Consider the following 72,089-nt stretch of genomic DNA (forward strand, 5'->3'; position numbering starts at 1 on the left):
ATATGAACTTGTATCTCAATGCAGATTATATTATTAGCTTTTTAAGAATAAGAGTGCCTTTAAAAAAATTGATTTTGATCAAAAATTTTACTCATAGGTATGTATATATTACATATAGGTTCTAAAAACTAAACAAACGCAAAATTTTAATGGACTTTTTGATTTTTGTGGTTAAATACATAATACAGTGGCTTTAAAAAAATTTAAACGCAAAGTTCCAAAGGTGATGATAAAATTCCCATTTTAAAATTAAATGTTAAATATTTGAACCGAGTGATCATAGATAGTCCTTGTTTTGGATCTATCTCTTCTTGTTTCAAAGATAAATGGACTTTTATGTTCTTATTCAAAAAACCGGTCTTTGTTGGGAAGTTAAAGTTTCAAAAATATATGGACTTTTATGTTTTTACTTCAAAAATCGATTTTTATTGGAAAATAAAAGTGATAACAGATAATCTTTAATTTGGCTATATCTCTTCTGGTTTCCAAGAAAAATGGACTTTTATGTTCTTACTAAAAAAAATTATTATTGTTGGCAAATAAAAGTTATAACAGATAATCTGTATTTTGGCTCTAGTTTCCAAGATAAATGGACTTTTATGTTTTTACTCAAAACCCCGATTTTTGTTGGAAATAAAAGTGATCACAGATAATCTTTATTTTGGCTCTATCTCTTCTAGTTTTCAAGATAAATGGGCTTTTATGTTTTTACTCAAAAACGCAATTTTTGTTGGAAATAAAAGTGATCACAGATAATCTTTATTTTGGCTCTATCTCTTCTAGTTTCCAAGATAAATGGACTTTTATGTTCTTACTTAAAAAATCGATTTTTATTGGAAAATAAAAGTGATCAAAGATAATCTTTATTTTGGTTCTATCTCTTCTAGTTTCCAAGATAAATGGACTTTGATGTTTTTACTTCAAAAGTCAAATTTTATTGGAAAATAAAAGTGATCACTGATAATATTTATTTTGGCTCTATCTCTTCTAGTTTCCAAGATAAATGGACTTTTATGTTTTTACTCCAAAATCGGTTTTTATTGGAAAATAAAAATGATCACAGATAATATAAAAGTGAGCACAGATATTCTTTATTTTGGCTCTATCTCTTCTAGTTTCCAAGATAAATGGACTTTTATGTTCTTACTTAAAAAATCGATTTTTATTGGAAAATAAAAGTGATCAAAGATAATCTTTATTTTGGTTCTATCTCTTCTAGTTTCCAAGATAAATGGACTTTGATGTTTTTACTTCAAAAGTCAAATTTTATTGGAAAATAAAAGTGATCACTGATAATCTTTATTTTGGCTCTATCTGTTCTAGTTTCCAAGATAAATGGACTTTTATGCTTTTACTCAAAAATCGATTTTTTTTTAAATAAAAGTGATCACAGATAATCTTTATTTTGGATCTCCTTTAATTTCCAATATACTTTTATGTTTTTACTCCAAAAATCGATTTTTATTAGAAAATAAAAGTGATCACAGATAATCTTTATTTTGGCTCTATCTTTTCTAGTTTCCAAGATAAATGGACTTTAATGTTTTTACTCAAAAAAATTGATTTTTGTTGGAAATAAAAGTGATCATAGATAATCTTTATTTTGGTTCTATCTCTTCTAGTTTCCAAGATAAATGGACTTTAATGTTTTTACTCCAAAAATCGATTTTTATTGCAAAATAAAAGTGATCATAGATAATCTTTATTTTGGATTTACCTCTTCTAGTTTCCAAAATAAATGCACTTTAATGTTTTTACTAAAAAAATCGATTTTATTGGAAAATAAAAGTGATCACAGATAATCATTATTTTGGCTCTATCTCTTCTATTTTCCAAGATAAATGGACTTTGATGTTTTTACTTCAAAAATCGAATTTTATTGGAAAATAAAACTGATCTCAGATAATCTTTATTTTGACTCTATCTCTTCTAGTTTCCAAGATAACTGGAATTTTATATTTTTACCCAAAAACCCGATTTTTGTTTGAAATAAATGTGATCACAGATAATCTTTATTTTGGCTCTATCTCTTCTAGTTTCCAAGATAAATGGACTTTTATGTTTTTACTCCAAAAATCTATTTTTATTAGAAAATAAAAGTGATCACAGATTATCTTTATGTTGGCTCTATCTCTTCTAGTTTCCAAGATAAATGGTCTTTTATGTTTTTACTCAAAAACCCGATTTTTGTTGGGAAATAAAAGTGATCACAGATAATCTTTATTTTGGCTCTATCTCTTCTAGTTTCCAAGATAAATGGACTTTTATGTTTTTACTCCAAAAATCTATTTTTATTGGAAAATAAAAGTGATCACAGATAATCTTTATTTTGGCTCTATCTCTTCTAGTTTCCAAGATAAATGGACTTTTATGTTTTTACTTAAAAAATCGATTTTTATTGGAAAATAAAAGTGATCACAGATAATCTTTATTTTGGCTCTATCTCTTCTAGTTTCTAAGATAAATGGACTTTTATGTTTTTACTCAAAAACCCGATTTTTGTTGGAAATAAAAGTGATCACAGATAATCTTTATTTTGGCTCTATCTCTTCTAGTTTCCAAGATAAATGGACTTTTATGTTTTTACTTAAAAAATCGATTTTTATTGGAAAATAAAAGTGATCACAGATAATCTTTATTTTGGCTCTATCTCTCATAGTATCCAAGATAAATGGACTTTTATGTTTTTACTCAAAAACCCGATTTTTGTTGGAAACTAAATGTGATCACAAATTATCTCTTTTTTGGAACTATCTCTTCTAGTTTCCAAGATAAATGAACTTTTATGTTTTTACTTAAAAAATCGATTTTCATTTGAAAATAAAAGTGATCACAGATAATCTTTATTTTGGCTCTATCTCTTCTAGTTTCCAAGATAAATGGACTTTTATGTTTTTATTCCAAAAATCGATTTTTGTTGGAAAATAAAAGTTATCATAGATAATCTTTATTTTGGCTCTATCTCTTCTAGTTTCCAAGATAAATGGACTTTTATGTTTTTATTCCAAAAATCGATTGTTGTTGGAAATAAAAGTGATCACAAATAATCTTTATTTTGGATCTATCTCTTCTAGTTTCCAAGATAAATGGACTTATATGTTTTTAATTAAAAATCGATTTTTATTGGAAAATAAAAGTTTTTACTCCAAAAATCGATTTTTATTGGAAAATAAAAATGATCACAGATAATAAAAGTGATCACAGATAATCTTTATGTTGGCTCTATCTCTTCTAGTTTCCAAAAATCGATTTTTCTTGGAAAATAATAGTGATCACAGATAATTTTTGTTTTCGCTCTATCTCTTCTAGTTTCCAAGGTATATGGACTTTTATGTTTTTACTCAAAAAATCGATTTTAATAGCAAAATAAAAGTGATAACAGATATTCTTTACTTTGGCTCTATCTCTTCTAGTTTCCAAGATAAATGGACTTTTATGTTTTTCCTCAAAAACCCGATTTTTGTTGGAAATAAAAGTGATCACAGATAATCTTTATTTTTGCTCTATCTCTTCTAGTTTTCAAGATAAATGGACTTTTATGTTTTTATTCCAAAAATCGATTTTTGTTGGAAAATAAAAGTGATCACAGATAATCTTTATTTTGGCTCTATCTCTTCTAGTCTCCAAGATAAATGGACTTTTATGTTTTTACTCCAAAAATCGATTTTTGTTGGAAATAAAAGTGATCACAGATAATTTTTATTTTGGTTATATCTCTTCTAGTTTCTAAGATAAATGGACTTTTATGTTTTTCTCCAAAAATCGATTTTTATTGGAAAATAAAAATGATCAGAGATAATAAAAGTGAGCACAGATATTCTTTATGTTGGCTCTATCTCTTCTAGTTTCCAAAAATCGATTTTTCTTGGAAAATAATAGTGATCACAGATAATCTTTGTTTTCGCTTTATCTTTTCTAGTTTCCAAGGTATATGGACTTTTATGTTTTTACTCAAAAAATCGATTTTAATTGAAAAATAAAAGTGATCACAGATAATCTTTATTTTGGCTCTATCTCTTCTAGTTTCCAAGATAAATGGACTTTTATGTTTTAACTTCAAAAATCGAATTTTATTGGAAAATAAAAGTGATCACAGATAGTCTCTATTTTGACTCTATCTCTTCTAGTTTCCAAGATAAATAGACTTTTATGTTTTTCCTCAAAAACCCGATTTTTGTTGGAAATAAAAGTGATCACAGATAATATATATTTTGGCTCTATCTCTTCTAGTTTTCAAGATAAATGGACTTTTATGTTTTTACTCCAAAAATTGATTTTTATTGGAAAATAAAAATGATCACAGATAATAAAAGTGAGCACAGATATTCTTTATGTTGGCTCTATCTCTTCTAGTTTCCAAAAATCGATTTTTCTTTGAAAATGATAGCGATCACAGATAATCTTTGTTTTCGCTTTATCTTTTCTTGTTTCCAAGGTATATGGACTTTTAGGTTTTTACTCAAAAAATCGATTTTAATTGAAAAATAAAAGTGATCACAGATAATCTTTATTTTGGCTATATCTCTTCTAGTTTCCAAGATAAATCGACTTTTATGGTTTTTCTCAAAAGTCCGATTTTTGTTGGGAAATAAAAGTGATCACTTTTGCTCTATCTCTTCTAGTTTCCAAGATAAATGGACTTTTATGTTTTTACTCCAAAAATCGATTTTTATTGGAAAATAAAAGTGATCACAGATTATCTTTATTTTGGCCCTATCTCTTCTAGTTTTCAAGATAAATGGACTTTTATGTTTTTACTCAAAAACCCGATTTTTGTTGGAAATAAAAGTGGTTACAGATAATCTTTATTTTGGCTCTATCTCTTCTAGTATCCAAGATAAATGGACTTTTATGTTTTTACTCCAAAACCCGATTTTTGTTGGAAACTAAATGTGATCACAAATTATCTTTATTTTGGAACTATCTCTTCTAGTTTCCAAGATAAATGAACTTTTATGTTTTTACTTAAAAAATCGATTTTTATTGGAAAATAAAACTAATCACAGATAATCTTTATTTTGGCTCTATCTCTTCTAGTTTCCAAGATAAATGGGCTTTTATGTTTTTCCTCAAAAACCCGATTTTTGTTGGAAATAAAAGTGATCACAGATAATCTTTATTTTTGCTCTATCTCTTCTAGTTTTCAAGATAAATGGACTTTTATGTTTTTACTCAAAAAATCGATTTTAATAGCAAAATAAAAGTGATAACAGATATTCTTTATTTTGGCTCTATCTCTTCTAGTTTCCAAGATAAATGGACTTTTATGTTTTTCCTCAAAAACCCGATTTTTGTTGGAAATAAAAGTGATCACAGATAATCTTTATTCTTGCTCTATCTCTTCTAGTTTTCAAGATAAATGGACTTTTATGTTTTTATTCCAAAAATCGATTTTTGTTGGAAAATAAAAGTGATCACAGATAATCTCTATTTTTGGCTCTATCTCTTCTAGTTTCCAAGATAAATGGGCTTTTATGTGTTACTTAAAAAATCGATTTTTATTGGAAAATAAAAATGATCACAGATAATCTTTATTTTGGCTCTATCTCTTCTAGTTTCCAAGATAAATTGACTTTTATGTTTTTCCTCAAAAACGCGATTTTTGTTGGAAATAAAAGTGATCACTGATAATCTTTATTTTGGCTTTATCTCTTCTAGTATCTAAGATAAATGGACTTTTATGCTTTTACTCAAAAACCCGATTTTTGTTGGAAACTAAATGTGATCACAGATTATCTTTATTTTGGAACTAACTCTTCTAGTTTTCAAGATAAATGAACTTTTATGTTTTTACTCCAAAAACAGATAATTTTGTTTTTTACTCCAAAAACAGATAATCTTTATTTTGGCTCTATCTCTTCTAGTTTCCAAGATAAATGGACTTTTATGTTTTTATTCCAAAAATCGATTTTTGTTGGAAAATAAAAGTGATCACAGATAATCTCTAATTTGGCTCTATCTCTTCTAGTTTCCAAGATAAATGGGCTTTTATGTGTTACTTAAAAAATCGATTTTTATTGGAAAATAAAATTGATCACAGATAATCTTTATTTCGGCGCTATCTCTTCTAGTATCCAAGATAAATGGACTTTTATGTTTTTACCTAAAAACTCGATTTTTATTGGAAAATAAAAGTGATCGCAGATAATCTTTATTTTGGCTCTATCTCTTCTAGTTTCCAAGATAAATGGACCTTGATGTTTTTATTCCAAAAATCGATTTTTGTTGGAAAATAAAAGTGATCACAAATAATCTCTAATTTGGATCTATCTCTTCTAATTTCCAAGATAAATGGGATTTTATGTGTTACTTAAAAAATCGATTTTTATTGGAAAATAAAAGTGATCACAGATAATCTTTATTTCGGCGCTATCTCTTCTAGTTTCCAAGATAAATGTACTTTTATGTTTTTACTCAAACAGGCGATTTTTGTTGGAAATAAAAAAGATCACAGATAATCTTTATTTTGGCTCTATCTCTTCTAGTTTCCAAGATAAATGGACTTTTATGTTTTTACTCAAAAATCTATTTTTTTGAAAAATAAAAGTGATCACAGATAATCTTTATTTTGGCTCTATCTCCTTTAATTTCCAAGATAAATGGACTTTTATGTTTTTACTCCAAAAATCGATTTTTATTTGAAAACAAAAGTGATCACAGATAATCTTTATTTTGGCTCTATCTCTTCTAGTTTCCAAGATAAATTGACTTTTATGTTTTTACTCCAAAAACCTACTTTTATTGGAAAATAAATGTGATCACAGATAATCTTTATTTTGGCTCTATCTCTTCTAGTTTCCAAGATAAATTGACTTTGTTTTTCCTCAAAAGCAAGATTTTTTTGGTTAATAAAAGTGATCACAGATAATCTTTATTTTGGCTCTATCTCTTCTAGTTTCCAAGATAAATGGACTTTTATGTTTTTACTTAAAAAATCGATTTTTATTGGAAAATAAAAGTGATCACAGATAATATTTATTTTGGCTCTATCTCTTCTAGTTTCCAAGATAAATGGACTTTTATGTTTTTACTCAAAAACACGATTTTTGTTCGAAATAAAAGTAAAAGATAATCTTTATTTTGGCTCTATCTTTTCTAGTTTCCAAGATAAATGGACTTTTATGTTTTTACCCAAAACCCCGTTTTTTGTTGGAAATAAAAGTGATCACAGATAATCTTTATTTTGGCTCTATCTCTTCTAGTTTCCAAGATAAATTGACTTTTATGTTTTTCCTCAAAAAACCGATTTTTGTTGGGAAATAAAAAGATAATCTGTGATCACTTCTATTTCCTAATAAAGATCGATTGTTGAGTGAAACATAAAAGTCCATTTATCTTGGAAACTAGAAGAGATAGAGCCAGAATAAAGATAATCTGTGATCACTTCTATTTCCTAATAAAGATCGATTTTTTGAGTGAAAACATAAAAGTCCATCTATCTTGGAAACTAGAAGAGATAGAGCCAAAATAAAGATAATCTATAATCACTTCTATTTTGTAACGAAAATCGAATTTTTAAGTGAAAACATAAAGTCCATTTATCTTGGAAACTAGAAGAGATAGAGCCAAAATTTTCACTCAAAAATCGATTTTTCGAGTGAAAAAAATAAAAGTCCATTTATCTTGGAAACTAGAAGAGATAGAGCCAAAATAAAGATAATCTGTGATCACTTCTATTTCCTAATAAAGATCGATTGTTTGAGTGAAACATAAAAGTCCATTTATCTTGGAAACTAGAAGAGATAGAGCCAAAATAAAGATAATCTGTGATCACTTCTATTTCTTAATGAAAATCGATTTTTTGAGTGAAAACATAAAAGTCCATTTTTCTTGGAAACTAGAAGAGATAGAGCCCAAATAAAGATAATCTGTGATCACTTCTATTTCCTAATGAAAATCGATTTTTTGAGTGAAAACATAAAAGTCCATTTATCTTGGAAACTAGAAGAGATAGAGCCATAATAAAGATAATCTGTGCTCACTTCTATTTCCCATCAAAAATCGATCTTTTGAGTGAAAACAAACTAGAAGAGATAGAGCCAAAATAAAGATAATCTGTGATCACTTCTATTTCTTAATGAAAATCGATTTTTTGAGTGAAAACATAAAAGTCCATTTATCTTGGAAACTAGAAGAGATAGAGCCAAAATAAAGATAATCTGTGATCACTTCTATTTCCTAATAAAGATCGATTGTTTGAGTGAAAAAAATTAAAGTCCATTTATCTTGGAAACTAGAAGAGATAGAGCCAAAATAAAGATAATCTGTGATCACTTCTATTTCCTAATAAAGATCGATTGTTTGAGTGAAAACATAAAAGTCCATTTATCTTGGAAACTAGAAGAGATAGAGCCAAAATAAAGATAATCTATAATCACTTCTATTTCGTAATGAAAATCGATTTTTTGAGTGAAAACATAAAATATCTATTGTTTGAGTGAAACATAAAAAGTCCATTTATCTTGGAAACTAGAAGAGATAGAGCCAAAATAAAGATAATCTGTGATCAATTCTATTTCCTAATAAAGATCGATTGTTTTGAGTGAAACATAAAAGTCCATTTATCTTGGAAACTAGAAGAGATCACTTCGATTTACTAATGAAAATCGATTTTTTGAGTGAAAACATAAAAGATCTATTGTTTGAGTGAAAACATAAAAGTCCATTTATCTTGGAAACTAGAAGAGATAGAGCCAAAATAAAGATAATCTGTGATCACTTCTATTTCCTAATAAAGATCGATTGTTTGAGTGAAAACATAAAAGTCCATTTATCTTGGAAACTAGAAGAGATCACTTCGATTTACTAAACAAAAAAATAAAAGTCCCTTTATCTTGGAAACTAGAAGAGATAGAGCTAAAATAAAGATAATCTGTGATCACTTCGATTTCCTAATAAAAATCGATTTTTTGAGTGAAAACATAAAAGTCCATTTATCTTGGAAACTAGAAGAGATCACTTCGATTTACTAAACAAAAAATAAAAGTTCATTTATCTTGGAAACTAGAAGAGATAGAGCTAAAATAAAGATAATCTGTGATCACTTCGATTTCCTAATAAAAATCGATTTTTTGAGTGAAAAAAAAAAGTCCATTTATCTTGGAAACTAGAAAAGATAGAGCTATAATAAAGATAATCTGTTATCACTTCTATTTCCTAATGAAAATCGATTATTTAAGTGAAAATATAAAAGTCCATTTATCTTGGAAACTAGAAGAGATAGGGCCAAAATAAAGTTAATCTGTGATCACTTCTATTTCCTAATAAAAATCGATTTTTGAGTGAAAACATAAAAGTCCATTTATCTTGGAAACTAGAAGAGATAGAGCCAAAATAAAGATAATCTGTGATCACTTCTGTTTCCTTATAAAAATCGATTTATTGAGTGAAAACATAAAATTCCATTTATCTTGGAAACTAGAAGAGATAGAGGCAAAATAAAGATAATCTGTGATCACTTCTATTTCCCATCAAAAATCGACTTTTTGAGTGAAAAAATAAAATTCCATTTATCTTGGAAACTAGAAGAGATAGAGCCAAAATAAAGATAATCTGTGATCACTTCTATTTCGTAATGAAAATCGATTTTTTAGTGGAAACATTAAAGTCCATTTATCTGGGAAACTAGAAGAGATAGAGCCAAAAGAAAGATAATCTGTGATCACTTCTATTTCTTAAAGAAAATCGATTTTTTGAGTGAAAACATATAAGTCCATTTATCTTGGAAACTAGAAGAGATAGAGCCAAAATAAAGATAATCTGTGATCACTTCTATTTCCCCATCAAAATGGACTTCTATGTTTTTACTCAAAAACCCGATTTTTGTTGGAAATAAAATTGATCACAGATAATCTTTATTTTGGCTCTATCTCTTCTAGTTTCGAAGATAAATGGACTTTTATGTTTTTACTCAAAAACCCAATTTTTGTTGGAAATAAAAGTGATCACAGATAATCTTTATTTTGGCTCTATCACCCCTAGTTTCTAAGATAAATGGACTTTTATGTTTTTACTCCAAAAATCGATTTTTATTGGAAAATAAGAGTTATCACAAATAATCTCTATTTTGGTTCTATCTCTTCTAGTTTCCAAGATAAATGGACTTTTATGTGTTTCTCCAAAAGCCCGATTTTTGTTGCGAAATAAAAGTGATCCTAGGTAATCTTTATTTTGGCTCTATCTCTTCTAGTTTCCAAGATAAATGGACTTTTATGTTTTTACACCAAAAATCGATTTTTATTGGAAAATAAAAGTGATCACAGATAATTTTTGTTTTCGCTCTATCTCTTTTATGTTTTTACTCAAAAATCGATTTTTTTGAAAACAAAAAAAAAGTGATCACAGATAATCTTTGTTTTGGCTCTATCTCTTCTAGTTTCCAAGATAAATGAACTTTTATGTTTTTACTCCCAAAAAAAATGCTCATAGATAATCTTTATTTTGGCTCTATCTCTTCTAGTTTCCAAGATAAATGGACTTTTATATTTTTACTCCAAAAATTGATTTTTATTGGAAAATAAAAATGATCACAAATAATGTTTATTTTGGCTCTATCTCTTCTAGTTTCCAAGATAAATGGACCTTTATGATTTTATTCAAAAGCCCGTTTTTTGTTGGAAATAAAAGTGATCACAGATAATCTTTATTTTGGCTCTATCTCCCCTAGTTTCCAAGATAAATGGACTTTTATATTTTTACTCCAAAAATCAATTTTTATTGGAAAATAAGAGTGATCTCATATAATCTTTATTTTGGCTCTATCTCTTCTAATTTCCAAGATAAATGGACTTTTATGTTTTTACTCCAAAATCAATTTTTGTTGGAAAATAAAAGTGATCACAGATAATCTTTATTTTGGCTCTATCTCTTCTAGTTTCCAAGATAAATGGACTTTTATGTGTTTCCTCAAAAGCCCGATTTTTGTTAAGAAATAAAAGTGATCACAGATAATCTTTATTTTGGCTCTATCTAGTTTCCAATATAAATGGACTTTTATGTTTTTACTCCAAAAACCCGATCTTGTTGGAAATAAAAGTGATCACAGATAATCTTTATTTTGGCTGTATCTCTTGTAGTTTCCAAGATAAATGGACTTTTATGTCTTTACTTAAAAAATCGATTTTTATTGGAAAATAGAAGTAATCTTTATTTTGTCTCTAGATAAATGGACTTTTATGTGTTTACTTCAAAAATCAATTTTATTGGAAAATAAAAGTGCTCTTAGATAATCTATATTTTGACTCTATCTCTTCTAGTTTCCAAGATAAATGGACTTTTAAGTTTTTCCTCAAAAACCCAATTTTTGTTGGAAATAATAGTGATCACAAATAATCTTTATTTTGGCTCTATCTCTTCTAATTTCCATGATAAATGGACTCTTGTCTCTTTACTTCAAAAATCGATTTTTATTGGAAGATAAATGGACTTTTATATTTTTACTCCAAAAATCGATTTTTATTGGAAAAAAAAGTGATCACAAATAATCTTTATTTTGGCTCTATCTCTTCTAGTTTCCAAGATAAATGGACTTTTATGATTTTATTCAAAAACCCGTTTTTTGTTGGAAATAAAAGTGATAACAGATAATCTTTATTTTGGCTCTATCTCCCCTAGTTTCCAAGATAAATGGACTTTTATATTTTTACACCAAAATTCAATTTTTATTGGAAAATAAGAGTGATCACAAATAATCTTTATTATGGCTCTATCTCTTCTAATTTGTTTTTTTATGTTGACTTTTACGTTTTTACTCCAAAATCAATTTTTGTTGGAAAATAAAAGTGATCACAGATAATCTTTATTTTGGCTCTATCTCTTCTGGTTTCCAAGATAAATGGACTTTTATGTTTTTACTTAAAAAATCGATTTTTATTGGAAAATAAAAGTGATCACAGATAATCTTTATTTTGGCTCTATCTCTCCTAGTTTCCAAGATAAATGGATTTTTATGTTTTTCCTCAAAAACCTGATTTTTGTTGGAAATAAAAGTGATCACAGATAATGTTTATTTTGGCTCTATCTCTTCTAGTTTTCAAGATAAATGGTCTTTTATGTTTTTACTCCAAAAATCGATTTCTATTGGAAAATAAAAGTGATCACAGATAATCTTTATTTTGGCTCTATCTCCTCTAGTTTCCAAGATAAATGCAATTTTATGTTTTTACTCAAAAACTTGATTTTTGTTCGGAAATAAATGTGATCACAGATAATCTTTATTTTGGCTCTATCTCTTCTAGTTTCCAAGATTAATGTTTTTACTCCAAAAATCGATTTTTATGGGAAAATAAAAGTGATCACAGATAATCTTTATTTTGGCTCTATCTCTTCTAGTTTCCAAAATAAATGGACTTTTATGGTTTTACTCAAAAAATCGTTTTTTATTGGAAAATAAATGTGATCACAGATTTTCTTTATTTTGTCTCTATCTCTTCTGATTCTAAGATAAATGGACTTTCATATCCATCCGTAAGATCCGAACGAAGAGGTAGAGCGCTGAAATTTAACACAAGTATTCTTTATCGGTAAGGTTTGTTTGGTATTGCAAATGAGCAGTTATAAAAATTCACGTATAGCGATGAAATTAATGAAAATTTTGTAGAATAATTTTGCTTCGCATAAGGCTTGTTTATTTATTTCTGATATCATTTTCTGAAAATGATATCAAATCTCATTATTAAGGTTTAGAACTAAAAGTAAAGCGATGAAATTCAGCATAGTTTATTTTCAGGTTTATTTTCCACTTTTTTGTTGTTGATTAGTTATGTATAGTAGTTAAACACATGAGGCGTATGAGTAATATTTCAACACTCATACAAATAGGGTGAAATTTATGTATGTATTAAATTTATTTAATTAAGGCAAAAATATATAAATCGAAACATTAATAACACATATGCACATGTAATGCCAATATTGATTAAACAAAAATAAGTTACCACATAAATCTGACAAATGAGCATTACAAACAAACAAACAAACAAAAGTTTTAGTAAATTATATTAAACACATACATATGTATATGTATATTAGACCGACTCAAAATGTACAGAAAGTAAAATTTTTCAACGCTTCGAAATTTACCTTTTCTTTTTTGGAAATGACGACTCACCAAAATGAAGTGGTGTTCTTTAATACATAAGGGTAACCAATTTCAGTAAAATTTCTTTTTTATTACTAATATGACATACATAGTATCAAGTTTTTTATTCAAATTGATTTCTTTGAGTCTCTTTAATATAAATTAATACATATTTTTAATTAACGAATAGAAAGTAGAATAGAAAATACAATTACTTATTATAATGGAGAGGTGTCAATTTGCAAAATTTTCTACAACTCACTTCAAATAACTACCTAAACAAATTACATTATAATAGTTAAATAAAGAAAACAAGAAATACTTAGTATTATTGAGTTAAATAACAGCCAGTAATTTGTTACAAATGTTTTAATTAATTATAAATTGCCTTTTACACCTCTACTAAAACCAAATTGTTTTTCTTTTTATCATTGTTAGAAAAGCAAATATTTAAATTACACCAACTATTATTATTGCCAACAGCTAGTGGCAAAATCAGTGGACATATTTTTTTACTGCTTTGTTTGTTCATCTCTTTTTTTGCTTTTTAGTTTTATTGTTAAGGTTAATTAATTTGAACACCCGGCAGGAATAGAATTTCTTTTAAAATTTCTTATTTTTGTTTTTTTTTCATGTATTTAAATATGCATTTATATATGCTTGTCCTTTTTAGTATTCTCCTACTACTACAATTACTCGAGATATATTAGGAACATAGCAATAAAGTAAGCAACAAAAACTTAATAAAAATTTATTATTCTCTGTGTTAAGCTATGTAACAGTGCATGTGTATTTCTTTATGTATTTTATATATAAAGCTGTTAGAAGTAATAATAAACTCCCTGTTCAGATTTCACACCTTTAACCTTAAGAAAATAAAAGAGAAACTTTTAAAACATTAAATTTTAAGAGTATGCGCTTTCTTGTAACTGCGTTACGTTATTGATGTGTGTGTTTTAAGAGAGATAGAACAGGTGAGTTTAATTAAATAGCATTTTTTATTAAATATTTTTATTTCAGATTACTATTTTGAAAAGAACAAATTAATTTATATCATTTACTTTTTAAATTTTCTTAGATAACTACTTCAGCGTTAGTTAAAATGGGGCTCTAAAAACCATGAAATTATCTACAAACTGAGGACGAATTTCCGCATACATGAGGACAAGAACAAGAATTCTAGTGTTATAAGAATATATTTGTACTTTTAGTTTTTTAAATTAAAATAAAAACCATTTTCAAATTAAAAAATTACTATGAAGAAGGATATATAAGATTCGTCACAGCCGAATTTATATTCTCTCTCCTCTTTAGTCATAAAAATAAGAGTAATTTTAAGTAACTTACGTTAAATTCGTACAATCTCTTATTGTAGTTTTTTCAAGAAAATACATCGTAAATTTTTCTTAATAATAACGGATTGATTTCTCTTAAAACTTTCTAATTCACATACATACATATATAGTTTTAAATCTGTTGTAATTTATAAAAAAAAAAACTATCAAAAGCATAAGTAAATGAACGGCTGCTACCATAAACAAAAGTCAAAATGCATTATTATTACGTTTGTGGTAGTTATTATTGGCATTAACTACCTTTTAACAAAATAATGTTTTTGATGTAAACATTTTAAATTAAGTATAACACCGTCAGATACTCAAAATAAAGCATGAACAATATGATGTAAATCTAAACCAAAGGATTAAGTAAAACATCTGCTTTCACATTTTTTTTAATTTTCTTGTAAAAGTACATAAAAATTTCAAAGAAGAGCATTAAATAATCATGAAAAATTGTAAACTATATTATTTTATTTTTTTATTTTATTCTGCCAGGATCAAAATGTTAAACGTTTTAAATTTCGTCTACAATAACCTAAATGTATATTAAAGAATAGAAATGTAAACATAAATTTTCAATACTTCTTGTTCAATTGACATTAAATATGGCCTTGTTTAGTAGAAGTATTTTAAAATATTTCTTAAAAAATTACTGCTTTAAAACTATGAATCACGAAATTCAAACTAAAAACGCAGATTTCTACTGGCTCTCCGGTCTATTTCTAACGATTTTTTTCTCTTGTTGTGGGACGATGTTAAAATAATTTAAAAAATTTGGGTTATATTATGCTAGTTAAGTTAACACAACCAAATAACCCAGCAAAAACTTGCATTACAATAAAGACGAAATGTAGTTGTCATTGAAAATATATACAATTACATCAATGAAAACATTTGAAATTTTTTATAAAACATTTACTGGTTCTAAAAAAAAAATCCCAATAAAATTTTTCATAGCACCACATCTTGAAATGTTTGGAAAAACATTCCAAGATGTGATGCTATGAAATTATTTAATGCCTTTAGAAATAATTCCTTAGAACTATTTCGAAAGAAATTCAAAGATAAATTCCATTCACACACAAAAACGCATACACACAATCATCAACAACCACTTATTGGTTGCCATCTTAATTTAAAATAATGAAAATATCTTCTAGTACACTACAAACTGCCAAAGATATTCATTCACATATATATGTACATTTCCTTTTAGTTAGTTTCATTTGTACTTCTACTTTCAGTTCGTAAAGCTTAAGAAATTTAACAAGTTTTCATTTTTGTTTATATTAAAGTTTTATTTGAAGGAAATCCGTGTCAGTTAAATGTCTAAACTTTTGCTAGAATTAGAAGATGAATGAATGAATGGCAGAGCGAATATTTTCTAAAATAAATACTAATCTTTTTTCCTTACAGTTGTTTTTTAACAGTATATTGAAGAAGTAAAGAAAAAACTAAATGAGGTTTTTTTCTGGTAATATAAATGTAGAAAAAATACTTTTATTTTTTATCTTTAAATTTAAGAAGTCCTTTTAATGTTTTCTATTAATTTTTTAATTATTTTCTAAGAAACTTTTCTTTTTATTATAAATGTGAATTTTTTAGTACATTTTCTTTTTCCTTTTTCTATTATTATTTTCTTTTTTGGGTAGACAAACATTAAGTATATATATGACTTTAATAATTACTTTAAAAGAAGAGGGTTTGTGGTTTTAAATTGACAAATAATAGAAAGAAGAGGAAAAGGCAAACAAAGAAATTAAAATATTGTAATATAAATAAAAAGTTATTTCAAGTATGAGAGAAATAAAATAATATTTAGCTGGAAAATGGTCAATATCATGGTCATGTGTTTGTTAAAAACCCCTATTCTTTTAAACAATTGGTTAAAAAAAATTTATATTAATAGTTAATGCAAAAAAATGATCTAATATTTAGTATCATAATATGTACATTAGGGTGTCCTTCAGACCACACTCTAGAAGAAATTCCTCTAGAACGATGTGTATTAATATTAAAGGCATGCAATAATGCGACAATATGATAAAAAATTTCGTGTGCTTGTTATATACACGATATTGTTGTCTTGTGCAGGCATTAAATTAATATACTATGGGTTATTTTAGGTTCATTACGCACATTTCTACATCTACAATAAACCATCTATAACTTTAGAAAGCATATATGAGTATGGGTGTTTATTTTAGGCTTATTACGGTAAAAATAATTAAAAATTTTTTTAGACAATTTGTGATTTACAAATTGACTTTTAGTACATTATAAGAGGCAAATAAATCCCAAAAATAATTAAAAAAATTCTGAAAATACAAAACTATTTTTTATTTTTAGGTATTTGAATCGTTTGAGACATATTCCTATATGAAATTTATAAAAATGGTGTTCATCGGGACACTCTAATAAACATATGAATGTAATGATATTACATTGTAATATTCTTTGATACATAAAAAGTAATGGAATGCCAGATTAATAAAGCTTAGCTGAAAGTTAATCTGAGCATATAGCTTTAAGTGTGAATTATGCACAAATGTATAACAACCCAGCAATAACTTACAATGACAAGTAATGATTGAAAACTTAAAAAAACTTCTTAATAAAAATAATTATTTTAACACTGTGATGACATTTGAGACAAGTACCTAGTCACACTTTTTTATGAAATACTATTTTAATAAGTACTTACAATTAGAGGGTTAAAAAGTAGTTTAAGTGTGAGTGTGAACAAGATGTGTGTGAGTGTGAACAAGGTGGTTAAACTTATTTGACCAATTCACAATCGGTGTATCATTGTATGTCGTAATTTAAATTTCAATATATCAGTGTGTTGAAAGCACGATGTTTATAGGGTAGCATTTCTGTTACGATATACGATTTGATGATGGGTATATAAGATTCGGCCGAAGATAACACCCTTATTTGCTATTATTAATTAGTTTTTGTTTCAAAAAAATGTATTTTAAAAATTTTTATAACGATGCGACATCGATTGTGAATTGAAAGTAATACAGTAGATATGTAGTAATCATTGTAAAGTATAAAAGTATACCAAATTTTTGCTAGAAACTTATCTCCGAAAAATATTTAATATCGCCATCAGACTCTATCGATTTTATTATCTAAAACATAAGTCGCTTGTTTGATTGTACCATAATGAGCTCTTTAGAGACTTCTATTTCAGAGCTTTTCGCTTAAAAAGTTTTTGTTCAAAAATTACAATTATTTTCCAATTTAAAACTTGTCTACTTAATAATTTGAACTATAATTTAAACAACTGTGGATGCAACAATCTAATTGCTAAAATCGCCATTAAAATACTTCTCCAAAATAAATTAGTTTCAGTTTACTATTTTAAAAAAAGAAATACACTTTCATTTCCTACTCACATTTGTCATTTATATGTTCCTTTCTGTTCCATTTCACTTCCTTTCGCAATAAAAGCTAAATATTTACAATAAGGAAAACTTCTAGTTATAATTACAGATTGATAGTGATAACAATGAATCTTAAGCAATTTTCCGCCTGATTGCTAACAAACTACTACTGTATTTCTTTATTTATTTATATTAAAAGCAATCTCTATATTTTTATCACAGCCAACATGTTAAAGCTAAGGAAAGGCAAAAGTTTGTCCATGTTATTCAATGCCGCACCTGTACAAACACTGTCTTTTCTTTTCTTTAGTTTTTTGTCATCCATTATAGAAATATAAACATAATGTCCTTTTTACATTACTTCTGTGGGACCTTTTTGTTTTGAAAAAGAGAGGAAATTATTTATGTTTACTTAGACAATTGTAAACAAAAGTTTGCAACCTTTTTTGTCGAACATTATCAGCTACCAAATTAATGTTTTTGTTTTTTTGTTGTTGAAGTCATATTTTATAAAATTTAAACAGGTGTATCAGTAGAATTTGATCGTCTGGAAAACAAATGGATTTAAAAAATTACAACTGCAAAATGAAAAAGAAAAACAATTTCCTGTGAAACTAAATCTTAAAGATTAACAGGAGTTGATTAACTGCTTACAGGTTGTTGGATATTGAGAGTTATTTAATTTCAAGCTATAGCTACTTGATTTCGTTAACATTTGTATATATAAATAAGTAAATTTTGGGTTTAGAGGTGGATTTATTGGGTTTTATAGTGTAATGATTGAATTAACTTTTGTAATGAAATCAAGATAGAAAAATTAGAGGAAAAAACTTTTCATGATTTAAACAAGTATGAATGCATAGTCATGACCTACCATATGATACACCAGTGAGTATGTTAAAAATTTTGATTATATCTTTAAATAATAATGCATTTAATTTGTTTTTACCCTTATTTCGGAATATGTTTACTTTTTGCTGATGAAAAGAGATTTTACTTTTTACTTATAAACATATGGGATGAGCCTACGTTTTTTAAGAAAATTTCGACTTTTCTAAATGGAAACTTATATGGCACCCTCTTTATCAGCAGTGCCATTAAGACTTCAATTAAAAGTTTTGTCGATTTTTCTTTACGTACTTCAACATTTAACATAATTATGAGCGCAAAACCTCTTTTTAGGAGGTATCATGGACCGATTCGTCATTTTCATAATTTTATTAAATTATTTTGAAAATTCAGAGGGAAAGAAACGAAATAAATATTCATTTATTTAAAAATCTCTGCAACTTTTTTTGAAAACCCGTAATGTGCTTCGATTTCTTTATAATATGATAAAAATATTTCCCTTTTTCTACGTAATCAAAGTAACTTCCGTTCAAAGAGGTTACATTATTACATTTTGTACAAGTATAATGTAACTATGAAAACCTGTTTTACATTTTTATTTATATTTCCATACACGTTCTATTGCCATTTAATGTTATCAAAAATTCGTTTGATTTTTTTTTTCAAAACAAATGACAAGTTTTAGTTGAAATACAGTGTAATGAAAGAGATGTTTTCTAAATAAGTCTTTGTATCAATAATAATTGTGTCTTTGTGAGTCTGTAAAACTAAATTGCTATTTTATATAATACAACAATATAAATGTAAAATACAAACATACAATATACATATTCAAACTAAAAGAAGTGCGTCAACACTTTTCGTACGTACACATATACTTTGACAACATTTACCATCATCTGGTACATCTGATTAGTTTACTACGTTTCGATGCATAACAGTAGATATCGTAGTTCTTGAAATTCTTGAATAAATTGATTTTTTTTATATGTCAATTGTGTTAAGCTTTTTATATTTAGAGCTAAGACTGTATTTTCTTTAATATCCGTTTAATTCATCGCTAGAAAAGATGTAATGGAAAGGTACTTTAAAATGACAATAACTAAGTACAATAATGAAACAATAGAGCTGCTCTTACAAATAAGCACATAGGTACAAAGTTTTCCTTTCATTTGCACTGAATTTAAATTAAATTTGTAACCTTTACAAACATTTAACATTTGTGTACGTAAGAGGTGCAACCTACATTTTTGCAAAATAATTAAGAACGTATCAATTTTCATTATTTTTTAAATAAATTTTTTCAATGTTGTGTCGTTGTATATTATAATAATGTTTAAAATACAATTTTTTCAACACAAAAACGAAACAATAATAAAAAATTATGACATACAACTATACAATACTGATTGTGAATTTTACAATAATAAATATACAAATTTTAAACATTTTTAATCGAAATCAAACAAAATAAAATTTCTATATATTTTCCCACAGCTGTCAATCAAATCCATGAGTATACATGCTATATCCTCTTCTCTCCGCTTTGAATACACTTCAATCAAAAAAAATGGTTTCTTTTTTGTTCACATATATACAAAAAATGAATCAATGAAGAAAAAAAGTTACTTACCTTTTCATTTTATTTAAATGGATTTTATTTTGTTGAGAATTTGTTTTTTTTAGTTTTTTTTTTTTTTTTTTTAAACATTCGTTTAATTTTACTTTAACAGAAAATGAATTTGATTTTTGTCAGATTGTAGTTGAAAATATTTGTGCTTTTATTATATATTAGTTTTCAGATATACAAATGTACATACATATATCGGCAACTTAATATAGAAGAGATTTACGTTTTTAACATTTGTTTTCTTGCATTTTAATACCCATAATCAAAAATATTGGTTTTGTCATTCCGTTTGTAATACATTGAAATATTGGTTATTGACCCACAAACGTATATATATTCTGGGTCCTTCATAAATTCCAAGGCGATCTAGATATGTCTGACCGTCTATCCGTCCGTCCGTCCGTCTGTCTGTCTGTCTGTCTGTCTGTCTGTTATAAACACGATAGAGTCCGAACGGAATGAGCTGAAATAAGGTTTTTTGGTATTTAAAATGGGCAATACCGGTCCACGTATTTGGATAGCCCCCATACACATATAAGATCATCTTTAAAAAAATTACAGTCAATCATTAACACTACCCCGGTGTACGTAAAATTATGGATAGATTGATTTTAATGAATTTTATTATATTATCTTAAAAATTACGACCTGTAATTTAATAACATGGTTTACATGGACACACAGACTGGCTTAATCAACTTAGCAAATAATTCCTAACCGATAATTAAGGTGAGCATATCAACCATATTTTGATACATTAACTCCAATATACGTGGATCTAACTTCTACGAATGCCTGACATTTCTCTCTTTTATATAATTGATTAAGATATGGTTTAGTCAATGGACTTCTGTAATATTGATATATTATGAATGATTCATTCATTTATGAATGTCTCGATAGGGGCTAATATAAAAGCCACAAAATTAACGTTCTATACAAAATATATGTTAACACCAACTTGTTACCACCCTTATATTTTTTCAATATTGTAATGGTACATTTAAACTTTTACAGTAAAATCTAATTAAAACAAATTGATACAAATATTGATACTCGTAATATTTACTTTTTTATATATATAGATTCCTATGTACATAAGCAATAATAATAAAAGACAATTTCTAAATAAATATATATGCTGATAAATACACACATATGTACACATGTTTGTATGTACTAAGTACGTAAATGAAAATGTAAAAAAAGATAATACTATTTAAAAAAATGTAAGTATGTAAATTTAAAACTAATTATAACTAAGTGACTTTTATTGTACATTATAACCATTCCAGAGCAGATGTTGTGGGTGCTGCTGATGATGATGTTGTTGCTGTTGAAGATGGGCGGACACAATTGAATTTTGTGTAGAGAAAGCATGATGATTATTGGAATGATCATCATTACTGTACAACGAATACTCGGGTTGTGGTTGTTGATGTTGTTGTTGTAATTCAATGTTTTCCGTCAAGGTGGATGCTGCTATAGTTGTTGCGGTTGTTGTCAAAGATATTGCGTTCGGTGTGTGTTCTTGAGGCACATAAAAACAATTCGAGTTGTCAGCGCCATGTACATGTGTATTAAATGAAGTCATTTCACTAGTCTTCAACGTAGGTGATGTTGAAAATTTTTGTGGTGATGCCAACGATGAAGGAGTTGTCGACGATGAACAGGATGTAGAAGAGTTTGAGGGTGTTGGTAAACAGCTTAGGGTTGTTGGCGTTGTAGCTGTATTGCTGACGGCAGCATGCAGCAGTTGTGATTCTCTTGGTATTTTTGCATATAACAAAGATTTCGGTGAATTGTTATTAGCAACCAACAATCCAGATGTTTCTTCTTTTTGACTTGTCTGAGGGGGCGAATGGCATGAGGAAGATGTTATTAAAGAGGTGGTCATTGCTGATGCGGTATGTAGAGAGGCATTATTAGGCTCCATTGGCATTAAGTGATCTATAAAGTATTGTTCGATATTAACTTCAACATCTTCATTTGGGACGGTCGTTGGGGAAACAGTATTTGTAATTGCAGCATATGGCGCCACATAATTACTACCATTCGCTGTAGCTGATTTCAAAGAAGCTGTAGGCATGAGGTTGGGAGGTTTTGTTTGCGGTGAAGATATGTTAAAATAATTTAACGGTTCAATGGTGTGTATCGTGGGAGATGATGCACAATCAGAGCGACGATATGTTGAATACTCCGGCAAACCAGAGCCACCAACAATATTATTATTGTTATTGTAATTTTGATATTCCATAGAATTTTGTTGTTCATACGAGGAACGATTCATGTAGAACTGTAGAGCATATGGTGGTAATTGGTTTTGACTTTCTGTTAATTCACTATTGTTATTCATTATTCCACTACCACTACCACCACCAAAGGAGCAATCGTCCAAGGAAATGAATTCGCGTCCTTCAATATTAAGTAAATTATATTCGTTTAAGGCACCAGTATCATTTGTTGGTGGAACCATCATGGTGCGTTGCAAATGTTGCTGTTGATGGTTGCTAGCACGTGTATATGGTGTTGCTGGAGGTGTTAGAGGTTGCTGCGTTTCATTTCCCATAGTACCACAAGATTGCAAAGAGCTTGTAGTTGAACATGGACTATCCATACGTTTTGTATATTCGTAACGATTGAACATAAAATCAGCTGTCTCATCACTTATCACCATACCATTGGCCAGTGAATGTCCCTGAGTCAACAACCCTGCTGTTTTACACGCATTCTTTACAGTTTCATTTATATCCACCATGCTATCGTACACTGATTTACCATTTACATGTTCTGTTGTTGTTGTTGCTGAAGTCGGTTCACGGCCCCGTTTGTTGCCATTGTTACTTTTGCCATTTAGTCTACTAGACAACTGTGCGTTTGTTGTTTTTCTATTGTGGCCATTGTTGGACTTAACTTCAACTATACCATTATTGTTGCTGTTGCCATTGTTATTTTTGCTGGTGGTCAAAGTCATCATTGCAGCTGCTGTTACGGCTGCATTGAAGCTATCGCCACATTGTACTGCACTGACTGCTAGTGAACGTCCTTTCTTTCTTCTTGGTTGATATTTGTAGTCTGGATGCTCTTGTTTATGTGTTTTTCGTAATTTCTCAGCTACATCCATAAATGGTTGTTTATCGGAATCCTTAAGGTTTCTATAAAAAGTGTTAAACAACAATAAAAAATTATAAAAAATGAAAGTTTAAAAGCATTTATCGGTGGGAAATGATTTTAATTAAAATGCATAGAAAGCCAAGTTATTTTGATTCCCAAATAAATATTTGTTTCCATTTAAAATTGATTTACATATAATTTATATATGTATATATGTGCATCCATAAGTATGCTTGTAAAAATGCAAATATTTTTGTTTAATTAATTTGAAAAATATGTACATATATATTGTTAAAAAGATTAAAATACACATATTTTAAAAGATTAAAATTGTAAAAAAATTTTAATTGTAAATATTATTATTAATTCTTTTTTTCATAAAAAAAAAATATTTTTTATATTTAATTGATCTTCTAAAGAAATACTTATAAAACAAATAAATAACACTGAAAAACTGTAATAAATATTTTAATGTCTTATCACCATTCCGGTTGTATTATTTCAACTATTCATCAATAAGAATTGATGTGAAAAATATGTTAATATTATTTATTCATTTAAATTTTAGAGAAAGACAAACACTAAATCACATAGCGATATGTTAATTTTTTCTTATCAAGCTGGCATTTCTATGAACCATAAAATTTGGTTTTTTATTCTTAATTGTCGCAAAGTTTTATATAAAATACAAACAAAAATTATATTAAATAAAAAATGTGTTTAATTTTTTTTCTGACTTATTATAAAATGAAAAATAAAAATTTGTTTTATGATTTTTAACATGTTCTTGCAATTAATTAAAATTATGATTAATACTATCCTATGACAGCGACTGAAGTGAGCATTTCTAACATTTAATATGTAAAAACAAAATAATGAATAACTAAACAAAGACATTTTCGGAGCCACTTAAATTTACATATTTCAGTCCCTAAATTAAAGATTTTTTTGGTATTTTTTTTTATAATTTCTACTCAAATGAAAATATTTTCTAATTTATGATACACAGTAATTTTTCCTTTTTGTTATTCATAAATAAAAATGTATATTTTTATCAATTTATTATTTACATGCTTTTAAACATAAACATAAAATACTTGTAATATTTATTTAATGTACTTACTTCCATAATTTTCCTAGAGATTTGCTTAACTCGGAATTTTGTAAATGTGGATGTTGTTGGGACATAACACGTCTAGCTGCTTGAGCCCATACCATAAACGCATTCATAGGACGTTTGATATGTTCCTTTTTACGATCTGATGGTTGTCTGTAAAAAGAAAAAAAAACAAAACAAACACATAAAAAATACAATCAATCTTTCTTTTTTCATGAATGGAAAAATAACATTTTATGAGTTCATTTGTATGTCGTGTTATCACCCTACTAAAGTCTTACTGGTTTTTGAAGGTACAACAAACCCACTGCACGTGCTTAACAGTGGAAAACTCACACAATCAGTTTTTTAAAAGGCATGTATTCAAATGTTTAAATATTCGACTGTATGTTGGGTTTTTTGTTTAAGCATTCTATTTAAAAATATTTCATCATGTTGATTTTTCTCTTTTTTTCTTAAACAAATTTAAAAATACACATACATATTTTAACTGTTGAAATGACAACTGTTCTTGAACACGTTAACTGTTTACATGTTGTCATAACTTTTTGTCATTGCCTGCACAGTCACATAAATACACACATTCAAATGTTGGTAAATAAATCATAAAAGAGTTTTTTTAAGAAGTATTTATAATTTGCTGAATCCTTTTATGTTTGCTTGTTGTGAAATATGAAAAAACGAATTTATTTTTCATCTCTTGATGCCTCCTTCCTTTACTTTAAATGGGAATAAAATGGTTATTGGATTATCTGTAAGAAACATCTTAATCTTTGGTGAGTGATTATACCGTACGCATTCAACTGAGTAAGGACTCGGTTAGTATCTAAGTACGACCGTTCCGTGATGAATCAACTGGTTAGTTTGGTTTACATCAGATAGTTAGTTAGTTATTTAGTTACTTAATTAGTTAGTTAGTAAGTAAGTTAGTTAGGAAAGTGATATACAGAAAATAAAACCTGTTGCTTTCAACATATGTACATGGTCGTCCCATAATGATATCGCGAACTTCATCGAACAAAAATATTTTGTTATTCAACCGAAATAAGTCAAATTTTTGATATTCACCAGGAAATCGAATATTTACCGGGAAATCGAATATTCACCGGGAAATCGTTTTTAACAAGAAACTACTACTACTATTACTCTAGGAACTCGAATTTGTATCTAAACAAAATCACTATCAAGATGCTATAATTTCCTTATAAGTTACTCATCTTTTTTACAAAAAACCCCTTAATATTTTTGAATCTGTCAAGTACATAACTAAATTTAACCTTAATCAAACATACATACTTATTTAGAGGTATATGCATGTATGTAAGTTAAAGAAAAGTAAATTTAGTTTTTAGTAAATATTTATTATTTTTTAAAATAAACAAATATCCTCTTAAGAGAGTATAAAGCAGCAAAGTTTAAAAATATCAGGTGTAAATGTACACACTTTCTTTAACAAGGGTTGGAAAATAAAATGTCATAGATTTAAAATTAATAAAATTTTACATCAAAAAAAGGATAACTAAGGCAATGGACAAAAATAAAAAGGAATTAAAAAATTTCCAAACCCAACTTCCAACTAGTTATTAAAATTTCTACATGTAATTTAATTGCAGCAATTTTTCTTTTCCCCCTAACACTATATCATCGTAAAGACCACTTTAAGTGAATACGTATCGTTTTAATAAGATTTTCTTCAACTCATTTAATTTTTTAACAACAATGCTAATTAACATTAATGTAGCAAAAGGAGCAAAACGAATAACAACTGAAAATGATTTGTAAAAGGAAATTATGAAATGGAATGAAAATGACATTAAAAAAGTGCATAAAACATACATACTGATTAGTATGATATGAAGCGTATATGTGTAATTTACATATTCATGTACATATTTACAGGGGGACATGCAACGAGATACACATTTACATTTAGAAAAATAATATTTTATGAGCTTTTTCACAGATTTTTGAAACAATAATTGTTTCAATGATTTCTATTCACACTGTAAACAACTTGTGAATTTAAATTATAGTTGCCAGAAATTCTGCCTGCAAAACATAAACAAATAAATAATAAAACGACCAACCAAATACTCTGCAAGTGAGAGCAAAAAAAGACATGCAATTCCACTTTAAACTGGCGATATTCTGATCTACGGATACACTTTCGTTTGTCATCTGTCAGTTAAACTGCAACAAGCATCATTTCACTGTGATTTGAAGAGTTATTCGTTCATTCAAGAGTTGGAATACAAAAAAAAAAAAAACTTTGATATAAACAAAACCAGAAAATCACACATACAAGAAATCACATAAGATACAACAGAAACTACAAATATACAATGTAATTAACGCATCCACAAATACTAAAGAATGTACGAAAAAAAAACTAAATAAAAAATATAACGAAATAAAAATTTATAAGTAATGAAAAAAATTCATGATTTTTTAGTTACTAGCAACTGCCAGTAAAATCATCACACAACATAAAGATAAAGAAACGTCATAATATTTAAGCGATTAAGTATCATATACATACATCTTCCTCTATAGCTGGGTGTTTCAATTCCATTTAAGAAATATTTAAAAAAAAATTTCGCATGCAGATGTACTTGATCTGATATTTTTTTTTGTTTACTTACTCGCAAATGCGTTAAATATGCACGAGCATACTTATGGTAAAGAAAATAGGCAAGGGATTTTATTTCAATACATTCTGAAGTTTATCTGTTTAATTTTATCATTTAATAACATTAAATATGATTACAGAATGTAATGGAGGATTTCGTAGACAATTATTATGAGTTTTATTTTTTTATTTTTGTAGTTTGTTTATAAGTATGTTTGTACCCAGCAAAAACTTATCTAGAAAATAAATGAGTTAAAAAGCTATTTAAAATGACATTTCATTAGTTATTCATTGGCTAATAATCTTCACACTCGTTTACAAAAAGTACATCCGTGACGAAGATGATTTAGAGCCAACTTGGTGGTTATATAAACGTAAGTGAAAATCAGTGTCTTTTTCGGTTGCATCGACTCTTTATCGAACTGCTGGCTAAGTTATTATTAAATAACTTAAAAGTAATCCACTCTCTTTTGGTTACACATGAACTAAGTGGTTATATGTACGTTAGCAGAAATCATTATCTTTTTCGTATGCATCGACTCTTTATCGAACTGCTGGGTAAGTTATTATTAAATAACTTAAAAGTAATGCAGATGGTATGTGATAGTCATTGAAAACAAAGTTGAAGCATAAGTATAAACAATTTAAATTTTTTTGCTGGGTATGTACATATTCTTATCGTAAAATTAAAAAGTTTATTTCCAACAACAATTGCTTCTCCTTGGCATTATTGACCATATACAAAAAAGTTAAAGCAAGAACTTTAGTTTATTGTTTTCTTATGTAAAATAATAAGTTTTTTTCTCTCTAATTTGTGCCTTAACAAATTATATACCATTAAGTTTGTTGTGGTTTTGGTCTCGGCAAACTTTATTTTTACATTATTTATATAAAGTAATTTTAAAACAATTTTCATAAGAAATTTTTTGTTTAACTTTGTCATCAGAGAACGAAAAACCATGTACAGTAAAATCTTGGTGATTGGAAAAAAATATACATAGTTTTAATAAAAATAGGTATTTAATACTTTTTACAAATGTATTGTTATTAATGTATTTGAATGTATTAGAATCGTGCTTCATTTAGTTGTAAAGTATTTATTCAAAATTGTCGATTTAGTCATCATTTTACTGTGCCTTAGCAAATCATAGTAGTAAAGTTAGTTTGAAAATTTTATTTAATTTCTCTTTAGGGACTAGTTATTTAACTAAATGCAAGAAATCTCTTCTAAGATCATTTGCTATTTTAATTAACCTTTGGAAGACAGTTTATAATTATTGTTTTGTTTTTGTAACTTTATATATTATATAACTGAATTTCGTGTAGGACCAGTAAAATATTTGCAAATATTGGTATTGAGCAGGGCATCCAAAAAAGCAATATCATATTTTTGCTGCAAATCGCATGAGGGTTCTATTTATCCATATCAGACAATTTAACGAATTTTGGCATAAATTTGTTAGTAAGAGTGTTATATTTAACTATGCCGAATCTTATACATCCACAATCAAACCGTATGCAGTAAATGGAATGCTCTCCTATAAACATTAGGTTGATTTTATTATGAGATTTTGGTTTGTAAGAAACTTACTTCTGTGTATCGAGATTTATTGCTATACTCGCATTTTTAAACCAATAATGTGCGTTAAAGTAATTTTCTGAGGGATACTTTATATGGGTTAATTATGAACCGAACCAGTAATGCTCCTTAAAGAAATTTGGTAAAGAGAATTTATATTATAAACGGTTTATTAATGTCGAATTTCATTGCTATTTTCCCATTTTTAAATGAGTTATAACTGCTTTAGGGGCCACATGTATGGGAGCTATTCGAAAACGTGGATCGATATTGCCCATTTTCAATATCAAACAAACTTTATCTATAGGGAAAATTAGTGTTAAATTTCAAACCTTCTATTCGGACTCTATCGTACTTTTAACAGACAGACGGATGAACGGACGGACAGACATAGCTAGATTATCTTAGAATTAGAACTCAGCTCATTAATTCAATATACATGTTACAACCGGAAAATGTAAAAAATATATATGTATATTTAATGTAAATACAATTTCAGGAAATACACACATACTACTATGATTTGTTTTCAAAATAAAATAAAATAAAATAAAATAAAATAAAATAAAATAAAATAAAATAAAATAAAATAAAATAAAAACAGAAACACCTTAATATGTATCTAAATGTGTCCTAAAAATGTTATATTACTTAATATAAAATTCACTGAAACATAAAATTTAATTCTCTCTCGGACTATTAAAACGACCTTTAATGTTTTACAATTTCTAATAATTTATTTATTTTAAACATTTTATTTTCACTTTATCATTTTTTACATTCTAACACCCTTTAGCAAAGGCATAGAAAAACGTTTCGTTAGAAATGTCTAAACCTTTAACATGTTGAATCATTAGTTGTGTTGACTTTAGGTTCGTAAAAAAAATAAATCTTTTTTTTTTTTGTTCACTTTGTAAATATGCGTGTTTGTTCGATGATATTTATGTAAAGGATGTTTTGCCATTGTAGCTCTTGTATATACAAATAACTAGAAAAATAGGCAAACTAACCGACGACTGAACAAACAATTTGTACGAGTATGACATTATTAAAACAATTTATCAAAGATATCATTATGACTTGGTATTTTAAACGTGACAATTAGGGGTTTTATAATATTAAATATGCTGTAGATTTGTTTGTTTGCTCTAGCAAATAAACAAATATTCGCAATATAAACGCATGTTCACTTACGCATGCATGTGTGTGTTTAATTAAACAGTGTGAAAGATAATATATCAAACAAATGGGATTTTATCTTGTTATAGTAAAATTATTTAGCAATTATTAATTGGCATAAGTATTATTTTATTATGAAAATTTAACATTTTATTTAATTGATTTTTCTATATTGTGTGAAATAATTTTTTTGAACCTGTTTTTATGTAAATAACATGTTTTTAATATACATACATTTGTTTGTAATAATATCCAAATATGTGTACTATTACACCGACTCACTTAGGCAAGAGTGTTTTTTACACACACTCTCTCTCTCTCTCTCTCTCTGTTGGACGAATTTCAACAAAGGTCCCTTTTAAGTTGTATTTTCATTACAATTTATTTAATAAAGTAGATAGTTTGAAAGGAGGATGTATCTATACGAAATCCGTGGAGATTTCCTTAATCAGTGCCTCAAAAGAGAATCGAACTCCCCACCCAGAATAGTAATGAACAAACCCCAGTTTTTATGATTTTAACCCTACCAAATGTTATCACGATCGGCCCATAATAGATCCTACCTTGTATATAAGACCCCCTCAGAAAATAACTTTAACGCTTATAACTGACTTGGTTTGGAATTTGGAGACAGATTTTGCTGATTTTAAATAGGAAACTTTTTAAAATCATGTCTTTAGCAATAATTCTAAAGACATCGAAATATTTTGATAACCATGTATGTATATTGTGTGGAAACGGTAAATCAAGCTTTATTTTTGGAGAGTCTGTCTAATGTGCAAGTATATGTGTGTTCAAATATACTACATGTGTATTTTTATGTAATAGATGTTAACATTTTATGTTTATGTGACATGATTTAATGCAAAAATACATATAATAAAGTTATTACATGACAACTTATAAATATGTTTGAATTATAAAAGCAAACATATCAAATGTGTAAATCTCTACTACAACCAAATAGACATTAGGTGAACATGGTCAAGAGAAAATTTTAACCAACATGACTTAGTAACATTTAAAAGATAAAATGAATTTATTTTCATTTCTACATTTAAATATTAAATCATAAGTAAATAAATTTGTTACACATATGATACAACTGTATCCCAGCAAAAACATGATAATGACTTGTACTTACTTTTCAATGCCAATGAATTAGTAGTTGAAATTAGTTGTAAAGCTCTTAATGTAAGTTTTTTCTAGGATATTTTTCAAAGTCAATCTTAAGGAATTATCAACAAAAAAAAAACTTATTTACTTTAACATGCAATAATTGCACAAAATAAGTCATAACTGTTTAAACTAATACATTTTGTTAAGCTACTGTAAACTTTTGTATCTACAAGATGTTTATTTTGTAACTAAACTTTATATTTACTTTAGGTATTTGTCAACTATTTATTATTACAATGTGTTTTTCTTAATATGTGTGAGATAGTTAAACTAAAGTTAAACACCCAAAGTAAACACAGTAGCCGTGACTTTTCACAAATGTTTTTCCCACGCACATATTATCGGTTTGAAATCATTGAAAACACAAAACTAGAAGAAAACTATCTTCATTAGACACTATATGTCAATCACCTTTAAGGTTATTTCTATGTATTATGTATGTTAAGTAGTATGAGTATTTTGTTTATCTTAAGAAAAAACTTTAATAAGTTTTTCTACTAATGAGAAGGTTATTTTTGGAATGTCGTCATTTTGAAACAATGTTTTTTTCTTTTTACTCCTTCGTGATTTTATAAAAGATATAAGACAATTTTGTTAGATATTTAGGTACTAGGGTAGATAAAATAAGTAAGTAAAACTTCGTTATTTTGAATTTTGTAAAAATAGTCGCATTCGGAGGGTCTCGTTTGTATGGATCCTAGATTTTAATTGGTATTCATGTGACAAACTTTACAACAATAGTGATGTAGGGTATAAAAAATGAATTCAGTCTAGCCAGGCTTTATAATACCCTAAATCTATAAAAAAAACTTTCCGCTATATTAAAACTATGACAAGATAATATGCTTTGTAATCAGTTTAATATTATAAGGATTAAATAAAGTACAAATGCCAAATTTCTGAAAATTATGTTTAATAACTAGCAACTGGTCGAATAAATTTACTTGCAATATAAAGTTTTATTCTAGCCGAATTTTATTTAAATTTAATAAATATTTAAATAAAACAATGAATTTTTTCGTAGATAATTAGACGCATACCATTAAAATTGTCTTGCCTGTCCATCCTTTCCTATCTCTTATTAACCGTTCAAGTGTAATAATTTAATAGAAGTCGATATTTTGCCTTTTTCCGTTTGTCTCAAAAGTTTTACCTTTGCAATACAAATGCATTTTAAAACTTTTTTTAAGACAAATATAAAATTTATAGCATTTTATCAGTTATGTATATATTTCCCTTTTTATTATTTATACCCTAATGTCAATTTTCTTTAAAGCTGTCTACTATTAACAAAAACCTAAACATTTTTCTTTCTCTATTCCCAATTCTTAGAAAAGGGATAAATTCTGTTTAATATTTAAAACCTTTTACGACAAACTAACCCAGTTAAATCTTAAAAAAGAAAGAGAAAAGTAATAAATTAGAAAGTATTTTTCACTACGTTTATTTTTGCTTATAACTAATTATTTTCATACGGCGATGGCATTGGAGGCCAATAACTAACTATTCGCTTACAAATAAGTACTTATATATAGTAGTTCTTTATCTTGTCTGTGAGCATAAAAAAGTATGTTGTTAAATTAAAACCAATGTCCAGTTTTGCTGGGAATTAAAACACATACCTTATTTCGTTGTGATTACCAATGCAAAAAGATCAGCTCAAACTTGTGGAAATTTTAAGAGCCTTTTCAAAAGAATTTAATATATTTTTTTACAAATTATACTCAGGTTAGGATTTTCAACCGATTGTAGGGAATTGAGGACTATTCGAAAAAAATTTTATATATCTCAAGTAGGATAATTCTACTATGAAGACCTCTCACTCGATATATATCTTAGAAAAAAATCAGGGTTTTGAAAGGAATTCCTATTCTATATAAACGATTGAAAATTTTGATCACAGCACAAAATGTTAAAAATAAATGTTTTGTAATCTTTTTAAAATAGATTTCAAAATGTCATCATTTTTAGATTATACACAAAAATAATTAAAAAAAAGTTTGGCATTGGATTTGTCTATTTTAGAATTTTGTATATTACTTTCTTAATATAATGCGTACATTAATACGCATAGTTTCAAGGTGGTATCCTAGGTGGAATCCTAATGTCCATATACACACATAAATATTTACAAATACTTATGTTCATATATTTATAAATATGAGTTTGCCATAGAATAAATCTGTGTTTCATGTTCCGAAAAATAAATGATGGTAAAAATTGATTAGCTGTAACTAAAATAGCAGACAAAAATAATGTTTACAACAATAAAAAAATAAACACGTGAATAAAAAAGAAAGAATATCCATTATATTGAGCGATTAAAAAAATCTTTATTAAAAGGGAATAAATGCAAACAATTTCAGACACTGGGGTAAGGATTAAAGTTGCATTGGATAGGGTTAGTTAAGACTATAGTTTATTCCAGGCGCGGATAAAGTGAGAGAAAATGTAATTTATCTAAAGTTCTACAATCACCATACATTTCGTAGTAAAATATAGTTTTTGTTTAAATACCGCAATTACAAACATTTTTAATTTTAACTACCGATATTGTAAAGTAACCACAAATATCGGTTGAATTAACGAATTTTCAATTCTCTAACTTTTAAACGACCTTAGAATTATTTTAATAACAAAAGATGGAAAAAATATGAGAATATCAAAAGTGTTTTATTGAAATATTTTCAAAATATAATATTGTAACCATAATATTATTGCGGTTCTGTTCACACTTACATACTTTGCTTACAAGGCAAACAAACAGAAAAATAATAAAAAAAAAAATATTAAAGGAAATATTATGTAAAAAAAAGTCATTTAGCATAGACAACAAAAAGTAGAATATGAAATTTATAACAAAACTTGTACATTTATATAATTTCTTAACAAATTATATTTATTTGTAAAATTGTTAACAACTTTTTTTTATTTTCCTTCTTTTGTGATAAATTTTATCTACATTTTATTTTGTCCTTTTTTGACGACTGTCACAAAATAACACTCACTTTTCCTTACTACTTTAACTATACTATATTTACACCCTACACTATTTTAGTGGGTGGGTATTATGTGTTTGTGCTAATGTTTGTAACACCCAAAAATATTGGTCCTACGCCCACCTTAAAGTATACCAATCAGATTAAAATCACTTTCTCGATTAGCTATGTCGATCCGTCTGTCGATCTGTTTATATAAATAATATTGATGTTTAAGTAAATGCCTGTACCAAAATTTGTGAGAATAGGCTCATATATACCCTACTCCCATATGAGCCCTCTTGTAGAATATCTCGTTTTTTTGTCCTACTTTTTGGAAAGTATTCCGGAATTGAGGTAAGAGCATATAAAATGCTTTTTTATTTTAAAAATAATCCACATTCCTTTTTTGTCAAGAATAAGTAAAAATATTCCGAAATTAAGGTAAAAATACCCAGCAAAAAATAATTGATGTCATACTTTACAAACGACATCTTAATCACATCTAAAAATGCGATTATATATTTTTCGCTTTTTTAAACCAAATATTTCCTTACAAATTAAAACCCAGTTAAAAGTGAGAAAAGAGATATAGAAAAGTCACTACAAATAACATATTCGAAGTACATCAAAATTTGGTGAAAAACCAATGAAATTAACATAAGGATGAACGAATTCGGTTTATTTTTGACATCCAAATATCGGATTTTTATTGCATCTATGAATAAGATTAGATGTGACACGCTAATGTAAAATTCATAGGTTTTTCACCAAAATTGGAAGTACTTCAAGTATGTTATTTGTGGTGAAAATTCTACTTCTTTTTCCTCACTTTTTTTGCTGGGTAAATAAAATGCTTTTTTGTTTTAAAAATAATCCATATTTTTAACATACTAACTGGTGTAGTCGACTCGTATAGGCGGCCATGCCCGACTTTACATTCATACTTGTTTATTTTACTTTCTTTATAATGTATTGCGTGAATTAAATTGTGAATTCCAAAGAATTCATTTCTTTGCCAACATCTAGTATTATTGAGTTATTAAAAAAGTATGCGAATTGCTATTTATTAATGTTTAATGCCTTTAAAGTGGAAAGAAAATTAAATCGTGAACATTAATTATGAATTAAAAAGATACTTTCTTGTTGATGATGGGTTTATAGAAAATTGAAAATATTTCCAAAAATATGTATATATTTTGTGTTAAATTTTATTATGCAAAAACTCATTAATGGCTTGTATTAACATAACATAGATTTATTGTTTATACCTATATGTTGGTATACCTTATAAATAAAAGTATATTCTGAATCGATTTAGCGATGTCCGTCCGTCTGTTTGTCTATCTGTCAGTAATGTAAGTTTCTTTTGATCTATGTATGAATGCTGTTGAAAATTGTTAAAATGGATTTATTATTTCATCCAGCCCCATGTCTTCAAAATCGATCCCTTAGATGGCAATACCTTGATGTAAAGGAAATTTTTAAATTTGTATTGTAGCTGCTTAAACTCAATTGCTCGGGCAGCAAAAGTTACAAAACCCTAATTCTAATATATGCATGTATATTAGGGTATCCCATGTGCCACTTTTTTAAGGAATACCTATCAAACGATATATATTAATGTACAAAGTACGAGCATTTTTGAGACCCATTTCGTACAAATACATATGTATTTACCAATTAAGTGGCAAACGTTAATAAGGAGATCAAAAGTTTATCCTTTACATTCCTCCAGTTTTATAAAGAAAAACATTTTAAATAAAATTTGTTAATTTAATTATCTTTAAATTAAAAATTATATTGAAAATACATGAAAATTAAGTCGTTTCCATGTACATATGTATGTTCGTGTACCTACTTATGTTGAACCATAAAAAATAGATTTACAGTTTATTTCCCTTGTGCAAATTGTTTATACACACGTGCGTGTTAATTTGTCTAAAAATAAAAATTTATTACATTCTTTGAATAAATCGAATATTTTACATTAGCTCATACAAATACAATCTCAAATATTAGGGTGATCTTTAAAAATATTCCAAAAATGTAAATTGTTAATTATTTTACAGTTAACCTTTAAAACTCGAAATTTTTATAGAAAAAATTTATTTAAAATCATAATTATTCAAAAATATTACTTCGCTCGATCGTGTACTTTATTTTCTGAAAAGAATATCAAACAAACTTCTAAGGAATATTTGAAGCAAGTTCATGCAATTCTTACCGTATGTTGGAAATTTTTAATTAAATTGCTTCTTGTGGCAGACAGATACATCAGAATATTGTTAAGTGAGTGCACACGTTTATGTTTTTATTGATACTTAATAATTTCAAATATAATTTCGAGGAAATTAATTTTATCATAACATTAGAAAACTACTAATATAAAAGTAATGTAATTATGAGTTACATTCATGAAAATTATAAATAAAATAACGGATTTGCATTTATTATTTTTTTCATTGAATTGTAAAACCAATTTAATGGGTGATGAATCTATGTTACATATTTCTGATTTCAGCGAGTTATTTTGCTCTCTCAACAGTTTTTTAATACTTTCTGTTAATCTTAAATCAATAATTCGATGTGTTAGAAGCAGATTGATAAAAACAATTTACCCCCACTTACTTTTAAAGCAAAACAAAAATATTAATAAAAAATCTACTTTTTATAATTATCCTATTGTAGGTGTACAATTTGCGAATAATCTTTTAATCAAACATTTTCTCCCACAATATATTTTTAATACCATTTATATAGTAATAATAATAATCTTTAATTGATACTACCAACATTACTATCAATACCAGTACCCAGCAGTTTAGCCGCACAGTCGCGAACTAACTATTAAATCTACCACTTAAAGTTGTGATACACAGTTGTCAGATCTTATAATGTTGTTGAGACGATTGTTAGACATTTTTTTTACATTTTTCTTAACACCATTGTAAGATCTAACAACCGTGTATACAAATTTAGCTTTAGGGTTACTCCTAGCTACAGACCACCTAGATGACTAACAATTTTACCATATGCTTGTCCTACGAGGAAGTCAATTGTCACTCCACAGATTACAAATGTTTTGCTTGCATGGTGTAATTGGACTGTCTTACCGAACTGCTAGGATGTGATAAAAAACAATTTTTAGACAACCAAATGATTAGTCGTTAGAAGAAATTATGATATTTTTTGGATACAATGACTTTTTATAGAACTGCTAGGTATTTATTTAGAACATCTAGGAATACCCTTTAATTCTATTTAAACTCGAACACAAGTGGAAAATTGTTGATATAAAATATCAACCAATTTGCGATAAAATATAATTATAATGAGACTAATACAAAGAATTATTTTATTTGAAAAGTTTTTTTTATTGTATTAGCATTTAGGACTTAATTATTATTATTATTGTTCAGCTAACTAAAGTATTTAAATTTAAATACTGGAATAAATACTAAAGTAAATTAATCTCTGAAACATTGAAAGTTTAAATAAACATCTTACATTTTATTATGTCTTTTCATTATATTCATGTATGAATATAAAAAGGTATTTAAGATTTTCAAATTAGTATTTTTTATCTTTTTATGTCAATGCATTAAAATTTTATTTATTATTGCTTAAAGATTATTGAGTATAATCACCTCGTAAAATGTTCATTTAACGTCAAAATCCTATAAAAGAAAAGAAAATAAGGACTATAACAAGTAGGAAAGTATACAGAGTCGGGAATTAGTTTTATATTGCAAAACAAAAAAAATCATAATTGTTTCAAATAAATTGAATTGGAAAAATAAATAATGGTCATTGTATAGACAAACTTATAAAAAAATTAAAAATTCGCAATCGGTCCAAAATTCAAAATTCTAAAATAATAATAAGTAATGATAGATCATTACACAGTTATCTTTTCCAGAAGCTATAAAACAGAATATTGAAATAAAATTTTTGCAGGAACTTTATAAAAACAATTTTGATAAATCTCTCAAACGTGAACGTGACTCTATGACTATTTAAATATGTAAATAAAGTTAAACAGTTTATGACCAAAATGTATTACAACTGTTTCGTTTTTTATTGTTTATCCCCAAACGAAAGACATTTGTGTGAACGTGCTGAATGGAATCAAATAAAAATTATGTCCTTTCTCTTAATTTGTATATTTTTGTATCTCTCTTGCTCTCTGAAGATGACATTTTTAATTTCATTTTCGTCTGGCTAAAGGATAAAAAGCAGCCATAGCTATACAATACAGCTAAGCACTTCAAAGTTTATTTCTTTTTCTTAAGAAAATGTTTGACTTTTCTTCTGTTTCATTCGTTTATACGAAAAAAAAGACAATGACATTTAACCTCTATCGTATGTATGTGTTTTCTTTTACGTTCGTATTCCCCTATTTAAGAAAAGAAAAACATCACACTTTACTAAGTTGCCCACCTTAAAACATGATTCTTATGACTTTCTCAGAAACAACACAATTTTCTTAAGTGTGACAAAAAAAAAAACATAAAATTGTGTAAATTAAAATTCATACTTTTGTCAGTTCCATTTTTTTCTTAAAAAACAGATAAACTGTCAAGTATTGTTATCACTATACTGCTTCTGTTTTATACTTAAAACTTTTTTATTTCTCTTTTTTTGGTATTTAACATATTTATGCGAAAAATGTTGTTTAAGAAAAAAATAAAATTGTTCAAATTTACATGCTTTTTAATGCTTGAATTGATACGTATTTGTTTTGTTTCTTTTTTTCTTTTTGAGTGTGAATTTTTTACTTTTTAAACTGATTTCAAACACTTTCTCGTTGTTGTTGTGGTGGTTTATTATTGTCACATTGTCAGCATAACTTAATGTCGAGTTGTGTTGATTGTTTGAATTATTTACGCACTTGTAGCAAAAATACCTACAACAAAAGAAAATTGTTTTTTTTTTTGCAAAATTGTTGTTTATTTTATTTATAAAAGAGTTCGAGACATGATAGTTAAGAGTCTGAAATTCGAAAAAATATCAAAAAAGGTATATTAATTTTATCATTTCGTTTGTAAGATGTCGAAATATTGATCGCACAACATCAAAAATATATACTTTGGTTTTAAGATGATATACCTATGTCTACTGGAGTGCCAGATTTTAATTACTTTTCTGTCGATAAACTCATATTTGCGTAATTGTTTAGACCCATTTCGGATTTTTGTTTATCTTATAGTTAGAGATGCAGATTTGACCTGAGGACCTTTGCAAACAAATTTTTTTATTTTTCTTCATTAACGCATCATTAGAGGTCTACAGAACATGTTGCTCTATCCTAAAATTGTTCCCTTACTAAAATTCTAGGGTAATATCCATTCGGCGTGGGTCCTCAATTTTACCCAACATCCATACAAGAGACTTCGTTAATAAATGCGTTAATTATTGGGATTCACATTTTATACAGGTTTTAAACAATTAACAATCTAGCCACCTAAAGCCTTTAGCACATATTCCCATACACACTTATTTTATGACATCAATCACTCTACAAATTTCAAGAGGATCGGGTCAATAATTGAAGCTGGTCCCAATATAAGTGTCCTATACATTATGGTTTCTAATTGTCATAAAATGAAAATGAATGAGCATAATTAAAGTAAAATTGTATTGTTTTGTGTACCTTGGTATAGACATATCTGAACTTTTTAACTTTCCAATGAAAATTTCAGTTTAAATTACTAATTTTGGTATTCACATCTTATACAGGTTTTAAACAATTAACAAACTAGCCACCTAAAGCTTTTAGTTTATATTCCCATACACACTTATTTTATGACATCAAATACTAAGGGCCTGTTTCTAGATAACGTACGATTAGTTTCAGTTACTTGTATTTTGTTTTTGTTATAATTACAAAATACAAGTAAAATTTTTACTCAAAGTACCAGCACGTTATCTGGAAACTACACATAAATGTGTATAAAAAGTTGTTCAAATTGTTTATTTAAACAATGAATTCCATAAAATTGTGCTAATTATAAGTTGACCATATACCTCTTAAAGGGATGAGAAAAAAAGAGAGATCAAATAACTAAAAATATTAGTCATAATTTAACATTTTTATTAGGGTATTACATAGTTATTTAAAAATTAAAATAACATAATGAATTTAAATTTAAAATAAATTAACACATATTCGACGATTTGAATTTAACACTTAATAACAACATTAGATTATTTCAGCAATTCAAAGTTACTAAATAAGCCAAAGCGATAATTGGACAAAATATTAATATCTAGATTTTAAAATATTTAATTTACAATTTTAAATAATTTATTATTTAAAAATTTCCAAATGTATATCATAAAAAACCCAAATCTTAAATCCTTTAATACTAGGCATCCTTTCCAAATAATAATAATCTATTCAATTATCGCAACAAAAAAAAAGAAAAATGTTTCTACCTTCATAATTAATTCAATTAACAAAAATTATCATGTCAAAAACTTTTTGACAACTTAATAATTTGAAACTGTTCATATTTTGTATACACTAAATATTCCTTTTTTCCCATTTAGCTCACAGTCTTAAAATATCAATCAGTAAAGTTTTACAGACAAACAACTGACAACAACATTCAGACATAAAACAACAAAAAATATCTATATCTCCGCACAGGATCTAATGCAATAATATAAAAGCCAAATACTTTGTATTAAAAGGATCAACTTAAATTTCAAAATAATAACAAAAATCCACTAACATATTATACGGGCTAGAATGTAATTGACGACGTACATACGTACGTACGTATGTACATGGAACACCAAACAATCAGCCAAAAAATCCTGGAAAATAATCATATTAAATATAAAAACAAAGTTGTATCCTGTCACATACCAGCATTAGACTGAACGAAACGCAACAACAATAACAAGGACAAAAACATAAAAATTAAATAACAAAGTTAACTCTTATTTTTGTTTTGTTGTTAAGGGTTTTCAACATTTTACCAACTCAAAAGCAATAAAATTTATATACATATTTGCTGTATCCAGTTTTTAGCAATGTAAACATTGCAAAAATGTTAAAAATATAAAACTGTACCCAGTAAAAACTTGATAATGACCTGCAATTGTCATTACCTATTAAACAAATTTTCAATAACTACTACATATCATTTTGATTACGTGAAAGTTCTATTATAACGTCTTATTCATAATGTGTTATATAAATAATTTCTAATACATTAGTGAAGGTTTACTTAACCTGATTTTTCTAATTTCTTATAAGCGACTATGAAAATCACTTGCTACCAATAACATTACGATGTTTAAATAATTACATTGGACTTGCAACCAATGAAAGTTTTTGCTGGGTACATATAATTATTTTTAAAGTTTATATTATTTTTATAATAAAATAATAGTAATTCTTTTTCAACCATCTTCATTATTAGATAGCAGCAATAAATGGTTTTACTTGTTGTTGTTGTTACACAATTAACTTCAAAAGATGACTTAAGCATCAGCTTCAGCTTGAAGTTTAGCAACAAAAGCGGCCTTGTGTTCGGCCACCTTAGTTTTACGTTGCTCATTTGTGAGTTTCTTAGCATTCCACCTCTTCTTAGAGATACCGCTCTTAGCTACCTTCTTGTGGGTAGGATCGGCACGAATAGATTGGTGGGCTTTTTTGTAGATTTCTTCAAGATCATCAGCACGGATTCCCAACTTGATGTAACGGCTGAATTGGCGTTTGAAGCTTTCTTCATCATCCTCCTCCAAGGTGCGCATGTAATCGGCAACATGTTGACCGAAGATATGGGCACGGTGAACATCAGCATTGAAGCTCTTAGTTTCAGCGGAGTAACCGGGGAAACGCTTGACGGAGTGAGGGATGTTCAAACCACCATCAACAGCACCCTTCATGGCACCGAAGACACGGGCACCAGTGGTGGTACGAGCCAAACCAACATCCAAATAACAACGGAAAGCACCGGGACCGTCATTGACGGGTTCAACGTTGTATTCTTCACCGGTGACTTCAGTGCAACCACTATACAAAGAGTCCAAGCCCAATTTGTTCAAGATACGGCGGGCAACCAACAAACCGGTACAGTAAGCGGCAGCGTAGTTGGTCAAACCAACCTTAACACCGTATTTGGGCAATTCATGGGAGTAGGCAGCGCATACAATGCGATCACCTTCAATGCGGGAGAAGGCAATTTGTACGGTGATGTCCTTGTTGGACAAACGTACAATCAAACGATATTTGGGTGTGTTGTACTTGTTCTTGTCTTGGAAGATCAAGCGTTTACGGGCATAGTAATAAATAATATTATGAAAAAATTATTTAAAAATAAACAAGTAAGCGTGTTATACATTGGCTGATTTTGCAACAATGCTCACTAAATTTGGAAGATATTTAATGGCTCGTGACTTAATTGTGTCGAATGTCATTGCTGTACTCGAATTTTTCAGCCAGTAATGAGCATTCATGACATTTTATAAAGTGGACCATATATGGGGGTAGGATCGATTATGGATAGCTAGATTTTGGGTCATATAATAGATAATATTTATGTTTCAGCTCTCTAGCTCTTTCTGTTCAGACTCTATCATGCTTTCAACAGACAGCCGTACAGACGGACGGACATGGCTAGATCGTCTTAGATTTTTATACGGACTTTTGTCTATAACCAATATTTCGATGTATTACAAACGAAATGGCAAAATCTAATTTGGGTATAGAAAGTATAAATATATTATATAAATCAAATTATGCACAAAAATGCTTCTATATGCATATTTGGGTTTCCCTGGTTATAACGTTTTTATCCCACCTACAAAGTATCAAGCATATCAAATAACAGTAGTCGCTGCTTTAACTTGGGAGGAATGGGATAATCTTCTAACAAACTGATTATTTAATTTTTCCTTTAAAAATGGATTTATGCATGAAAAACCTACAATCGGTTGTAGATCCTTATTATTTATTTTTATTTCGTGAATGCGGTTTATATGGGGGCAAGGGATTTATATAGGTGAATCATCACACATTTTGGTAAACCAGTTTGTTTTTACATAAAAGTTATTAATGCAGAGTTGCATTTTCTGGAGGAGACTTTATATGGAGGACTACAGTCAAATGAAACCCGATCATTACGATGCTTTAGCTAGGTGCAGTGTCGTATCTATTTCAGTATGCTTCGTGATTTATTTGTTGCAATCATTAATTGATATGCTACATTAGGCTATACTAAAATTTTAACAAAAAAAAACATATAATTGCTTGTGTTGATTAAATATTCATTTGTTAATATGCTTTACTAGGCTATACTGAAGCTAAAATACCATCAAGTTATATAAATTCTAAAATTTATAAAAATTTAAAAAAATACATAAGAAAAGACAAAAAATCTATATATTTTTTGCAGTATTTTAACAAATTTGACAAATATTAATAATTCCAAACTTTATATACGAATAATAAAATATAAACTACTAACATTAATACCCTCTATTACGTATAAGTAATATAAAATAATATTGTTGCGTCAACTAGAAAATATTTATAGTCTGGATAATATTATTTAATGTCTTATAATAATGGTTGTATATTTTCAAATGATAAAATGTTCTTTGTTAAATGATTTTACCTGCAGTATGTTCACTTAATGCCAACTCTATAGTTCACTAGCTTTAAGCTGTACCTGTAACTATAACCAGCAGTGGTGAGTTAATTCCTTTGGTTTGAAACTTTATTAGAGGGACGAACAAAATAAAAATTATTTTGTTGACGATGCTCGTCAGACAGTTAGACAGTTTCCGAAACTATTTAAAGTAATTAGGATGACGTTGCATTAAGCAGTCTTATTGCCAGATTATCACACGTGTGTCCGCAGAAACCCCACTAAGCGACCTATTTCAAAAGTATTATATAGATTCCACATATATTAACTTTATTGCTGTCCACCAATATAAATTGAGTTTAAATGGTCTTCACCAGGTTATATACAATTACATACATAACCTCATATTTTTTAACAATATGTATACATTTTAGTCAACTAAATAGTTTGACATTTGGAAAAGTAGCGTATATATTTACTCCTTGTAAAAATACTGACAATGTTTTTCAAATTGCTAAAATATCATATTACTATGGTATGCTGTTGTCTAGGTATCCAGTGTATTAATATTGTACTAACCTCCTACCATACATTCTATAGAATAATAACATTTCAATGCACAAACAACAACACATAATAAACATGTACTAAAATTGTAACAAATACATACATGCATAAATATCTACCAAAAACATAGTAATGACTTGTACTTACTTAAGAACTTACTTTTCAATACATGTAGCAAGTATTGAAAAATATGAAGTATAATAATGCCTTAAAATACCTATATACTTATGTACGTAAGTACATTCTTAGTTTTTGAATGTTATAGTACGACGGTACAACAAAACTTTTTTAACTCCTTATTTGTGATCGTATAACCATAATACCTCATTACTCATTACTTGTAAATAAGCATGGTAAGTATGGTTTTAATATAAGTGAATTTTAGCTTTTTAATGTAAGTTTTTGCTGGGTAGTAGTCACTGTAGCAATAGCAATATTAACTAGGTTTGTATATATGATATAACAAGTAGGAAAGTATAGTCGACTTTTTGTCCGACTTTTGACTTTGTTTTCAATGTTTATGTTAAAAACATAACACTAAAGGTTTACATATGATATAAAATCTGAAAAAAAATCAAAACATGTTTCGTAAATTTAGATCTAATGTCGAAAATCGGCATTATGTTTGGACTTAGGTCATTATTGATATTTCACCATTTATTATGCTTAAATTGTTTAACTCTTCCATTACCTTTATGAAAGCCAGTATGATTTATAGACCGAGCTATGGAGAATCCTTAAGATTGATATATTTTGTCTACCCACATCATATCAAGCTAAGTATTATAAGTATGACCTTGTTACAACATTGTATCGAACATTTAATGGCTTTAGTGAAACATAGCCAACACATGTCTCAACATCTATATGTCATTCCATACAAAGTAAAACGAAAATGGACTTCTAAACCACAACAACAAAATTAAAAAAGGATATGAACGTATGTATATGTATCATTTGAATGAACATACTTACCTAAACATACATACATATAACATGCATTGGGGACGACAATTACAGTGCGTAGGAGTTTTAGTGAAATACTATTTTACTTCATGATATTGACAAAGTGGAATTTTAGGAACATAATTTAATTGGCAGTAAAAGTTTTGTGTTATATGCAAGGTTTTATTAATTAAAATTGTAAAGCTATTTCCATTATTTTGCTTGGTAAAATCAACAGAATTTTTATTACTTTAAAAAAAAAACTAAATATATAATTTTAACTTTAAGTTTCATTTACACTTAATGAATACATAAATCATTATCACAACTGTATTAATATACATATTATTAATAAAAGAATTAAAACTTGATCGAAGTAAATTTTCTATACCAACGAGATATTATTGATGTCCCTTGTATATTTAAGGGAATTTATTTTAAATTATGATTTTATTAAAATTAAATTTAAATAAAATTGTATTTAAGAATATACAGGCAAATTTTAAGTTATTCATATCGAAATACTTTGTTGTACTCATATTTAATGTTTTTATTTTTTCACCAAATATTTTGGAGAAAACATTTTATATTAAATGCTTTATTTGGGGAAGAAAATTTAACAAACAATAAAAACGAAAACAGGTATATATGTACATCATCAGTTTGCCTTTAAGCCCACACTCTGCCAATAAATTAATAACACATGAACAACTTGACATGGACTATGAAAAAAAGGACAACTTTTTGAAAGTTCCTAACAAGTTTTTAATATGCAAAACGTACACTTACCTAGACGAGATACATTTTTACGACTTGCAAATTTTCACTCACACACATAAAGAAATTTGTGAATAAGTAAACTTATATACAAATGGGTAATTTCGTAATTTCCAACATTCAAAATCGATGTCTATTGAGGCAAGCACAAATTTTTGTCTTTATAGGTCAAGAACTGCGGGACTTAGATGGGGTCAAAGATGGACATTTTGATCATAAATGGGAGTTTTCAAATGAGTGTTACTTTTCAACTATTTGTTCAAGCTAAAATTATCTAAAGGACTTTAGGTAGATGTTTAATCAATCTTCCCAAATATGAGAGGAATGAAAAACGTGATGTCTGTTCGAAACGAATTATAGAGAATGTACTTCCACTTGATTCGGAAGACAGCGATTTTAAATCTTGGGTCACTTGACATGAAATTGCCCATATACATATACAAATTTACATTAATATATATTAAAGTACACTGGAAAAAAATTAATTCAAAATCAAAGAAAAAAAATCACAAAGCCATTTTTCTTACTAAAATAGGACCTATCACCTATCACAGGTGCTCAAATTCGTAAATTCTTTATTGAAAAAAATGCAGGATTTTTCATATTGATATAATATACTATTTACGAGAAACGTTAATAAATATTCGCAACATTTCCAAACAATTATTTTACTAAAACAATAACGCAAATTTTTTTGTATTTGTAAGAAAATTCAATTAAATATTTTATCTGAAATACATAAATTATTTATTGTATTTATTGTATAATAATACACAAAAAATTCTTATTAAATTTTTAAAAATTTTGTTAAAAAATATAAATTGAATTTAAAAAAAAAGTTCACTTATTTCATAAAATTTAGTTTTGTAAAAAAATACTTCTATACTTACAAAAAGTACTTATACACTAAATGTTTTAAATCAAATATGAATTATATCAGTTCATTTTAGTACATTCCAAAACTTGTTTTATTGTTGTTATCCATTTATTGAATCAGTAAAAATATTTCCTGAAAATTAAATTTATTTCAATAAAGTGTTTGTTAGAAAATATTTTCCTTCTGTGTGAAAATCAAACAAATTCGTTATAAACCCAAATAAAATATTTATAAAATTCAAAATTAAATTTAAGCAAACGATTATTAAGAAAAAAATTGTACATATTTTGTTCTGTGTATTAAATAAAATTATCTTGTCCACATATTCAACTCTTAAAAATTGATGATTATTTCAGTCCAAAAGGAATAACTAAATATGTTAAGATTTGCTAAGAATTGGAAATAGGCAATATCGGTCAGACTTCAACAACCAAAGATAAAACTATACAAATGTATTCTCTGTATAAATTAATTTTCAATTCATCAAAATATGTTGATACTTATTAGTTTCATTTGTATTTCCTAGTTTAATATTAAATTCTAATTATATAAGAGTTTAAAATACATATATTCCCTAAAACTTGTATTATTCAAGATTAAGGCTAATGATCGTTTTTAATTATAAATTGTCAAATCGGAACACGAAAGGATAATTGTTATCTAATAACTGACTAAAATCAAGTGGACAAGTAATAAGTTACAAATCATTCTTAAATATTTTATGTTCTTAAGTCGTAGGTATGTTGGGGTGTCCCTTGGACCCTGTTATAAAAAATCAAAAATATTTTTTTCAAAGAGCTCAAGTTTTCTATAAGCGTTTGAAAATTCTGACATCAGTTTAATTTATATTTTTTCGAAATATGTCTCAAAAATTCCATAGAAATATCAAAATAATGTAAAAAATTCTGGACCAAACCTAATGTAAAGCTATTTTTTATATTTTTCTGTTCAAGCTAAAAATTACGACAATTCTGTTAACTATTTCGATGAAAAACCGAAAATATGTCTATTAAGGACTCTAATACAAAAACAAAACAATTTTACAAAATCTACGGAATTCTTGAGACTTATGTTAAATAATAGAAAAATATATATTTTTTGTATTTTTCTCGTGTTCAGTACATTAGTACACATCTGTTGAGAGGTTTTTCTTCATGAGATTTACAAGGTCTGTTCTGCGGGACACTCTAATGCATACATGTACGTGGGCAATTTCGCGTCAATTGGGACCAAGGAAAGTAAGTACTATTAGATAGATTACATTTTCAGAAATACATTTTCTGATTTATAGGTCAAGAACTGCCCGTCTTAAAGGGTGTTGATTTTAGGTCATTTAGGTCATACATGGTTTTATTTAAATAATTGCAACTTTTTACAAGTTGGGTCACTTGACATGAAATTGCCCATTTATTTCCATTCAGCTAGCCATACGTACTATATACATACATACATACATATGTATGTATGTGTTTTATTATGTACACTGTATGGTCAACACACATGGTCTGACAATTGTTAATGGTCAGTACATATGTTTCCATATGGAAAATAAACATGGTAGTGTTGACACAAGCCGTTACGTGTATTTGTCGTACACGTTTTCCATTCATATTCAATGTCCTTACATATATTCACTAGATCTGCCCCAAAAAATAACTTTGTATATTTTTGGAAAGCTCAAATTTTATAAGTTCTCATTTCAAATTAAATTAAAAATGATTGTTTTATTAATAAATATTTATCAAAAATCAACCATAACTTTATTAAGCATTTATGAATGTAGGGATAATCTTTAAGCAAACTTTATTATTTTCTTAACTATAAATATGTTCTAACCAACCTCCTATTGTTAGTTTCTATAAACAGGTTGAGTCTAAAAATATCTATTTAACTAAGGACATGTTTAATCAACAAATATGTTAGAATACTGAAAGACAAAATAGCAACTAAAATTTAATTATACAACAATGTTGTGTAAAAGTTAAGACAAAACATTTCATATCAGTCGATTTGAATATCTTTTTTTTATACGACTCTTTAAATTTGTTTTGTAATAGTGTGTAACAGATGACAGTCCATGAATACGTGAGTGTTGTAAATAAAAACAAAAAATTATAATGTTTTGTTTCCGATTTAACATTGACGAAAATATACCAATCACGTTTAAGAATTCTTTTATTATTTAATGCATTTTTTATAAAAAAGTGAGAATATTTATTTAGTATCCTTAGCATTGAGTATTTTTTAGTTATTCAATAGACAAAGGACAATAGGCATTACATGAAATGGTCTAATATAGAAATTTATGGAAATTGCAGAAAAATAACTAAATTTTATTTAGTTATATTGTGGTCTACACAGCAAAATTTCGAATAACAATTAGAATTTCAAAAGAAATATTGCATTAAATGAAATGCATAAAAAATTCGAAATGAGTAATTCTGAATTTGAAAAACGAGTGCAAATACAACTATAGTAATAATAAAAGCAATTATGGTTTCACAGGAACAGCAGTATTAAATTAAACGTATTTTATTAAATATAAAATTTTTTATTTTAAAAATTAAATTTTTAGTCTAAGGACCAAAAAAGGATGATAGATATAATTGCTTTGTGATTACATTTGTACAAACAATCCGTTGTCAACAGTAAGCTCACTGTTTGTATGTATGTACTTTGACAAGGGATGTTAAGTATTAAATATTTATAAACACTTTATTACAGTTTATTGTATATTTATTTTTCCCTCTGTGTATGTATTTTTAAACTCAGTCCTAATTAGATTCTAAGATAACGGCCATAAATGTATTATGGACGTCTAATTGTGGAATATACGATCAATCCGTAATTAATTAGGAATGCGTTGCTATACTGCCGGCTATTGAGGATATTTTTTGCAAGGAATCCAAAGCGATCAAATATGAAACGATTATCATGAAATTTGGGAAAGGTCGTCTTAAAATCTAATAAGAATCCAAATTGTATATGTATATTTTTTGTGGATCTATATTTTGCAAAAGGATAACAAGTTTGCTTACAAATTGGATCCACTTTTTTAAGTTAGATCATGAATAAAATGGAGATTGCTGCCTTTGTCCCTCAATTCAAAATATAAATATTTTTTTTACATTTTCAAAACAACTCAGGCGAATAAAAATATCATCTTTTTCAATATAGAATATTTGAATAAAATAAATATTTTAAAATCTACTCTAATAATATTCCCCACTAATGCATATACATAAATCGATTTATGCATGCAAAACGCAAAGGTTTCATATACATATATGTAGGTATAGAATATTTGAATAAAATAAATATTTTAAAATCTACTCTAATAATATTCCCCACTAATGCATATACATAAATCGATTTATGCATGCAAAACGCAAAGGTTTCATATACATATATGTATGTATATAAGGGTGTCCTGTGGAACACAATATTTTCTTCGAAAATGGCCTTAGTTCTCAATCAACAATTGGGCATCTTCATCTCTGTAGAAATATTCAAAAATTTGATAATTTTGAGGGATTACGTAAAAAATATTTTTCAAATATTTTAAGAATATTTTCGATCTACAAAATGGTTTTAAGTGTGTATAAGAGGTATTTAGTTTGATCCATTTGAGAATTTTTTACATTATTTTGGAAATTATATACCTCTTTTAATTCACTAAAAGCCGTTTAATAGACTAGGAATAATTTATTAAAAAATTTTAATTATTTTCTTCCGAAAAAATGCAAATAATTTGTTTCAATTGAGATTAAGATTTTCAATCGCTGGTAGGGAACTGAACCCCTTTTCGAGAAAAGATATTTGTTTCGCAACTAATACACTAATATTTAGACTTCGTTTGGGTACACGGGACATCCTAATACACACATGTAATAAATTTAAATTGAAAACACATTTGCTATTAACATTCGTATTTACTACGAACCCTACTAAGGTACATACATATATAAATACATATACTCATATGTACATATTTTGTATCTTTACTACACTTACTTTGCTGATGCTTGAACTAAATTCCAATCGTATCCTTCTAACACTTTCATAACCGCACTTGTAATGCGTTCATCTTCTTTGCGGCCAACGCCACCTTCTCCATTTAAACGTTTTTGTTCAGCTTTCAAGGCAATATTTGCTAAAACCAATGTTTCCACTGGTTTAACACGTTCGCTTTTTTTGGTTGTTGTCGTCGTAGTAGGATTTGAATCCGTAGCCATATTACGAACTAAATACATACACGTTTATCATGGAATTTTCTAAACAAAATATGGATTAAACTAATTTCACAATGATTATTTTCGGTAGGTAATCGTAATATTTTTATTTTTTTTAATAATGCCGTCGGCTTTTCTTTATTTCTTTTGAGTAAAAGTTATTTAATTTCTTGTTTAAATGTTCAATACACAAAACACAGCTTTAAGTTGCACCGAACGAATTCCCAACGAATACTAATTTCACTGATCTTGATGACAAATTGACTTCACCCACCACCATGCAACCGAACGGTATAAACGAAGTGTTTTTTTAGTTTACGAGTTAAGAGGAAACGAACATTCATACGAACGTCTCTGCAAATATTGAATTTTTTATTTTTGTTAAAAGTTAAGCCGACTGGAATTCGTTTTTATGATTGTGAATATGTATGAGTGTTTGGGTTATAAATCTGGAAAACGAATCGTATTCGATTTCAATGTGTATGATGTTTATGCCATAAAAATAACATGCATATATAAATGCGTTGACTGTCGATCAAGCTACATACATATATATGTATGTATTGTATAATAAATGTACATATGTTAGTAAAAAAATACTTGGTACATTCTTAATAAAAGTTCGGTTAGAATTTGTAAAACTTTAGCTTTTTTTTCTTACTAGTTTTGAATTAAATATGCAGAGAAGAAATGGTAAGGAATGAAACAGTGAACAATTTTTAACATTTCTTATTCTTCAACATTTGCAAAATTACATTTTTATTCTGTTAAACTTTTTTTTAAATTGTTCTACTTAATGATCCTTTAATTTAATGAACCATTAAAAAGAAAAATAAGTTTTATATTAAATATCGCAAAAATTGTAATATGTTCTATACAAAGAAACATACATTAACACACAAAAATGTACTTTTTAAAAACCACTTAGTACTAACAAGAAAAACAACAAAAAAAAATACTCAAAACAATACGTTAAGTTAATGGAAGGATCGCCTGCTTATATATATTATAAAAGAACCCGGCAGTTTTTAAAGTTATTAATTGATCTTATTTATATATGAAAAGTAAAGAGGTCCTTACAAATAGGGTGTTAAATAAGGGGTTACCTTGCACGCTTACTAGTAAGGAGTTAAGTAAGTAGCTTTGTTTTTGAAAAAAAATAAATAAAACCGTATAAGTACTAGAAACTGAATCCCAAAATTGCAGGAATTTTAAATTGCCGCACATTTTACACATACAGACAAAAAAATAAATAAATGAATAGAAACACATTAAAAAATCCGACTGCCTCTTCAAACATTAGCAAACACCTACACAGTCCAGTTATTCATATAGTCCCACTATTTTCTCTTTTATACTCTACGTCACTATAGTGGGCGTTTGTGCTGAGGTTTGTAACGCACTAAAGTCTTAGTATTATACCCGCCTAAAAGTGTACCGATTGACTCAAAATCAATTTCTGAGTCGATTTAACGATGTCCGAATATCTTATGTCTTTTGGCATAAGATCTCATACAAAAAGGTAAAACTACTACTGAACCCCCCTAAAAGACCTTTTATAATTAAATTCTACATAATTATGAGGTTAATTATGTAGAATTTAATTATAACTCTATAGAATGTGGCACTTGTCGAATTACGAAATTATCGGACCTCATTTAAATACCACAATTCATTTATATTGCGATACAGTACAAATAAATAATAAAACTATATAAATCTATCCAACAAATTTTACCAGCATCTGTCCATATTTTCCACTATTTTCCCCATATAAAGACTCTTTAAAAAATAATTTTTCGCCAGTGAATTGCTTAAATTTTTCATTGCTAGTGTAGGGTATTATATGGTCGATCTGGCCAGTCTATACTTTCTTACTTGTTAGTAGACAATTTAGTACTTGTAGTAATTCTCGCATTTTATATTTGAATGTAAGTAAACAATTATAAACGAGTAGCAAGCACCACCAATATACAAATAACAACAAAATTTAACATAGACATGCTAAATTATATACCACAGATTACATACATATGTACTTACACTAATGTTTGTAACTATATGGAAACATTTAGGCTCTCTCTTTAATAATTTACATGAGAGTGAACCCTACACCGCTGCAATGGAGAGCTTATTATGCATTTGTTGATGTATGTAACATGACCCTATGATACACTAATCAGCTGTAATTGTCACAGAAATTATAACTTCATATAGACTACTATTTTTATTAAATTTTAAGTGGGCTTACAAACAAAATAAATATTAAAATTAATATATATTATATGTATGTACATATATATTGATACAGATCACGTCAATAGCCTGAGCTAAAAAAATATTCCATATAAAGTTAAATTCGTTTCTATATGATTATTGTAGACAAAAAATTGGCAATTAAAAGGAGCATACTGGCTTGTGAAGATTATAACTGTTATAGTGAGCAATTTTATAGCCAATTTGAATATATTAATATGTAGAGCATCCTACAAACGACCACGCTCAACTAGGTTTTGTTTTTGCTTTTTTATTATTGTTAAAAAAGAAAATTAGATCCACTTTACAACCACATGTTGACTTGTATTAGGGTGTACTTAAGATATGAGAATGAATATCTGTTTGAACGTGGACGGAATGAAAGGCAGTTAAACATATTTTATAACAATAAGGAAACACGCAAGTCTGTTTTGGAAAACACTATAAAACATAAAGCATCACAAGCAAAATTTCCTTGACAAACTTTAGCTGAAGTAGAATAATGTTTCATAATCTTTGATAACTACATATCTTTAAAACCACTCCTGGTTGTATTTATCTAGTTAAATCGATGTTAAAAAAATACATTTAAAGAACATTTTGCGAATGCCTTCGTATTTATAATATTTGTATGAAAATTGTTGGTATATGTGTGTGTATTTTCAGTAGTAACTTGTTAAAATTGTATTTTTATTACTTTATATACATATATTTCGTTTAAAACCAAAAACATTACCAACAGCAATAATTGAAATACTTTTTTGTTGTTATTTGATGTTGAGTTTTTCTTTTTTTTTTTTGCAAAAAAAAAAAGAAGAAATTAAAACGTTAAAAAGTTTTTAATTTGTATTATTTTTTTGACAGTCACATGACAGCTGTGGATTTAGTAAATGGATAAAAGCTTTTGAACTTTTAATTACTCACAAATAACTAAGATTAATATTTGCAATGAAAAATATATATAATAATAGAAATCATAAAATTGTAAACTTAAAAAATTCAATTTTTAATTTTTGGTACTAAAAATACAAATGAGATGTTTTGATCTCTTATTATCACAAAAATTAAGCTTTAGTTCATTTTAAGATACAAAAATGACACAAAGCGTAATCAAAATAACAAAAATGCGTTGTTACAATGACAACGATGCATTGTCAAAATTACAACGGTGGTTTTCAAAATGATAACTAAAATTTTTCACATCCGTACTCTAAATGTGAACACACGTGGTAAGCTCACTTTTGACAACGAATTGTATCGATGCCGGTACTTTTCTACCACTAAATTTTCCCTCTTTGTAGCCATTCTTCGGCAATATCTAAACTTTTGTAAAAAATAAGATTGATATAACGTCTAAGTTTTTTAAACATACGTAACATATAATGTTAGGGTGGGCAATTTTTTGGAAGGATTATTCTAAAACGATACGTTTTAGTTCCTTAGTCCTTAGTTCCTTAACAGCGATTGAAAATATTGATCTCAGTACAGCCGCAGATTCACAAGGGAAAACTGTTTTGCAATCTTTTCGAATTGGGAGTCAAATAATTAAAATTTTTGTTAGTATATTTATTGTAAAAAATTTTGAAATGGAGCTAAAAATTCTGAAAATTTTGACATCCATTTCGATAAAAATCGAAAATAATATTCTCCTCCAACCCACTAAAAATCATATTGCAAGACAAAAACATTGTACAAAAATTTTTAAATTATTTTGCCATATTCAGCTCGAAATTTCGGAATTTTTAAGACCTATTTTGAAAAAATTTAAAATATTATATTTTTCAAATAATAAACTGAATTCAGGATTTTCAATCGCTGGTTTAATCTCGTTTTAAGTACATTAATAAGCATCGATGGAGTGGTATGCCCACATGAAATTCTTAAAAAGGCTGTTCCTTGGGAAAAATGTTTTTTTAAAGAATACTTTATGTTAGAATCCAAATCCTTAATAAAATTATGTGTTTTTTTTTCTAAACATAAAAAAACTTCAATCTTATTATTTGCGCAATTAATTTTAATTCAAATGAGTTTTTTGCTCAAAACCATTAACAACAAAAGGTACAAATTTACATTTTATTTCTATATCTGTATTACTGCTGTTATACTTAAATACAAGCATTTAAAAGATACTTGGGAAAATGTATCTAACATACCCTCAAACAAACACAAAAACACTTGTTGCTGTTGGGTTTGAAAAACAGCAACGCAACACACATGCTTTAAGTTAAAAAGTGTTCCTAAAACAAAACAAATATTAACAACAACAATAATAATAAAAACAAACAAAAAATAAACATAATTTTTTATATAATTGCATTTGTAGCCTTTGATCTTTTATGCATCATTAAGATTTATGGATGTTTTTGTCGTTCGATATTTTGTTCATTTCTTTTTATATATATTTTTTTCTTAACATTTTATTATAATTTATAACAACTACCGTTGAACTTGTGTACATTACAGAGCAAAGAAATGAGTAGTATTATAAAACTTTTTTTATTGGATTAGAAAAGATTTCTGCCCAAGCACAGTATATAGCGATAAAATGTTAAATGATATACATAAGTTGAACATACATTAATACATAATTGGGTAAACCAATTTCGACAAAATTGGGTCCTCTTAGCATACCACTGCAGACTAAATATTTAAATCAAATAAGATAATACCAAAGCGATATTTGATTTTAATATTTTTAGGTCTAGACTCAAGTTGAGTTGGTCAAGAATAATTATTCTTTAAAAAATTTTTTTAATTGCAACTTGTATATTTATTGCAAATACTCTTTTTCTTGTACGGTTTTATCAGGTATATGTAGCTCAGAATCGCCTAAACGAAAATAATTGTCCCCACACCCAAAAAAAGAAAAAAAAACTTAATTAAACAAATTCATATAATTTGAGAAGGGTTTCATAACCAAATCTCACACATCCACGTAAACCAACAACTACGTCAGTACATTAAAAAAATTTTGTTCATAAAAAATTTTGTTTATTTTGTTTTTTTCTCAATTTTATTATTTTTTTTTCTTTTGGGTTTAGGTTTTTTTATTGTACACTAGTGGATACAACTTTTTTGGTCAATTTACGTCTATGCGTACATAAATGTGAGTTCGTTTTAACAACTTAATTATAAAGAATATTTGACACCAATTACTACAAAGTATTATAATTCTGGAAAAATATGAACTGTTGTGGTTTGTTTTGCTGTATGTAAATTTTATATACTAAAAATAAGAAATTTCGTTTTTTACAAAATTATATATTATTTACTGATAATAAAATTCATGGAAAAAGAATATTTTAGGGATAACCGACAAAAAAAATTTAAATAAAACTAAACGCTTCACTGCAAAGCCCATAAAAATTCAATAAATTAAATATTTTCTTATTTATACATATAAGTATTTTACTTTTCAATAAAACCGCCTTTAACAGCTATGAAATAAAAAAAAATCCAACAGATACAACATCAATAAGAAGAGCATCAACCCAACAATGACAAATTTCCCTTGAGTCCATTAAAGTTATTTGAACTTCAAGCCCAAGAAGCAAAAAATAGAAGATTGAAAAAATATTTTGAAAAACATCATGAAAATTTAATGCAATTTTCCATTTTATTTTTCTAATGTTATGAGACTTTTTTGTTATTCTTACTGTTTCTGCTGCTATTTTTATTGTAGTTGTTGTTTTATTATTTCACTCAACTTTAGCAAAATGTTAATTTTTTTTTTCATTAATTATGCAACAGACAAATGCAACAAGTAGCACATGACTAGTATTTGTTTAAAAGGGTCGGAAAACATCAAATATTTAGTAGTAGTTTCGGCATGTTATTTATTTAAAACGTTTTACCGAAAATTTCTAGTTCACACATGCAGGGTTTTGAAAAAAGCTAAGTTTTTCATAATATGTTTAATTTAATTTTTTTAATATAGACTAGACTGTAGACTAAACTATAGGCGAGACTATTAACCAGGCTATAAACTAGACTATAGCCTCAATATAGACTATTGATAAGACTACAGACAAGGCTATAGACTAGACTGTAGACAATAGTATTCACTGGACTATAGACTGCACTATAGAGTACACTTTAGACTAGACTATAGACTTAGACTATAAACTAGACTATAGACTAGACTACACACAAGACTATAGACTACACTTTAGACTAGACTATAGACAAAACCATAGACTACACTATAAACTAGACTACAGACTAGACTATAGAGTAGACTATAGAGTCGACTATTGACTAATCTATACAAGAGACTATAAACTAGGCTATAGACTAGAATATAAACTGGAAGATATACTAGACTACAGACTATATTATAGAGTAGACTATAAACTAGACTATAGGCTACAATATAGACTAAACTATAGACTACATTATAGATTATGAAACCATCACTTATTTTGCCTCCATTTAATACCTTGCTCAACTTTGATTGCATTAGAAAGTTCATTTTGCAATTTTGTCATGGGATATACATACATAATTTAAAATTTTTTATAGCCAAATCCAAAACATATTCATTCAACATTAAAATCCTTCAATACAAATATTAAAACTATAAATGTTTTAGTAAAACGGAAATATTGTCTGTCATATGGACACAACTGCACCAAATAAACACATGAAGAAATGAACTCTGCAAAGAAAATTAGCCTGAAACACCGACAGACATATAGACTTACAGACAATTTGCGACTTGCCATGAAATCACAAAATATTATTATTTGATCTATGCCGCAGTTATCAACACGCACTCAGAAACATTCAAAACACTTGGCGCTTTCTTGGCTCTCGGAAATCACATTGCGCTAGCGATTAAATTGCAAACAAAAAATTGTAGATACAATATTACTCAAAGAATATTTGTTTTGCATGTGAAATTGGATCATCATCTTTTTTTTTATTTTTTATAATTTATGATTATAAATGAAACCAAATGGTATTTAGTTGGGAATGTTTGATTCGAAGATATGTGTGTGATATGTACGTATGGAATGGAAGTGGATTTTCTTTAGTTTAATAAAGAAAAAAGTTTAAACAAAATTGTTTAAAATCGTAAGTTTTCAATTTCTTGTGCATGAAAATTTTTAAATCATAATCTGTTTGTCAAGATTATATGGTATAAAAAACGAAAAGTATGTTTTGAAAAGAAAAATTATCTTTAAGAATAACAAATAACTTTCTACATACAGATAAATCCTGATAAATTTAAATAAATGTATTTGATTTCTATTTATAAAAATCAATTCAATATATTATTTTAAGAAAAAAAAACATAAAATTCAAAGAATCCACTTAGAATATTAAAGTGTACTTAAAAATTGTTGTTAATTAAAAAGAACAACTGTCACAAAGTTGACAATGATAGATATCCATAAGTGTGCTTATAAATAAATGACGAATATATGAAAATTATATTGTACATTAACTGCATTCGTATTAATGAAATTTGTTAAATTGTAGTAAAATTTTTTTAAGCCGAGATTTATACTAAACTTTTTATAACAATAGTTTTACTTAGTTATTAGTTGATATAATATAATAATTTAATAATCTTACTTATGATTGGTTGCTTTATTATCATTTAAATTCATTAAGCGCAATTAAGTCGGGTACCGCCTTAACACGTCGTTGATTGGTCCATACCATCTAGCACAAAAGAAAATATACATGCAAATGTAAATAAAATATATATACATAATATGTATGTATTTATGTCTGTATGACACAAATGCTCGTTCACATAACAATAACAAACAATTTTAAGTTATATTGTTTTTGTATTTTATTTTATTGTTAGCGAGTTTGTAATACAAGTGAAACTCATTCGTTTCGTTTGTCGATCGTTTTCTTTAACTCGTATTTCACTTAATTAAGGTGATTCGCTAATAGTATGAATGTTCGTGAAACTGATTTGCCCCAGCTACGGCCCGTGCTTTATACATGTAAATAATCCATGAATGTTTATTAGTCAAATTTGTATCGACCTAAAATTGTTTGGAATATAATCAATATCGTTCAGTATGTGATTTTTAATAACGAACCGTTATTAAAAATTTTTATCTTTCGGATTACATACATATGTTCATTAAACTGTTTTTGTGTTAAGCTTTTTCATCTACATATGTTCATTTCCGATTTAAAGCGAACATAGTAAATGATATATGCGCTATATTAATGTTGTCATTCCGTTTGTAACACCTCGAAATTTTGATCACAGACCGACAAAAGAATATATGTATGTACACACCAGGCATGGAAGGTAATAACTGCATTTTCAATTACATTTGAAGTAATTGTAATTAAATCTTATCAAATTAAAATTAATTGTAATTGAAGTAATGCCAATCACAATTACTTGTAATTGTAATTAAAGTTTTGACAATTACAATGACTTTTAATTGTAATTGAAGAAGTAATTATATTTGAAAAACTTCAATTAAAATTATAAATATATTCATGGTTCTTATTAAATACTGAAAATAATTCATGCTCAACTTTACGAAAAATTTTCGTAATATTTACAAAAATTTCGTGTATAATACTAAATATTACTTAATAAAACCCTTTTCCATTTTTACGAAAGTACTAAAACCTTTCGTAATATTTTTTTCTTAAATTTTAGCGAAATTAAACATATTCATATTAATTATATTATGATTAAATAAAACTACAACATTTTTATAAAATTTAAGAAATAGTATAATATTATTCTCGAATTATTTTCACAAAAAAATTGAAAATTCGTGTGGAGAATAATCTTGAACTAAAATTAGAAAATTTACTTTAAAATGAACAAAAATTTTTTAATAAATTAATATTTCGTAAATTTTACCAGATTTATTCAAAATTCCCTTTTTTCAATTTATGTAAATTAATTTTTTCAAGAATATTTTGCATTATACTAAAATATTTCGTACAATTTCGTATATATTACGAAAGAATTTAGTGGTGCGAAACAACGAACGATTCGTACAATGTACGACATTTTTCGTATATATTAGGCATGGATTTTTTTTCAGTGTAGGCATGTCAATCTCTCTGTCTGTTTAAAGTACAAAATAATTCGAACGAAAAGTGGAATAGGCTTAATATTTTACACAAATATTTCCTATAGACTCGTTTCAAGACTTGTTTCATGAAAACGGGCAATATCGTTTTTACATAACACCCATACAACGGTTATAACGATACCAATTTTTTAAGGTCCTTTTTAGAAAATAGCTTATTGGATATAAACTGTCAGTTCAGATTCGATATAAACAATTATAATAGGAAACCAACCCCATATAACTGTTCTTACAGAAAATCTGTTTATGACTATAAAAATTAACAAAATTTATAGATTTGAGAAATAAATATTTTAATTCGAAAAAGCTTCCCATCAAAAACTTTAGAAAGTATATGTGTAATACATTATGAAAAAGGAGTTATTATAGTTCTTCTATGTAATCAGAACAAAAATTAGTAGTGATTGAAAAGTATGTTAAGTGGTTACAATTGCAAGTCATTGCCAAGTTTTTGTTGGATCGTCTTGACTTAAGACCTTATTAAAAACCCTGATTGATGTCAATATATATAACAACATAAATCTTATAAATGAGAATAATATCGGTACAAAAATATAGAAAATTTTGTAAATATATATACAAAACTATACAAAAGACATTAATATGACGAAAATCAAATAACAATTATCAACTATTTTTTCAGTCACTAAAATAATATGATGACGGCCCCCTACTTCCTTAGGGTTTGACTTAACTAATTAGTTGTGTAAATGTTATGTGCGACATTTGTTAAACGAAATCAATTAGCGCTCATTAAAGTATGTAGCAAATAACCAACAGAAGACTCAAAAGCCGCTGCTTATATGTAGTATGTGTGTACAACTGATCACACGATATAATAAATATTCACAGCTTTAAGTTTCTCTTTACTAGATGGGAATGTTACCCAAAATTTTCATAAGTAAACATGAACATGACATCCAAGACACAATTAATATGCAAAAATATTAATTAGTTATGATATACAAAACTTATGATATATAATGTTACAACGCTACCACTATAATTGTGAATTCAACAAAGTTCACCTATATGTATGTATTTATATCTCGGAATACCTTCCCTATTAGCAATATACTTCCATGTCGTTACTCGTACTTACGAGATCGTTTACCATATTTATGAATTTTCATGTGTACCCATTTATGTATATTTACATTCATATATACATATGTAAGGTATATTTGCATTACATTTTAATATGTACCTATGTACATTCGTCAACGATACGCAAATTTCAAAGCGAAAAATATTTACTTCTCCATGCATTTGTAAATTAAGTACCTACTTATTGACAAAAATAACAAGAGACTTTTATTCAGCTATGCCGAATCTTATATACCCACCACCATCAGTGTGCTATTTGGAATAGTCAATTATGGGTCAAGATCTTACGAATTAAAAAAAATATTAATTTGTAAAAACAAAATTGTTTTTAAAACATGAACATATATGTGAACATATATGGTCAATTATGAACCGGTTGTCTTTAAATTTTGAAGACAATTTTCAGTTCGTGTAACATTTGTTTCGAATCGAATTTTGTGAGGGGGGCCTTATATACGAGAAGGATCAATTATGAACCGATACTCTTAAAATTATGTACATTGATTTTGTTTTGTATAGAATTACAAAAAAACCTTGCCTGAAGGGGACCTTATATAAGGGCTGTGGTCAGTTTATATAGAAAAATGTATATAGAAAAATTCTCAGATCGGCAATAAAGAATTATGTTCCTACTGAACTTTATACATTGATTTTCTTCGTCATAATGGTGTTAAAGATAATTTCTGAAGTGAAACTCATGTGTAAGACCGATCCATATAAAATTTGAAAGATATATTTTAGCTCTTAATAAACTTACTTATGTGGAATTTCATTGCTATACTCGTATTGTTATGCAAGTTGAAGTCATTTTCTCATAAAATTTGGAAGAGAGATTTAAAACAGTTATGACTGTTAATGCTTTTTTTCAGAGCCCCTTGTGCAAAAACGAGCACCGATATTGCTCATTTAAACTTTCTAGCATTTTCCGTTCGAACTCTACCGTGCTTTTTACAGACGGACGCACTTGGCTTTATCGTCACAGAAATAAATAAGAATCCAGATAATGTATACTTTCGTGAGTCTATGACCAATATTTTGATTTGTTACAAATGGAGTGACAATACCAATACACCCCTCATCTTTTTCGATGGTGAATATAAAAATAAAATATCTCAGTATATTGGCTATTTTCAATTATATTATTTTCATTTTGTAGTTATTTATCTTATTTTGTGATATTTTTTATGTTATTTTTTGTTGTTATCGTTGGCCCTTTGTTGTCATTGTTATCGTAGTGCTAATGGGCCACTGAAATATTTTCCCATGATTTATTTCATTTTAATGGTTAAAGATTTAATTTATTTGTAAAAAGCTGTTAAAAATTTGTGTGAGTTTTGTATTTCTAACGAAATTAATGTCATAAAATGTTATAATTAGAGAGTAAATTGATGGTGATATTTAACCGACTATGCAAATATGTATGTTAAATTTTTTTCACTAACAGATTATATAAATATCTTCACTTGCTAATAATTAGCCAAAAAATAAAAAAATATCGCATTATTTCATTGAAACTTGTGGTTTTTTATTGATTTGATATTGGTGTACAGATTTTACGTTTTTTTTTATACAGTTAATTGTTTATACATAGCAGAAATATTGGGAATAATAGAATAATGTCTAGTTTATATTTAAACGAGCTTAGTTAGAGTGTCCCGTGGACCACCTTATTCTACACTGAAAAAAATCCATGCCTAATATATACGAAAAATGTCGTACATTTTACGAATCGTTCGTTATTTCGCACCACGAAATTCTTTCGTAATATATACGAAATTGTACGAAATATTTTTGTATAATGCAAAATATTCTTGAAAAAATTAATTTATATAAAATGAAAAAAGGGAATTTTGAATAAATATGGTAAAATTTACGAAATATTAATTTATTCAAACATTTTTGTTCATTTTAAAATAAGTTTTCTAATTTTAGTTCAAAATTATTCTCCACACGAATTTTCAATTTTTTTTCTATGAAAATAATTCGTGAATAATATTATACTTTTTATTAAATTTTATAAAAATGTTGTAGTTTTATTTAATCATAATATAATTAATATCATTATGTTTAATTTCGCCAAAAATTTAAGAAAAAAATATTACGAAAGGATTTCGTACTTTCGTAAAAATAGAAAAGGGTTTTATTAAATAATATTTCGTATTATACACGAAATTTTTTGTAAATATTACGAAAATAGAAGTTACGAAATTTTTTTTTTTTTTCATAAAGTTGAGCATGGATTATTTTCAGTGTAGGAATACCTCTCAACAAGTAAAATACAAAATATTTTTTAGGAAAAGGCCTCAATTCCTTACCAGCGATATTTGATATTTAATAATTCTATATTAGACTTAAGATTCAAATACTAAAAGCATCTGCTGTTAGTATTGTAGATAATAAGCGATATGAATTTTAGATACATATAAAATATCTTTCGTACTATATGCAGACTCAAATTACAATCTCGAATAAAACCTGCTCAATTCCCCTATTGAAAAAATATAAATTTAATACACACGTGTGTAATTTAATTTTATGGCGCTTAATATTTAACTAGTTTTATTTGGAGGGTCTTTTTGAAAGGAAATCATATCATATCTTAGAATATTTTTACAGCAGACAGTCATTAGTAAATAATACTTAATGTAAATACATATTACATACATATGTATGTACTTAAAGTTATAATTTTTGACAAACAATTTAGAGATTAAATACTTACGTATATAAAATTCGATTAGATTTGTAAGTCTGTGTATTATATAACTACATCAAATAATCCATTAAAAAGAAATTTTACTGTTAAAAATAGTGAAATGAAGAAGAACTTTTTAATATGAATAAACTGCTTAAAGTCAGTAAAAGTCGTTAAGAACGTTATTGTAGATCAAAGATCTCTAAATAGCTACATGTTTTTTTTTTAAATAACTTTAAAATTTTAAATCATCAGGTTAAATGTGGCTTCAACACTAGATAGTTCAATCTTATATACACAGTTCAGCTGTGCCCTAAATTTGTCATCATAATTAAATATTATGTCATATAATTTATTTCTTTTTATATTAATATAAAATTGTTCACTTCCTTATCCAGGTGCTTGTTGGAAAAATTAAGAAAAAAAAAACAACAATTTTAGGGTGGCTTCATTATAACTTTCTTATCTAATAAATACATATTTATATTGCTAAAATAAAAACATTTTATATATTTTCTTCTCCTTCATATCAGTCAGCCAGTCAGTCCCACAGATAGTTAGCACGATTTCCTTCCCTTTGTCGTTATTAAAACATCAACAAGTTTCTACATACAAACATAATTTTGTATTAATGTACATATGCTTGTACATTAGACAGACTCATAAAAAATTGTGTATATATGATATGATGTTACCCAAAATATTTAGGATTTAGTATTGTGTGCTTTTGAAAAGGACCTTTCTGAATTAAAAGTGATTAGGTGAATACGATTTTATATCAAACTAATAACGGTATAGGTATTAATTTTTTTTCGTTATCTGTATTTAAATTATATTGATAGACCGGTATAAATATAATATATCGGTATTTATACAATTTTGCATTCCACAAAGAGTAAGTCAGTCTAATAAGTACATAGTTAACGCGCACTACGAATGTTTAAATAATTTTAAATACATTTTTCAAATTTGTAATACAATTCCTTAAAAATTCACATGCAGGGGTAGATAAGAAAATCAGTAAAAATATAAAAAATATAAAAGAAAAAATACAATATATATGATATAAAGTATTTATTTATGTATGAAAATTGCATTTGAAAATCAGAAAATAAAAATACTACATATGTAGTACATACATTCATATTAGAAATATATTTTTTATGAATACAGAAGGTAATCAAAACGATTTGTAGACGAAATTTATCTATATGGAATAAATAAATAAATATTTATGTGTGTGTATGTATGACAATTTTTAAAGTTTAAATAGGGTAACAACTTCCATAACATCTTCAATATTTATTTAAGGGGTGAAATCAGATATGTAAACCAAGAAAAAAAATAAAAAAAATATTAATAAGTACTTAAAGATAAAATTCTAGTAAACATTTTCAAGCTTACGGTCAGTTTGTAACATTTAAAGTTAATTCTACAAAAAAAAATGTAATTATCGAGACAAAACAGCGAAACAAACCTAAAGATTTCTTAAGTCCATAAACACCATACTTTTATTGGGTCTAATTTTTTAATAACAACTAAAATCGATTCGACTTTCTCAAAAAAAGTTCAATTGAGAAAATATTAAACATCTGTGTCTAAGCAAATCTAGTTCCTTATATTGGCCTTAGCCTTCTAAATCCTTTAATACTCCATTTACTATATAGCAATAATCTGTGTCCACTTAAGAGTACTTCACAAGAGAATAAAAGTCGTATGATTTATATTTTTCTGCCTTATGCAAAAACGATTATTAAGTTAACACTGGTTGTTAAAACCTGTTTTTATATGAAAAAAGTGCGACGTCCGTCCAGATAGCAACAAAAAATAGCAAAGACAGAGAAAAATTGGAGTTTTTGGAAATTAAGTGGCAACACCACAGGGGAAAAATAAATTGCTTATATAATAAAAAATATCATGGAAAACTCAATGGAAAATGGGGAAAAACACAAAAAGAATAAAGATTATATATAGTCTTGGAACTATAGTACCTTGGTAAATTTGCTTCCTCCAAAATGGTCAGTAAAATTGTTGCTGGTAAACTGTATAGGATATATTAAGTGTCGCACCAAAAACTCCTTGGAATATGGTAGAGGACATGGTAAGGATTGAAAAAAATATTAAATTCATTTAATATTTAGAATTACGTTGAAGAACAACGATTGAATTAAAATAAATAGTAAGTTATAAAATTATATTTATTTCTTGTTTACAGAAGCAAAAAAAATCAAACTTTCTCCTATCATCACGATTTATTTTTAATAAATAACAAATAATATTAAAACAAAACATCAGTGATAAATTACGCCGGCTTTACACGATCACACAAGTAATATGATCTGTCAAAAATTTGTGTAGAAGAGCACGAATGGGATCATCTAACGCTCTCTTCATTTTTTGAAATGTTTCAAAAAACATGCAGGTCGCATTAGATCAGGAATGTATTTTTATGTAAACACATACATATAAAAAAAGTGAAACAGCTCTTTTCATCTGACTTTTTTATTGTTTTATACCAATCGTGTAAATACAAAAAATATAAATCATACAACTTATATTCTCTTTTTTGATATACGGATGAAATTTCATTTTACTTTCTCATTAGACTTGTGTTAGTAAAGTGTGATCGTCTGAATGCCCTTTTAATGATAAATTTGTTTATTTAATAAAAATAAATCAGGCTGATAAAAAAATTTAAATTTAAAATGTTTTGCTCTGTAAAACTAAAGTACATATAAATTTACAATAATTATTTTTTTAGAAAACTATAACGATTCCTGTTACTCTTAAAATAAGGGTGGAGCACGAGGGTGGCGTGCGGATTGTTAAAAAACAACAATCTCTACAACAGCAACAACAACATCAACAAACGCAGCGACATCAACAACAGCATCTACCAACTACCTCTACCAAAACCTCAACAGCAACAACAACCCCAACATCCTGGAGAACAAAAAAACCGCAATCACAATTATATGATGATCAAGTTCTCGCTTTTCATCTCGATTTATGGATCTTTGCACACTTTTTGCACGAAAGGTTTTTTTTCAATCCTTACCATGTCTCCTACCATATTCCAAGGAGTTTTAGGCGCGACACTTCCTATATCCTATACAGTTTACTAGCAACGATTTTACTGACCTTTTTGGAGGAAGTCAATTTTCCAAGGATCTACTCTACCGATTTTTTGCACGAAAGGATTTTTTCATTCCTTACCATGTCTCCTACCATATTCCAAGGAGTTTTAGGGCAACACATCATATATCCTATACAGTTTACCAGCAACGATTTTACTGACCATTTTGGAGGAAGCCAATTTTCCAAGGATTTACTCTACCAATATTTTGCACGAAAAGATTTTTTCAATCCTTAAAATGTCTCCTACCATATTCCAAGGAGTTTTTGGCGCGACACTTCCTATATCCTTTACAGTTTACCAGCAACGATTTTACTGACCATTTTTGAGGAAGCCAATTTACCAAGGAACTGTAGTTCCAAGACTATATATAGTCTTTATTCTTTTTTGTGTTTTCCCCCATTTTCCATAGAGTTCCCATGATATTTTTTATTATATAAACAATTTATTTTCCCCATGCGGTGTTGCCACTTAATTCCCAAAAACTCCAATTTTTTTCACTGCCGTTGCTATGTGGACGGACGTAAAAGTGCATAGTAAACCAATGTTAACTTTAATAATCGTTTTTGCATAAGGCCCTTTGTGTTTACACGATTGGTATAAAACAATAACAAAGTAAGATGGAAACAGCTGTTTCCATCTTTGTTGTTTGAAGCCACACACAATTATGAACCGATTTTCATAAAATTTGGCAGACAGATTTTGGTTCCTATGAAACATCATATATCATACTTTTATAAAATTTGTCAAAGAGATTTAGGTTCCTACAAAACATGTTTGGCCGAATGTCACTGCTATAGATGCATATTTGCGTTAAGTATCATCGATCATACTTTTTTTTGCCGAATTTCATTGCTATGGATGCTTCTTTTAGACAGTTATGAGCATTGAAGTCTTTTTCTCATGGCGGCTAGGGTCAATTATGAACCGATCGTTATAAAATTTGACAAAGAGATTTAGGGTCCTAAAAAACATGAATATTTCAATGTTTTGCAAACGGAATGACAAACACAAAAAGAAACATATTTTTGATAGTGGGCATAAAAATGAAAGTTCCCTCTGAAAAAGAATTTAGTTATTTTCCATTTCTGCAAAATTTTGTTCTGACATCAATATTTGGAGATAATTTAATGACTTTTCCTTATTTTTGCAAAGAAAATATACGAATATTCGTTATTATATTAAAACGTCTTTGATAGGAGCTTTTAATCACGTATCAAATATTTGAGTGCGATTATAAAAGATGATTTTCGAAATAATCAGGATTTATTTTCCCCTTCAGAAAATGAATTCAAGGTCAAAAATTAACTTATAAACTATAGTAATTCTGTGTAAATAACATTAATATAAACATAAAACACTCTACAAAAATGTATGATGATAGGCCCATATTTACTCTTGAACCCAAATGACCCCTAAAACTCACTCTTTTCGTCAACAAATTGTTAAAATATTTATTTATAAAAATTATTAAAGAATCCACATACTGGGATGTAGGGTATCATATAGTTGGCCATTCATACGTATTTTTTATGTGTACTCAATTTCAAAATATGTATGTGCCATCTGTTGCCAACTGTGGGAACTTTTTAATAAACAGACAGTTTTAGCCCAACTTTCTTATAATAAAAATACTTTATTAAAACTTAAAACCCTTTATTATAATTGTATTTGAATGTAGTATCACCTTTTTAAAAATTATATCCCTTCTAAAATATTGTTTTCGCATTTGAATTTTTAATTATGTATTTACTATTTAATGCTGGCAATAAAGTGCGTTTTATGCGACCCTGTGTACAAGTGGTGAAATGCAAAAACCAGAGACCTGTGCCGTTTCAACTTAGTATAAACACTTAAAAATGAAAATGCCGCCGTTACCGCTCCAACTCGTAGTGATTTAATTTTGATTAAGCTGAATTTCAAGACAAAAATCAAATTAAAAATCTTAATTTATGATTATTGTTTTTCTTATATATTAATTAAGTTTTTGATTAATGAACAAAACTTGGAAAGAATGAATTCAATTTGGAATTAATTCCCTTATATTTTTATTCGGCTTTAAATTTTTGAATGTACCATTTTTTTAAATCATTCAATGAATTTAAATTTTAAAGCTAAATTCCTTGGCTTTATATTCCATTGAATTAATACCTAAGAGAATTCATTCTTTATAGGAATGAATTCAATTGAATGATCATTCTTATATATTTAATTCCTTCTATTACAAATTGAATGAAAGAAAAATTGTTTAATTCAATTTTTAATATAGAGAATGTTTTTGAATTATAAAGCAAAACTTTAATTCAATCTATTCCAAATTGAATGGTTGAAAAAAATTTAATTCAATTTGTAATAAATTGAATTCAAACAAAATTTTTATCATTCAGAGGGAATTTAGAAATCAATAGGAATTTGTTGAAATTTATTTTAATTCAATTTGTAACAGATTGAATGCAAACGTAATTAATTCATTCAGGAGGAATTTAACATTCTTTACGAATTAATTCATTAGAAAATTAATTCATCTACATCGAAAGCTTTAAGAATTAATTCCAGAAATAAAATCAAAGGGAATGAGTTAAAAGAATTGTTAATTCTTTAAAATATAACTCAATTTCAAAAAAAGAATTAAGGAACGAATTCTTTTAGAGCTTTGTTTATGAAGAACCCAAATATCTACAGAATTCAAATCACAATTCAACCTTTTGCACCACTCCTTCAAAAAACTATATTTTTGAACATATTTCAGAAGGTAAGTATTGCAAAAGAAACTTTTATCCACATTCGACGCAATAGATTATAAATTTTTTATTTTAAGTTCTGATTGTATATATGATAATTTAAAAAGAAACAGATTTCACTTAAAATTGAAACTGAAAACAATGCTAAAAACTTATCCGGCTTACACACGATTTTAAGCCGCCGTCGAAATTTTCAGTGTCAGCCGCCACCGACGTTAATATTTGTAGTCGACTGCCCAAGTGCGAAAATATGTCAAACGAAAATTCGTATTTCGAAATTCCACACAATTTTTTCACACGACAGAGCAAAATGGCGAACGTAAAATTCATAGCACACGGAAATTAAAAGAAAAAATATAGTTTTTTTTTATTTTAACAAAATTCTTAAATCAATGTTTGCAATTAATACCAATAAATAATAAATACCAAAAATATAAGAAAGAAAACTACACAAAAAGAAGTAAGTGCTAAAGAAAAAATGAAAAAGTGTAACATGAAATGGAAAAAAAAGTAAAATGATTTTGTAGCTTTCAAACAAGTAAAACAAAGCAAAAAGGTGAAGGTGATGAGACAAAGCCAATAAAAGCAGAAAAAATGCAAAAAGAGAATTCTTATATAAAAATACAAATTTAAATAATTAAAGTAAATATTTTTTTTTCTAAATATATGACTTCGTCAACAAAGTTCGAAAATGATTTTATACAAATAATTTTTCTTTGTACAAAAAGAAATTTATGCTAAAAAGTGTTAAATAGTCTGATTGTCAATAACTGCTTACAGCTGTTGTGTGAGTGCAAAAGAGACAACTATAGAGCTGGTGTTATAAAAATCACATTTTCGATTTCCAAAAAAAAGAAAAAATTAAATAAAAACGAAACTTCCGGACGGACAAACAATCGTCTTGATTGTCGAACAAGACGAGGTGATTTCGAATTATTTTCTTAATATTTTTTGTTGTTATAACTTGAGTATGTATGTGTGTGTATGCGAGTCAGTTTTTGTAGTGTTGTTTTATTTCTTGTTAATTTTATAATAAAAAATGCAAAAAATACTTAAATGTTTTTGTTAAAAAATAATTGAAAATGAAAATTGTACATAAAATGTAGAAAGAAAATATATTTAATTATTACATACATACAAAAATGTTGCGTAAAAAGGTAAAACATGTGGAAAACATTGAAAACTGCGTGCTGCAAATCGAACAGCAAACGTCATAAGCTATCAAACATCGAAAAGTCTAAATAAAAAAGAAGAGACGACATATGGAATAAAAAAAAATATAGATTTTGACATACTAAAATAAAATGAACAAAATATAAAAAAATATTTATTGAAATGTGTGTAAAAAGAAAAACATTGGACGCTTAGCAAAGAAAAGTTTATAAGTAAATAATAATTTTTATAGTTTATAGTCTTGTGTTATTGTGCATTTTAGTATTTTATACAAAAAAAGTGTAACAAAAAGTTAGATTCGTATTAAAAAAAAAAAAAAACTATGGTGAGCTGTCAATTTATTTAGAATTGATTTTTACATGAAATTTTAACCAACATTTTGTTTATCATCTCTCCATAATTCATTCATTCTCATGTTTTATTATTTATAAATTCAAATCTGTTAATATATCTTTAGAAAATAAATATTTTTATATTTGCTTTTATAATAGACAACACACTATTTTTCATTTACCCCTTGTCTTGATATTTCCTTTCAGGTTAATGACTTGAAAAGAAGAAAATTGTTTTAACTCAATTGTTTGTGTTGTGTCCCCCACCATTTTAACTTTTCGTTTCCTTAATTATCATATTTTTTATTAATAATTTGTATCACGTTTTTTGTGTTTTATTAAATGTTTTTTTTTTTTCACTGTTTATAAACCATCTCTCTTGAGTTATATTGTTTTAATTTTTCATTGTGAAATATAAATTATATTTCAAATTGTTGCATAAATTAAATTTTTTTATATATATATTTTGTTAATTTCTAATAACGGTT

General features: G+C 27.1%; 3 protein-coding genes across 6 annotated transcripts in view; 1 reads left to right on the top strand and 2 right to left on the bottom strand.

Moving 5' to 3' along the window:
* Window positions 1-21,360: 21,360 nt before the first annotated feature.
* Window positions 21,361-51,286, bottom strand: LOC111681577 (transcription factor Sox-9). Its single transcript, XM_023443424.2, has 3 exons — window positions 50,853-51,286; window positions 24,527-24,673; window positions 21,361-23,444 (listed from the first exon to the last, which is right to left on the bottom strand). Exons 1-3 carry the CDS (start codon window positions 51,089-51,091, stop codon window positions 21,560-21,562), a joined length of 2,271 nt encoding a protein of 756 aa, XP_023299192.2. The 5' UTR covers window positions 51,092-51,286; the 3' UTR covers window positions 21,361-21,559.
* Window positions 41,424-42,368, bottom strand: LOC124419617 (60S ribosomal protein L5-like; the record flags this gene model as incomplete). Its single annotated transcript, XM_046949795.1, has 1 exon — window positions 41,424-42,368. A coding segment is annotated over one exon (807 nt), but the record flags the coding sequence as incomplete, so codon positions are not given.
* A 19,077-nt stretch (window positions 51,287-70,363) lies between the features above and the next one.
* LOC111681558 (discs overgrown protein kinase) overlaps window positions 70,364-72,089 on the top strand; it is a 20,016-nt gene continuing 18,290 nt past the window's right edge. For 2 of the 4 annotated variants that reach the window (XM_023443405.2, XM_046948205.1), the window contains exon 1: window positions 70,364-70,556. The gene's annotated coding sequence lies outside the window, so the exon portion shown is untranslated. Of the gene's footprint in view, window positions 70,557-70,744; window positions 71,019-71,572; window positions 71,595-72,089 lie in introns of those variants that run through there. The other 2 variants (XM_046948206.1, XM_046948207.1) reach the window with 2 other exon arrangements.

The sequence above is a fragment of the Lucilia cuprina genome, chromosome 4, assembly GCF_022045245.1.
Source record: "Lucilia cuprina isolate Lc7/37 chromosome 4, ASM2204524v1, whole genome shotgun sequence".
In the NCBI taxonomy this organism is placed as follows: Eukaryota; Metazoa; Arthropoda; class Insecta; order Diptera; family Calliphoridae; genus Lucilia; species Lucilia cuprina.

What these genes read in the sequence shown, in the direction of transcription:
- LOC111681577 (XM_023443424.2), bottom strand. Translation starts at nt 51,091, where the DNA reads ATGTATTTAGTTCGTAATATGGCTACGGATTCAAATCCTACTACGACG. An exon ending in TTAGTTCAAGCATCAGCAAA is followed by an intron (nt 24,674 to 50,852) that starts GTAAGTGTAGTA and finishes TTCTTTTTACAG; the next exon opens with ACAACCATCAGATCGTAAAA. An exon ending in TCTCTAGGAAAATTATGGAA is followed by an intron (nt 23,445 to 24,526) that starts GTAAGTACATTA and finishes CACTTTTTATAG; the next exon opens with AAACCTTAAGGATTCCGATA.